Below are 72,089 nucleotides of genomic sequence, written 5' to 3' on the forward strand. Positions count from 1 at the left end.
AAATTTTTAGCTTTTTTAAAAAAAAAATAGAAAAACCACAAATTTTTAGTGATTCATTGAAAAAATTGAATTGTTAGTAAATGGGCCCCTTATTCGCAATGTTTGAATGCATGCAGTCTAGCACAGTGGTGAAATGGTTAGCCTTCATGCTTTTCAACCAGGGCACTCTTTGCAAGGGTTTCATCCAGGTATGCAAAAGAAAATACCATTAGTATCATATCATAGTATCATTTATTTATACCATTTAAAATCACATAGTCTATCTTCTGGGCCAAAGCAACATCCAATATTGTCTTTTGCATTGCTTGATGTGCAGAGGATGCCAAGAAGAATGCACTCGTTTTCTCTGTGAGTGAATAAAAATGAGGTGAGAGCGGCTGTTTTTCTTACTTGTCCTCAAGGTACTTTGGTTTTCACACATACTCCTCAGGCAGGTTAATTGACCATAGTTTGTAAATGTGGTAGGGGTTCCATTGGGGCTGGGATTGATGTGAAAGATGTATAGCCTCTCTAAAATCCTGCAGAATATGTTGATGCAGCTCACATGTAATTATTTAAATCAGAGAGGAACACAAACACAATTGAGCAGTGAAAAAGGTGCAGGAGGTCAATAAAGAGGTCACTTTGACAATGGCACCCGAGTAGGACAGACTCTATAGTCTAGAAAATCTGATTAAAAGGACTAATTTTTCTTTATTGTGGGATTTCAGTGTGATTTAATCTGATGAAAAATGGGAAAAAGAGGGTTTTCTTGACATCTGGTGTTAATGTTTTAGGCTCCTCTCATATATACAATAATTGACAACAGCATGGGGAGGCCAGGCCCTCCTGTTGGGGGAGTGCAACCCTCTTCCCCGCCGACTAAAACCCCCTACTTGTTTATGGTTGGTGAGGAAGTTTTAAGTGGTGGAATAGGCTAGGGAGGGGAACCCTGTGACATCTGCTGTATTGTAGTCACGCTACTAAATCCTAAATGATTTAATGTAACATTATTAGCCTTGCAGCAACATAAACTTTTCATTGCCTGAAAAGAAATGCAGAAACATAGGTTTGACATAGTGTGTGACTGTCAGGTTCTTGATAGCCCACACCATGTATTCAATGTTCTATGACAATGTGATTTTTTTAGTAGCCTTAGAAAAAAAACCCTTATCTGGCAAATTTCAAACATTCTGAATACTGGTTCCTATGAATGTGTATATAGGCATCTCCTTCCTAAGTAGGTACTCTCTTCCTCTCCCTCATAATATATACAATTTCATTAATATTCAAAAGCATTGATAGTCTGTTTTAGTCAGCCTGTTATTACATTTTCATGTTTAATTAAAATGATGCTTTTTCATTTCATACAGTTTATTGAGATTTCACCTCAATTCCCCATTACATGGTGTATACTCAAAATCCTTGTACAGGTATGGGATCTGTTATCCAGAAACCAGTTAGCCATAAAGCTCAGTATTATAGCAAGGCCTTCTCCCATAGGGGTATATTTATCAAAGAGTGAAGTTAATAGTGAAGTTCCGCCACTAGAGTGAAATTCCGCCACTCTCCATTAATTTATATGGGATTTTTATAGGCATATTTATCAAAGGGTGAACTTTCACTTTCACCCATTGATAAATATGCCTTTCAAAATCCCATAGATATGAATTGAGAGCTGCGGAATTTCACTCTAGTGGCGGAACTTCACTCTTTGATAAATTTACCCCATAGACTGCATTTTATCCAGATAATCCAAATTTTTTCTTTATCTCTGTAATACTGAAATAGTACCTTGTAATCGATCTCAACTAATATATAATTAATCCTTATTGGAATACATTTCTAGTAGACAGTGTATGAAGATCCATATTACGGAATGATCTGTTATCTGGAAACCCCCAAGTCCAGATTATTCTGGATAACAGGTCCCACACCTGTATAAAGCTGGTTTGTTTCTATTCTACTGCATATCATCATCAGAACATTGTATGTTTGTTGTAAATAGTGTGATCTCTTTAAGGTTCACTACTTCAAGGTATTTATAAGTGTGGTCTCTTTAATTAGAAGGAAGTGAGTCAAGACCCTCCCCAAAATTATATGATGCCTTTTATTGCCTGTAAACATAATAAACCTAATTTTATTTTGTTTGCTCAAGAATCATTACTAAACAGACCAACACAGAGCTAATTTGCCTGGTAAGGTAACTCATAGCAACTAATCAGCAGCTAGCTTTGATCTGTCTGCTACAACAGAATAGTAAAAGGAAATGTATTAGAATATACTATTATAGCCAGCGTATGAGCTATTACTTTTGCTCCCAATTAGCATGCACTGGATCCAGCTATAATGAAGAAACAAGAATGTCATAATGAGCTAAGCTAATTATAGAACCATAGAAAATTATGGTAAATTGTCTTATCTGGTAGACATGATTATTTTCAGCTCTTGGAACTCCTGGATGCAGTTGAACAGGGATCCCCAACCTTTTGAACCCGTGAGCAACATTCAGAAGTAAAAAAAGTTGGGGAGCAACACAAGCATGAAAAATGTTCTTGGGCTGCCAAATAAGTGCTGTGATTGGCCATTTGGTAGCTCCTATGTGGATTGTCAACCTACATTGAGGCTCTGTTTGGCACTGCACTTGGTTTTTATGAAACCAAAACTTGCCTCCAAGCCTGGAACCCATTGGAAGCAACATCCAAGGGGTTGAAAAGCAACATGTTGCTCACAAGAAACTGGTTGGGGATCACTGCAAGAGAGCATAGGCTTTGAGAAATTAAAGGTCACAATGGCATAGTTTTCTTTTAGGGGGCTATTTATCCAAGGTTGAATTTTTGAGTTATTTTTAAAAACTTTTGAACTCACAACTGAAATGGTTTCTTACTTAAGAAAAAACTCGAATGGAAAAATTTAGAGTCAGCGAGTTCGGTGTTAACAAACCGAAAACTCAGCGTGAAAAAACTCCAACTGCTCAAATTCATATAGTTTTTGAGCGAAAAAACTCAAACATAATGAAGGATACAAACATCTTCAAATAGTCCTCTGCTATTGACTTCTACATGACCATGACAGGTTTTAGATGGTGTATTTTCACGCTTTTTCCAGGGTCATGGTATAATAAATCTCTAAAACCCAATTTTTGACCGAAAAATCACCTTGTAAACTTGAATTTTTCATGGAAAACACAACTCGACCCTTAATAAATCTGCCCCTTAATGTCATGGAAAAATAATCCACTTGCTCTAAGAGCTATATAAAACTCTTGGAAGGCTACATCCTTCCAAATGCTCCAGAACGAGACCCAGATGATAGACAACTCCAGGCAACCACCTCCTGTTTTGTTATATCATGTTATTGGGTCTTCCAACCTCCAAGTGCATTTGGATGGCTCAGTTGCCAGTTCTCCTTTATTTTAGTACTTGCAAATGAATATACATCAAATATAAAGGTTGTTGTTTTTCCATTAATTAAAATTCTAACAGGTAAATGCCATAGCCATTTAAGCAGGAAACTTCTCTGTCTATACAAAACTCTGTAAATGCAATGTGGAAATATATACATATTTAGAAAATCGGGGAAGACTTTAGGGTAAATGACAAATAATGCTGCATGTGTATAGCGTGGTATTGTATTTCACTGCATGCTCACATACTGAAATAGTATAATATCCTATCATTTCTGTTTGAAAATTTTATACAGAAGCAATAAGGTTGGACGTGTGCCCTGCTCCAGATGGTGCTTACCATTTTGGTACCAGGTGCTAGAATTAACATACAGTCCCTAAAGGGCTAAATGCTGCATTATACCTGAGATCCTATTCACAGCTTAGTAAAAACATTTTTTATCAGTATACAGACGTTTTCTTGTCTCCAGAGCTACTAGCATGGATAGTAAAAATGCACGTATGCCTTTAAACTATTTTAATCCAGATGATGCTTCTTCTTCTTTTAATCCTGTTGGTTTTGCTACTCCCTGCAATATGTCAGGGAGCATTCCCAGTGGGTTTAAGGCTGAAGTGATCCAGTGAAAATGATGAATTCCCTCCCCTTTTCTCAGCCCCAGCAAAACATAAAGCTGTACTATTTTTGGTTACTAGGAGAGGGCCTCCCTTTCAAAGCCGCAAGCTGTGCATTTTCTAAATGGCACCACTTTGCATTTGTCCGCTGTGTGCTTGATGTTTACATGGAACTGCATGTATTCTCCCATTTGCTTCGGTACTGACAAACAGTAGGAAATTCCCCTCTGTAGTCTTCTTGCTGCACACTGCACAAGTCATAGCTCAGCGGTAAGCAGCAGAGGCTCAGAAGAAGAGGCAACAATCCAGGGAGGGAGACAGAAAGCCTCGGACTGGCCGGACAATAGACAAGGACAGCTGAATAGAGATTAAAAGAAAAGACCCTTTTCATGGTTTGGGAAATCCTTTGGTCTAGCTGGAATCATAGAAGATCCAGAGGATGGGGAATGGCAGCAGATCCTCTGCACGGATTTCTTTTCTCATCAGCATTTCATTTGTGCTTCTGCTGATCAACTGGAGCGAGGGCAGGAAACCTAAGTCGAAATGCCCTATCTGGTGTACCTGTACCAAAGACAATGCTTTATGTGAAAATGCCAAAACTATTCCTCGCACCTTCCTTCCCGACGTTATTTCACTGTAAGGGCTGTAAGCATTTTATCATTATGGCCATTCTATAATGCTTTTTTTTTTTGTACAGATCACCATTTTTCAGGGATGTAGTATCTTTGTGCTGCTAGCTGCAATGATGTTATTTTACGATGTCATTCTTTTTTTTTGTTATGATGTCATTGTGTTAATTATGTTGTGCAGAATATAGAGAATCTTGTAGGCACCTTGGGTACCAGACAAGGCACCAAAGACACAGTATCTCCAGACCTTGTCTAGCACCCAAGGGTTCTCTTATTTTCACAGCATGTCTTTAGATGTGACACTCCATGAATTGCATTTTCTTTCCCCTTTTATAGTGGTTATGTATATCTAGGCTTTTATCAAGGCATTGATATGTATTTCTCTTCCTATTTTTGCAGATCCTTTGTGAGATCTGAATTTACAGAGATTCCAGAGGGGAGTTTTTTACACATACCATCCCTACAGCTCCTGTAAGAAACCTTGACTTTTAATATACCCCTGTTAGTGTGCTTTGCAGTATGGATTATACAGCAAGTGTGGCAGGATTGCCTTTTCATAGGGGAAACACGATTGCCTTTCTAATAAATTACAAGAGTGGGTAACAGCTACGGCTGACACTGGCTTTATATGTAAGCACTTATAATCAATTGATCTGATGCGGCTATTTCTGATGCTTATACTACAGATGCCTGGACATTGCAGCAAGCTTGAACACACATATCTGCTGCAATCTGCAGTAAAATCATATGGGTTAACTTGATTTTTAAGATGGGTCGGAGGCATTTTGCCTGGAAGCTGAGGCTTAAGTGCTTTTTATTTAGCTTGGCCACAACAGAATTCTAAATACCTGTGTCTAGGAATATTACATATATTTGTACTGGTATCATGCCATCATCCAAGACTGTAGTAAAATAGAGGCACAGGAGTCCCTTGCGTGCCAAATAGCAATGCTGTCATTTTAATGAGTTACCTGAGTCATGTTCATGTGCTTCCACTTACTGGATTTCTTGGCCGTGGCAGTTAGGGATGGTTTCTGGAAAGATTATATAATAATACACAAATACAGTGCTTTCTCTTGCACTACTAAAATAACAGTGCTTTATACAGATGACCCTGTGTTGTTCCTCTGCTGAAACCCTTGGGTATGTTCCTGCAGCATCCCAGTGGGTATATGCTCTAGAAAAACAGATCTTTAATATTCATGTCAGGGATGTTCAACAAGCTCAGAACAACAACTCAGTGTGTCTGCATTTGCATCTCTCTAATTAAAACTACCAACTCCCAACAACCCCTGGCAGTCCTGGGTAAGTAGGTTGAAAACACTTGATTTAGGTCTTTTTTTTTTTTAAATGTCTTATGATACGTTACCAATCCTTGTGTATTAATTTCAGAACCTCCACTTTAGCTCCACCCAATACAAAATCATGCATAATCCATAAACGCTCCTATATATTCATTACTCTGCATGTCGTGTTTGTATCTCTGAATTCTCTATCAGAAGGCCTCTTGTTAGAGAATTCTCTGCAATCTAAGAATCTCTGTCTTTGGATAATCAATGACGAGGGCAGCCCTACACGTAGCTAAGATGCTGCCATGCTCCTGCATTGCTACAGCTGCTGCTGTATTTTTTTTTTTGTACATAAAAAATGCTGAATAAAGGTATGGCGTGCGCCATGAGACAATTCCACCATGTAATGCTAGGGATGTTTTTACTAGGAAGCAGCTTTATCTGGTTGTTTTGTTTTATGGTAACTCATCTTCAAATGAGGTAGAAAGAGGTCCATCCCCAAAGCATTTCAGAGTCAACTGGGCACTGTTAATTTGTATAAATATAAAACCTCTGCAAATATGGCCCCAGGATAAAGTAACCCAAGTGACCTACAAGCCCCCAGAGAAATTTGTTACTTTTTACACCAAGAGGTACCTAATTTTTTTTTTGAAAATGTTTTGTAAAAGATGGGGAACAGAAAATGATCTTCTTAGTAATGTACATTAGCCTCCATGTAAAACTCAAACACACTTTTAGAAGAGAGTGTGAGCCTTTACTATTTGCTTTTTATCCTGTTTTTTTTATCAACACAGGAGGAATTTAAAATTAATATCTGGTTGACTGGTCCATTGATCCCACCAACCAAAAGGCAGATTTATTATAGCGCTGCTTTTTATCAGGATTATATTTTTTATAACATATTTCTCTTGCCCATTTATTTCCAGCCTGATTTCTAGGGTCAGTGGCTCGTGCAGTAAATGTCATTCAGCAAAAATAATGCTGGAAGCCAATTCTTAACACTACCACAGACGTATATTGTTTTGATTGGTCATAGCCCCTTTATAAAAGATGTACAGGGATGGACCCAGTAGCCTATGAGTAAGTGCTCCAACAGGCACAAAATGCATTAGGCTTTTGCAATGTCCTAATAAATGTATTTGTAATTTTACTACTTTTTTTATTTACTTTTTGAGGAACACTCACAACTTTTGAGGTTGTTGTGCAGTAAATGTCAGGCAAACGGCAACAATTAAGGAGGTTGTTCACCTTTAAATTAACTTTTTTAATATAATGTAGAGAGTGATATTCTGAGACAATCTGCAATTGTTTTTCATTTCTTATTACTTGTTATTTTTGCATCATTGGCATCATTTAGTTTTTTATAGAGCAGCTCTTCAGTTTGCAATTTCAGAAATCTTATTGCTAGGGTCCAAATTATCCTAGCAACCATGCATTGATTTGAATAAGAGGGCGCTTGCAAGCTGAAATCCGCCACAGGACGCCAGTATTGGCGTTTTTTAGCAGAAACGCCAATACGTCTGGAAACTACCAGATCAATAGACTCTATGGGATCTGCACGTTTGAAACCACATTTTGCGTAAATACGCAGCGTATTTTAAATATGACGTCCAAATTCTCAATGAGAACAATGAGAAGTGCATGTTGGGAAAAGAATCCGACCTGCTGAAAAACGCATCTTGACGGTCGCATGTGGTTTCAGTGGCGTATTTACGCCTGGCTGTTCTTTTTTAAAAACGCCACAAAAACGCCACGTCTGGCCTTGCCCTAATACAAAGTAGCAATAACAATTAATGTGTAGCCATACAGAGCAGTTGTTTTTTAAATGGGGTCAGTGACCCCCATTTGAAAGTTAACTTAAAGGTAAACCACCCCTTTAAAGCACATCATTTATGGGTCTGTAGGTTTGTCCAACTATGAAATTGAGCTATAAATTGAGATTAAAAAAAAAGCAATGATTAAACATATTTCAGTCCCTGGTGGTTTAGACTGACCTAAAAAATGTAATTATGTGATGTGGCCCTAAATGGCGACCTTGTCAGTGTCATTTGGTGTTGTGACATTGCTCCTGGGGCTGCTGAGTGGGCTAAAGACAGGGCAACTGGCATTATACCCTCAATTCTCAGAGGGCAAAAGGCAAGTGTTCTACAAAAGACTTTCTATGCATTGAATGGCGATTGGCTCGAATTTCAATATACATTGTCCAATTCATAATTCAGCAGCAATAAGGAAAAGATCAGTTATTAAACTATCTCAAATGTATTTTTTGTGTTTATTTTTTATTTTGTAACAATTCACAGCAGTTCTGTAAAACAATAACTGTTACTGTGTGACACCACTGAAAGGGACTAAACTCGAGATATAATGTAAAGGCACATTGATACGTCAGTATGATTGTATGTATATTAAAATTCCAGCCATTCGCCATTCCATGCATAAATAGCCTTTTGTAAAACACTTGACTTTTGCCCCCTGAGAACTGAGGGTACTATGTCAGTTGCCCTCTCTTTAGCCCACTCGGTGTCAGCACTCTAATGACACTGACTGACAAGGTCACTAATTAGGGCCACGTCACATAATGACATCTCTGCATGTCTGATTTTGTCTGAACTTTCTAGATGACAACAGATTTTGACATATATTTTTATCTTTTGCTTTTTTTAATCTTTTGTAATTTCATAATTTAAATGAGCCTACAGACAAATGGACGTATGCTTTAATTACAGACATCTATATTGGATATATTTAGAGAAATAGGGGTAGTTCCTTGACCAAACACAGAGGCACATTTAGCAAGGGTCGAATTTTGAATTCATGTGAGTTTTTCTAAACTCCCCAAAACTCTCATATTCGACCAATTAAAATTTATTATTACAATCGATTTTTTTTTTAATCGACCCTAAAACTCGAATCAAATTCTCGATTCGAATTTAAAAGACCCGAATGTCTGGAAGGCTGCAAATATCACTAAATTCATCCCTGGACCTCTCCCATTGACTCATACATCAATTCTGCAGGTTTTAGGTGGTGAATAGTCGAATTTGAGTTCTTAAAGGGCCAGAGTATGAAAAATCCTAATTCTAATTAAAACTTGAATCGAGTTAATAGTTGGATAATTCACAATTAGAATTTGACATCAACCCTTAAGAAATCTGCCCCATAAATATGATGAATGGTGTGACCAATAAAATGGAGTCTATGGAGATGGCCTTTTCATAATTTGGAGCTTGCTGGATAACAGGTGTCTGGATAACGGGTCCTATACCTGCTGAGAAAAGACAACTTTTCCCACCTGAATGTTCTTCATATAATAATGAAGGCATCTTGTGGTATACAGGTATGGCATCCATTATAACATGTCCCATACCTGTAAATGAAATAGTTACAGGTATGGGACCTATTATCCAGAATGCGTGGGGCCTGAGGTTTTCCGGATAACAGATCTTTCCTTAATTTGGATCTTCATACCTTAAGTCTACTAGAAAGTCATGTAAACATTAAATAAACCAAGAAAGTATGGCAAACTCGCACACCCAGGCCTTCTAAAGATCCGCCAGGTGCTCAATTGCTTGGAAGGATCGGCACCCTCCTCATACAACGAAAGAAGAAAGCAAATGGCACACACAGCGTGTTCAAGCAGGGAAACCCTTGCGTATATTTATTTGCACACGATGCATCGTGTGCAAATAAATATACGCAAGGGTTTCCCTGCTTGAACACGCTGTGTGTGCCATTTGCTTTCTTCTAACATTAAATAAACCCAATAGGCTGGTTTTGCTTCCAATAAGGATTAATTATATCTTAGTTTGGATCAAGTGCAAGCTACTGTTTTATTATTACAGAGAAAAATGAAATCATTTTTAAAAATTTGGATTATTTGGATAAAATGGAGTCTATGGGAGATGGCCTTTCCATAATCCTTTCTGGATATCCGGTTTCCGGATAACGGGTCCCAGCTGCTGAGAGAAGACAACTTTCCCCACCTGAATGTTCTTCTTATAATAATTTTTGAAGGCATCTTGTGGTATACAGGTATAGCATCCAGAAACCCGTTATCCAGTTCTGAATGTCTGGAAGGCCGTCTCGCATAGACGCCATTTTATCCAAATTTCCAAAAATCATTTTATTTTTCTCTGTATTAATAAAACAGTATCTTGTACTTGATCCAAACTAAGATACAATTAATCCTTATTGGAGGCAAAACCAGCCCATTGGGGTTATTTGATATTTACATGATTTTCTAGTAAACTGATGATAGTATGATGATCCATTATCTGAAAAAACCTCAGGTCCCAATCATTCTGGATAACAGGTCCCATACCTGAGTTGGTGAAGGCAAAAACACACTCACGTGATTGCTTTTTTAATGTACACATCCACATGTATGTATTTTTAGGTGGACATGCCTGAAGGTTCATGGTGCACCAACAATGCACTTGGAAGGGTGGTTGTCTTTATCTATATTGTACATATTCCGTGGTGCCACACAGAAAGGGTCCACTGATGCTTTTTCTCCTGCAATATCACAAGATTTCATATCTGTGTTCATTCCATATTTAGTTCACTCTGGTGCACAAAGCAGCTGTGGGTATGTGCCATAAGTTGTGCCATAATTTGCGGTTGCAGCCAGCAGGTTGGCTCTTACTAGAAAACAGAAAACCAGTGGGCGCTCTATGGTTCTATACCAGAAGGACATTTGAGCCTCAAGTGACTAACAGAGAGGTGTTAAATAGCCCTTGCTATTTCATTTGTTTTATTTTTATTTTTTTTATACCCGAGTGCATAATAATGTGCCATTATTCCTCAAAACTAAATTACCAGTTTTCCTGTATTCTGCTTTCCAGTCAGTTTCAGAGTTGCTATAGCAACAAAAGCAGGTAGAGCCACTGATGGCGTTTTATTATGGTGATTTATTAAGTGGCGCTCTCTTCTATTGACCTAAAAAATTGAGCTTGGTCTTATCTACAGTTCTTTGGTTCTCTTAACCTTTTAACAACTGGATTTTTAAGAATGATTTCCTTTTTCTCTGTAATAATAGAACAGTACCTTGTACTTGATCCCAACCAAGAAAATTAATCCTTATTGGGGGCAAAATATTCCTATTGGGTTTATTTGATGTTTCAATGATTTTAGTCTTTATCCTGAAAAACCCAGGTCACGAGTATTCAGAATAACAGGTCCCATACCTGTAGATGGAATAGTTACAGGTATGGGACCTGTTATCCAGAATGCTCAGGGCCTGAGGTTTTCTGGATAACGGATCTTTCCTTAATTTGGATCTTCATACCTTAAGGGGCACATTTACTTAGCTCGAGTGAAGGATTAGAATAAAAAATACTTCGAAGTTCGACCATCAAATTGGCTACTTCGACCTTGACTACGACTTCGAATCGAACGATTCGAACTAAAAATCGTTCGACTATTCGACCATTCGATAGTCTAAGTACTGTCTCTTTAAAAAAAACTTCGACCTCCTACTTCGCCACCTAAAACCTACCGAGCACCAATGTTAGCCTATGGGGAAGGTCCCCATAGGCTTTCTAGGCAATTTGGGATCGAAGGAAAATCGTTTGATCGATGTATTAAAATCCTTCGAATCGTTCATTTCAAAGGATTTAATCGTTTGATCGAACGATTATTCCTTCGATCGAACGAATTGCGCTAAATCCTTCGACTTCGATATTCGAAGTCGAAGGATTTAACTTCGAGGGTCGAATATCGAGGGTTAATTAACCCTCGATATTCGACCAATAGTAAATGTGCCCCTAAGTCTACTAGAAAGTCAAGTAAACATTAAATATACCCAATAGGCTGGTTTTGCTTCCAATAAGGATTAATTATATCTTAGTTGGGATCAAGTACAAGCTACTGTTTTATTATTACAGAGAAAAAGGAAATCATTTTTAAAAATGTGGATTATTTGCATAAAATGGAGTCTGGCCTTTCCATAATTTGGAGCTTTCTGGATAACAGGTTTACGTATAACTGTAACTGTAACAGTAGTTTGTGCCTTGTCTCATTTTGTCTAGTTATGGGTAGCAGTTACCATTGCAGTTTTAAAAAATTTCCAGCCACTATCAGCAGGGAGATTGTATGTTTTTTTGTGCTTGCATGGGTTTCCCCCCTTCACTCCCAAAACATACAGATTACAAATGGCCATAATGTATGTGATAGGAACCTTAGATTGTAAACTCCACTGAGGAAGAACTATATAAGTAAACAATAATAATCATCCTGTATATGTGAAACCTCATACACAATTATACATGGAATAAGGCAAATAAAACCCAGAAAATACCCTAGTACAGTGGTAACTGCAGGTTGCGGAATAGAGAATGTGTGGCATGGCAACCAAATGTAATATATAATATCCTTTCTTTTACATTTACTGTAATTTATAGTATTCTTCGGTGTCCATGGAAACTGAGTGAGGTGGGCAGGGTTTTGTGAAAATGATGGGAGCCTTAAATTGATTTATACACTGTGTCATTCAGTGTAATTAAAACAGATTGTGGCAGGTTCATTTGCATTAACTTAGTGTCAGCAAACTGGAGCCCAGTAGGTTTAACATGAAATACTACTAATAATTGTGATTTAACACTACTGCAATGCTTAATGTAATACCTTGTCAGATTATTCTACAGGATGAGCCATTGAACGAGAGTAGTTGAATCAGTGTGCATTAGAGTACAAGTCCTTTCTTACATATATGAGATGTATGAGCGGAACCAAAACATTGACCTGTTAAAGGAGAACTAAACCCTAAAAATTAATATGGCTAAAAATGTCATATGTTATATACTGAAATCATTGCACCAGCCTAAAGCTTCAGCTTTACAATAGCAGCAATGATCCAGGACTTCAAGCTTGTTTTAAGGGTCACCATCTTGGAAAGTCACATGCTCAGTGGTCTCGAAGCAGCTAAGCTTAGGGGTCGTCGCAAATTATCAAGATGAAAATGAGGTTGGCCTGTAATATAAACTGATGCTACAGGGCTGATTATTAAATGCAGATGCAAATTGCACTGGTTTCTGTGCTGCCATGTAGTAATTATCTGTATTAATTACTAAGCAGCCTTATATTGTGACATTTCTATTCTATGTGTACTGTATATTGTGAGTGGGTCTCTAAGCTCAGTAAGTGACAGCAGCACAGAGCATGTGCAGTGAATCAGCAGAAAAGAAGATGGGGAGCTACTGGGGCATCTTTGGAGACACAGATATTTACTGCTAAAGGGCTGTGGTTACCTTGGGCTGGTACAGAAGCCCAAAACATAATGTACAACATTTTTAGCATACTTCATTTGTTAGGCTTTAGTTCTCCTTTAAAATATTTTCACTTTATTTATTTGATTTCCATGACTACCCCGATTTTTACATATACAGTTGACCCCTATAATATGTTTTTCCTAATGTGGGCCGAAACGTTGGACACAAGTGGTATGTGAAATAAAGAGTTTTTTGTGTTAAACCTAAAATCCTTACCAACCATATGCACTCTTAACCAATATATATTTATATTATACTTGCTTAAAAACCTTTTGCTGGCAATCACAGCCTTAAGTCTTGAACTCATATATATAAATTTATATGAGTGATAATCATGATTTATTTATTTTGTGTTTATAAAAGTGGAAGCTGCCATAATACTTACATATGGTATACTGGGTACTGCTTCATGTACATTAGCAACAGAAGAATATGAAGATTATTGCCAGATGTTGCCAAAGGTCCCATCTATATTTTTATTACTCATCTCTGCAAACTGCATAGCTGCTGATTAAATAGCTAAATAACTCACAAACCACAAATAATAGAAAATGAAAAGCAATTGCAAATTGTCTCAGAATATCACTCTCCATCATACTAAAAGTTAACTCAAGGGTGAACGAACCCTTTAAAAGAGGCAAATCTATTTTTAAGTGTAGCACAAAATAAAAAGATGTAGGGCAACCATGTTGTATAAATTGGCACACAATGTATATTTTGTATTTATATGATTTAATAGTTCATAGGTATTACACTTAGCTTGGGTCAAATCCTTTACTCAGCTTTATAGCTCCATTTTATTGGTAGCATGTCTGCTCAAAAGGACTTATGTCATTATGTTGGAAAGGGAAAAGCTCATTGGCTGTAACAATAATTAAAGCAGTGTTGCGTCCCATTCCTTTGCATATTTTAAGTAACTGGTTTGACTCTTGATTTCTTAGTTTAATTATATGGGCTTATATAACAAAGGGTGTCCTCTTATTTTATTGATTTTCTTAAATATGAGCCCTTTTTAGCAGTCTTTTGTCAAAAAAGAAAGAAAGGGGTTTTGCCAGTACACCCAAATCCAGAGTCAATGGAGCTCTTGAAGTTATTGGTATTCTAAGATGACTCAGTAGTGTTTTGTACTTTTAGGGGCAGATTTATCAAGGGTTGAAGTGAAAATTCGAATTTTTAAATACGAATATCGAGGTAATTTTAGTGTACTTCGACTAGGGAGTAGCCTAAATTCAAATAGAATTTGAAAAAAGTTTGAGGATTCGAATATCGAAATTTACTGTCTCATTAAAAATTCGACTTCGACTATTCGCCATCTAAAACCTGCCGAATTGCTGTTTTAGCCTCCTAGAACCTGTTTGGAGTCATTTGGTGGACTTTGAAAAATCAAAGATTTTTTTTTCGAAAATACTTTGATTCGAATTGTTCGAATACGATCCGAATTTGAATCGAATGATCGAATACAGCCTATTCACCCGAAATTAAAAAATTAGATTTTTTAAATACATTCGGTTTGGTCATTTTTTATTTGAATTTCAAGGTGATGGGAGTTTAAAAAAACTCTCATCACCTCGAAATGCGACCCTTGATAAATCTGCCCCTTATTATTATTACATATCCCTCAGCATAGCCAGATCTACAACACTTTTATGGTCTAATCTGGGCAGATTGATTTTCCCTGTGTATAAACCTCCATGGCAATCAATACAGTGGTTTATATTGCTAGCAATGTGACTCAGTGGTTAGCTGTGCAGGAGTCCTGAGTATCATTCTGACCAGGAATTTTTATGCTCCGGGTGAATTTCCTTTGGGTGCACTTGTTTCCTCCCACACTCCTTAACAATACAGACAGGTTAATTGGCTCCTTATGGAATTGACCCTAGTGTGTGTTGTTTGAATGTGATAGGGACCTTAGCTTGGAAGCTCCAGTGAGCCAGTGACTGTTGTGAATGTATGTGCAATGTAATGGGCATATTATATAGTGAATAAAGTAACCCCTATTGTCAAATATAAGGATATTATAGGAGGAGTTCCATGACCATATAAAAGCATGAGGCTGAGTGCTTTCATAAAGATCATGGAAGTGACTTCTAATATCTTCATATTTTGCAACATATACTTTATTATATACCATATTACATATATATAACAATATATAAAGTATATACATATATGGGATCTGTTATCCAGATAGCTCTGAAGGCCATCGGCAATAGACTTCATTTTATCCAAATAATCCAAATTTTGAAAAATTATTTCCGTTTTCTTCAGTGCCTATTACCTGATCCAAAGTAAGATATAATGAATCCTTACTGGAAGCAAAACCAGCCTATTAGGTTTATTTAAGGTTGATAAGATTGGACTTGCAGGGGGGGAGAGTTGAAGGGGGCCCTGAGGGTAAGGGGGGCCCGGCCACGCCACAATTACTTGATTAGCCGGGCCCCCCATCTTTCTGCTGCTGACTTCGGGAAGGCATGTACGTTTAAGGGGCCCTGGCCACCAATTTTCTTATAATGTGTGGGGGGGGGCCTGGCCACCAATTTTTTTTCTCATGTGGGGTCCTAGCCACCAATATTTTTTAATGGGGGGCCCAGGCCACAAATGTTTTTTTTTATGGGGGGCCCTGACCACCAATATCTTTTTATTATTTATTAACATGTGGGAACCCTAGCCACCAATATTTTTTTGTTTTTTTACTGTGTGGTGGGGGGCGGACCTGTAGGGTGGGGGGACCTGTGGGTGGGGCTTGCAGTGGGCGCAGCCCAGGGGGCCCAGGAAATTTTGTCATATGGGGCCCTGTGATTTCTGATGGCGGTCCTGTATGTAGCCTTAACTTTGCATGATTATTCCTCTGTTGTTTTACTAAACTTGATTCTGGTCTTTTTCACTTTTCCCCGATTATTTCCTTCCTTTGGGATTTGTTTTAGTTCATAAATACCCAAACCTAGTAAATAAAAGGCTCAGTGGGAGCAGTATAAAATGCATTGTAGGGTTGTGAGCATACACAGAGGCATTTGCTACTACATTCCCATGCACTGGTTTGGAGCACACTGAATGTCAAAAGCAGATAAAATGCTTCAAGTTTCTTCTGCGTTTGGCATTTCAGTGCACCTCTGTGGGTACTGTCCCCATAGTGGGTCTGTTAACCCCTGTTCCATGTGTGAACAAAGTTGGAAGGACCTGTAAAGAAGGGCACTTATATATAATGTCAGTTCTATACATTCTACATCTGCCAGTGAAACATTTTTTGAGTGACCAATCTGTGGAAAATGAAATGTTTAAAGAATATGTAAAAGCGATGCTGCCACCTAGAAACGTATTTTCACTGTCATAAAGTTTCTGTGGTACTGTGCGGTTTTATTGGATTATGCCTTAAATCAAGTAAATGTTATAGCTTTTCCTGTAAAGAGACATCATTCATTTCTTTTTATTTTCATACAAATGGTTAAAGGGCTATTGGCACATGTGCTTATTTTTTTTCAATGGAGCTGTACTCACACAGGCGCATGTAGGCGCCAAACGCAGTTTGAGACACAACATGCTGCATTTTTCCTGCGTTAGGCGCCTACATGCGCCTGTGTGAGTACAGCTCCATTGAAAAAAACTGAATGCATCTACTCCTGCGCTCCCCTGCGGCTGAAGGCATAAAACTGGAGCGCAGCTTCAAACGCTCATCTGTAAGAGCCCTTATAGTGAGTCTTCTCACTCTTTATGCCTTCACTCTGTTGGTATTGAACTGCAGCACATATCCTGTCCCTAATTTGCATATGCAAATTCGGATTTGGTATGGCCTGGCAGAAGGAATTGGCCAAATCCTACTGAAAAAGGTAGAATCCTGGCTGAATCCCAAACTGAATCCTGGATTCGGTGAATCCCTAATTTAGAGACCTGCAATGTTCAAGGGTATAGTTTCCCGTTGAACTGCATAGCAATTGCACCCATCATTGCCATAATGTGATAGTTGTCTATGTTTCTTTCTATTTAATGTAGTGAACCTCATTTAAAACAGTCAATAAACCTTTAAACCCCAGACACATCTCCGTAGTGCACATGTTTAAGACATATTTTATGGTCAAGTAGCTGCCTAGCAGATAAAATGATGACCCCTTAGCTAGAAATCACAATTCTTCCCACCTACTGATTCATATTTTTACTTTACACTCAACTGTAGCATTACCACCAAAATGTTTCACAATTTACATTTTTGTTGTCATTAAATCAAAGTTGTGGGACTTATAATAATTATAACGCAGTATAAATCAATGTTAAATTATGTGTAATAATACATATTGCTATTACCAAAGAGATACCAAAGAGCAGGATACTACACAGTAGGTACAATTTTGGCTAGAGTATTACTATATTAAAAAGGGAATATCATGAATACACTGTGCTGAAAGTTTCAGGTAAACTTTAGGTGTCTTTGAAAATAGTCCCAATTAATGATTGCTCTTGCCGTATCTTGGGTTCTTCCTAGGACTTCTTCATTGGTCATCTTTCAAGGTTCTAGATTGTTTTCTTCACTGAGGGTGAATCATCTCCTCTCCTTTAAAGGGGTGGTTCACTTTTAAGTTAATTTATAGTATGTTATAGAATAGCTAATTTTAAAAACTTTTCAATTGGCCTTTGTTTTTTCTTTTTTATAGTTTTTGAATTTTTTGCCTTCTCCTGATTCTTTCCAGCTTGGGGGTCACTGACCCATCATCAGTATTTTTTTCCAGAAAAGGTGGCAACCCTACCTCCAAGCAGATGCTTATTTTTAAATTCTTGGTTTAAAGACATTTTCATAAAAAACATGTCTATTGCCAAACATAGCCTCCTGTTGGTTGCAAGTCCACATAGAAGCTTACAATACCCAATCACAGCCCTTATCTGGAAGCCCCATGAACTATTTGCATGCTTATGTTGCTCTCCAACATTATGTTACACTTGAATGTGGCTCATGGATAAAAAAGGTTGGGGACCATTGTCTACAGCATACTAAATGTTAATTTGAAGGTGAACAACCCCTTTAACATGAAGAAGTCACCCAACACTGATACCATCTCTCTTTGGAGAACTAACTTGGGGGCACATGTAACATACAGTACACACGGATATCCACTACATAGACACATATATTTTTACAGGTTTCTCATTGAATAGAGGCCCTGCATATTTTATTATCACGTGCAAGAGAAAACAAAGGGAGCTGGGCTAATTTATTGTGACAGCATAACTACACAGACACTGCAATTTAGCAATAAGGGTTTTGGCAGCTGTCCCATGTTCTTGTTCAATGAGTTACAAATGGTTCATGAACTGCAATAATGTGGTTGAAAATTCCAGTGAACAAAGGGACAGTCATTAGCAAAAGGGTGCTACTAAGTGCGTTTTTTTGGGTGCCCCAAATACAATACATATACAAAAGGACTCCTATCTGACTCTTGCTCCTTAAACATCATTGCAATTACATATGTGGGCTTTTTTTTTTTTGCAATTACATATGTGTAGCAGGATGATCAGAATAACCCTGCTAATGTGAGATCTTTCGCTAGGACAAGAATTCACTTCGTTTTTTTCCCAGCCTTTCTACCCAGACCACTGACCTAATTACAGGCAGATAAAATGTCAGCAGTCACTCGCGGAAAAGGGAAACAAGAGTTACATGTTGTTAATTGCCCATGGGGAGATTTAATGTACTAGATTATCTTTACACTGACAGCAACTAGCGTCTCAACAAGTACAAACAAAAAATCTGCTACAAACAGTAAGGTAATAGTCCCCCTCTTTACTTGCTCACATGTTTTTGATTTTGATTTGGCAATGTATTAGGGATGCACCGAATCCACTATTTTGGATTCGGCCGAACCCCCAAATCCTTCTCGAAAGATTCGTCTGAATTTCGAAATTTAGGTCAAATTAGGTGTGGGAAGGGGGAAACTTTTTTTACTTCCTTATTTTTTGGCGTCACGTGATTTCCCTCCTAGCATCTAATTTGCATATGCAAATTAGGATTCGGTTCAGCCGGGCAGAAGGATTCGGCCAAATTCGCATCCTGCTGAAAAAGGCCGAATTCTGGCCGAATCAGGAAACAAATCCTGGATTTGGTGCATCCCTACAATGTATATATATATATATATATATATATTTGTGATGGTTGGAGGGTTTGGCAGGGGGAGGCCAGTAGACATCCTTATTCCTACCTATCTACTAACTTGAGTTTTCATTCAGACATGTAAGCCAGGGAATGCTGGTGCTAGGTTTATAGTGTAGTCATACCATGGAGGTGTGTGTTTTTGAAGTACTAATGCTATTGGTACATGGGGAGATTTGTTGCCCACATTTAAATCTACCGCAGATGACAAATCTCTCTGTGTGCCATTAGCCGAAAGGGTACATTTCTTTGCCTTTTAAAGGGGTGGTTCACCTTTACGTTAACTTTTAGTATGTTATAGAATCACCAATTCTAGGCAACTTGGCAACTTTTCAGTTGGCCATTATTTTTATAGCTTTTTAATTATTTGCCTTCTTCTTTTGACTCTTTCCAGCTTTCAAATGGGGGTCACTGATCCCGTCTAAAAAGCAAATGCTCTGTAAGGTTTCATATTTATTGTTATTGCTACATTTTATTACTCATCTTTCTATTCAGGCCCTCAACTATTCATATTCCAGTCTCTTATTCAAATCAATGCATGGTTGCTAAGGTAATTTTGGAACCAGATTGCTGAAATTGTCAACTGGGGAGCTGTTGAATAAATGACTAAATAAACTAATAAACTAAAAAAATTAAAAACCAAATGCAAAATGTCTCAGCATATCACTCTCTAGTCTACATCATACTAAAAGTTAATTTAAAGGTGAACAACCCCTTTAATGCTTTAGCACTTGCTCCAGGGTCATAGTAAATGGCCAGTATGGTCTAACTGAGATGTCAGCAAAAGTGATGGTTGGGTCAGGAATAATACAACCCACATCAGGCACTAACTCACAAGACCTTAACCTGCACCTGGCCCTAAACTGTAAAATATTTTTATTGTAGTACCTGCCCCAACCCATACCTGCCTTTTTTCATTCCTTTTACTACTTCTACACTACTCCAAGACAGGGAATATTTGGGACAAGTGTAGATGTGTATTTCCCCAGTTTGACCCACATCCAACCTGAACCCGCCCAACCCATGGATCAACCCACAGGTCCCATGGGTTTTGGGTCAACTCACACATCGCTTGAGAGTATCAGCACTTTCAATATGCAAGTTGCTACCATAAAATCCAGTGAGTACATACAGTACCTGTGAGCAGTTGGGGTAATAGCTAGTTCTCATATAAAGCATATGCATACACTGGCATATAACACTCTCTTTGGGGTTTTATTATTGTTGCGTAAGAAATAAAAATGTCCTCGGTATCAGGAAAGGGAAGCAGATAGCTCAGAGGGTGGGGCATAAATAAAAAGTGATGGGCCAAACAGTAAAGGTTTCTGTGGGCCCCAGTCACAAGGAGTAAAACTGCACATGATTTGGGGATTTCCAACATGTTGGATTTGTGCTTAGACCTTTGACAGACAGTAAACATTATCTTTGTATTTAGTTACCTGAACAGATGACTTGCAACCCTGTTTGTTTCTTAGACTAATTATTTGCTAACATCAATTCTTTTTTTCTTCTGTTCTAATTTTCACATGTTACGCAGACTGTTCACTTCAAACGCTTTTGATGCTATTAGTGATGATGCTTTTACTGGTCTCCCTCACCTAGAGTACTTGTAAGTATAAATAAAGGAAACATCACCATCACTATAATAATAATCCATTTCCAAAGCAAGAACCTGGCTCAGATCCACTAATGTGATCATCCACCTCTTATTTCACTGCTGGCTTTTTTCATTGTCATGTTACATTAATCTAATATCTGTGAGTCACTCCATTGCTGAATGAAATTTTAGTCTTAAAAATACATTCTCATGAATTTATTCGGAACATCATAAGGCCCCTCCTGATTTCTGCCTGGACATGACTGAGTTTCATAATTCTATGACCTACTTGTTTGTCTGTTTGAGCACTGATGCATGGTTCAGTCTTTTTTGCATGTCTTTTATGGCCTCTAACTCTATTTGAGTGATATTAACAGTCATAAAAGCACTGCCATTTGGTCAGGGAATATGTCACATTTCAACATTGCTTGCATTTCATATGCGCATGTATGGCACTTGGGGAGGGGGCAGTTTCATCAGATGGCAGTCCTCTGCCTGGACTTAAAGGGATCCTGTCATGTTTTTTTCCAAACGCATCAGTTAATAGTGCTACTCCAGCAGAATTCTGCACTGAAATCCATTTCTCAAAAGAGCAAACAGATTTTTTTATATTCAATTTTGAAATCTGACATGGGGCTAGACATTTTGTCAATTTCCCAGCTGCCCCAGTCATGTGACTTGTGCCTGCACTTTAGGAGAGAAATGCTTTCTGGCAGGCTGCTGTTTTTCCTTCTCAATGTAACTGAATGTGTCTCAGTGGGACATGGGTTTTTACTATTGAGTGTTGTTCTTAGATCTACCAGGCAGCTTTATCTTGTGTTAGGGAGCTGTTATCTGGTTACCTTCCCATTGTTCTGTTGTTTGGCTGCTGGGGGGAAAAGGGAGGGGGTGATATCACTCCAACTTGCAGTACAGCAGTAAAGAGTGATTGAAGTTTATCAGAGCACAAGTCAGCTGGGAAATGGACAATATGTCTAGCCCCATGTCAGATTTCAAAATTAAATGTAAAAAAATCTGTTTGCTCTTTTGAGAAATGGATTTCAGTGCAGAATTCTGCTGGAGCAGCACTATTAACTGATTCATTTTGAAAAAAAAAATTTTTCCCATGACAGTATCCCTTTAAGGAGACCATAGACATTACAATTATGATCTTTCCTGGGAAAGATCTTTTTAGGATAGATCTTTCCAGGAAAGATCTAGGAAAGATTGTTTGTTTCAATACACATGCATAGAACTGAATCGTGAGATATACATGTAAAAACAATAGAATTCTACCTGTATCTGACGATTCAGCACTAACAATGGCCGATGTTCGGGTGCCTTCAATGGCGCCCGATCCAAATTTTCCAGCCGCCCCCATCAATGAGGATATCGAAGTGTTCTGCCGATATTGGTCAGCTCGTGTCCCATCATACACGCACCGAATATAATACAAAAATCATTTTGTACGACATTATCGGTGTGTCTATGGCCACCTTTACTGTAAAATCTGACCAGCTGATGTCTTATAAGATGATTGGGGAAACACTAATTTTAGAAGTGATTCACTAGTTGGGGTTATTGAATAAACAAATCACTTCTATTTGGCCATCCAGTTCCAAGTGGATCTTATTCTGCCAGTTGACTGATCGAATAACAGATAAGCCAGTCTGTGCATAGCCACTTTAATTACTGTTTATTTCTTTTTACTCCATGGAAATTATTCATAACTTGACCCCTCAAAGGAAACCTTTATAGACAACAAAAGCCACCACACACTTTATTTATGACAACTAGCTGTAATATTACTGTAGTCGTCTATGTAGAAATTTATTACACCTTTATAGAGGCAATTGATATGGCAGAGAAGGATCACGCACTTACTTTACCTTTTACTATCCGCTCATAGAAAGGAAGGAAGATCCTTCTAAATATGCCTATATAATTAATGCATAAAATAAGGACGTTATATTTCCTATAAAGCCTTTTTAATTTTTTGTTTACAACACAAAATGGTCTGCTGTCATTTCAGCCTTTAAAGAAGGGAATCTGCTTATGGTATTCAATTTTGTGGATGTAAGTCTATTTAATAAATGAGATTATCTGTCAGAACCCTTTTCCAGCATGAAAAGAGAAAATGCAGATACTGCAGGAAGGTTTGCTGTCAGCAAATGGCTCTCTGGGAAACCTAATAAAATCAATATCTTCCACCACCCAAGCCTTGTTAAAAAGAATCTCTGTAATGGATCACCTGAACGGGGTGAGATATGAGTATGGAGGTTATGTGGATGCTTCAACCTCTACCTCTCCATCGCTAAGTTCCTTACTGAAATAAAGATTTGTTCAAGTGCCATTTGTAGCCCAGCAGATAAATAAAACAGAATTTTAATAGTCACCCTTCTATAGCTCAAGGTTCATCTTCCCTAAATGGCCCTTCAAGTGTAATACCCCTTCATTCCATGCTTTGTTTTTAATTGATAAATTGGGAGCTTATTTTTAAAGGAGAATTCAACCCTAAAGTTTAAAAAACCCCTACCCCCCCTACCCTAGATAGATCCCCCTCCCTCCTCCCCCCAGCCTAAGTGTTACCCTGGGCAAATGCCCCTAACATTTTACTTAACGCTTGGTGAAGATTCAGGCATCGGAGTTCATGGGCGCCATCTTCTTCTCTTCTGAATGAGAAGGGCGTGGAGCAATTTTTTGTTTCTCGACAACTGCGCAGGGGCTGAAACTCACGAAATTGGCGAAGCACCGGTCTCATTATGAAGATTACCCAATCGGCTGAAGATGGCGCCCCCGTGAACTCCGATACCTGGATTTGCACCGAGGGGTAAGTAAAATTTTAGGGGCATTTGCCTGGGGTAACACTTAGGCTGGGGGGGGAGGAGGGAGGGGGTCTATGTAGGGTAGGGGGGTAGGGTTTTTTAACTTTAGGGGTTAGTTCTCCTTTAAAGACATTTAAACAAAGATGCACTTTGACGACCCCGTGGCTGACATACAACTGTCAGTGGATTCATTTACTGGGGATAATGAATGTGGCAATTCCCAAGAATGGTACATGACTCACTGTTATCACCTTAGATTGACCAGACAAATTTGTTACTACATGGGATATGTTTAGCCTGGATTTTCTAGGCAAACCCTTTTTCTCTTTGAACAAAATTTAAATATGTCTGGGCAAAATCCAACCAGATCCAACCTGTAAGTGTGTAGCCAGTAAGGCCGAACCCCCGAATACCGAACCCTAATTTGCATATGCAAATTAGGGGTGGGAAGGGGAGAAATGTTTTACTTCCTTGTTTTCTGACAAAAAGTCAGGTGATTTCCCTCCCCGCCCTAATTTGCATATGCAAATTTAGGGTTAGGATTCGGCAGAAGAATTCGGCCGAATCCTGCTGAAGAAGGCTGAATCCCTAACCGAATTCTGGATTCGGTGCATCCCTAGTAGCCAGTCATTTGTTGAGACTGGCAGTACATTTTCAAAAAGAAACAGGCTGTAATATAATTCAGTTTTATACATAACAAATAATGTAGGCATTCTAGATAGCTTGGATAGGTTTAGCCTGCAGCTTTCAAAGCAATAAAAGAGGGACACGGTGGTCACATTAGAGTCTGTAGTTCTCACTCCAGGGAGATTTCAGAAGAAACATTCATATGATGTGATTCTAAGGAATTCCACAAGAATATATTGTATATTATTTTAGTGACCTGGAACTATTTTTGTTGAAACTGAGTATACAATATCATGAAACTAAGTTGGAGCTAGGACTGATGAAGAGTAAAATATTTTTGTTTCATTATTGTTTTATTATTCGTTTGACAAAGAGAACAAACAACATTTGGGGTTAGCGCAAGGCACTGCACATACAGTAAACTGTTCCATGTGTGGAAATATAGTGTCAGGAGGCATTGGTGTACTACAAATGCAACATCCTTTATCTGTACAGTTACACCAGCTTTGTTTCACTTTACTGGAGGGAATTGCCCACAATAATTTGGTGTGGTGCTGGTCATAGGTTGACATTTTTATGAGGGCAGTGCTGTCCAACTTATTCTATATAGTGATGGGCGAATTTATTCGCCAGGTGCAAATTTGCGGCGAATTTGCGCGATTCGCTGACAGCAAATAAATTCGCAAAACGCCCGCGAAAATTCGCGGCAAAAACGTGCGCCGGCGTCAAAACTGAGACGCCGTCGCTGTTTGGCAAATTTTTCGCCGTTTCGCGAATTTCACGCGAAATTCTGGAATTTTTAAATCATTGGCCAGGTTTTGACACAGCAGATATTTGAGTGCTGGATAAATTGAAGTGATGATGCCATACAAAGAATCTATGTAGTACTATGTTATTTTAAAGGAGATGTAAAGGCAAAAAAAATAAAATCCCATTTTAACTTTCTTTAATGAAAAAGAAACCTATCTCCAATATACTTTAATTAAAAAATCTCAACCGTTTTTTTCTAAGAAACCTGACTGTATGTAAGAAATCTGTAAGAATCCTGACTGACTGTTGTGGATAGGAAACTTCAGACGGTCCCTAACTGCTCTGCAGGGAAACAATCATGCTTAAGAACAGCAGGTGGAGCAGGTGGGGGGACTTCCACTTGGTTAGCCCTGATCTAGGAGAAAGGGATTACTATTCCTGTTCCTTGTGCCCCTGCTATCCAGTCTCCAAATATAGGAGAGGAGCTGGTGGTGAGCTTTGGGCCCCAAATGGCCAGGGCTGAAATTGCTTTAACAATGCTAAATAACAGCCTATGCAGTGTTATTTTGGTAGAAATGTATACCTATGCAATATGCACAGACACCTTTTTTATTTTAGCTATATTTTTCTTTAAAGGAAAACTATACCCCAAAATGAATATTTAAGGTACAGTTAGTTTATATCAAATTAAGAAGCATATTAAAGGATCTTACCAAACTGGCATATATATTTAAATAAAAATTGGCCTTTTACATCTCTTGCCTTGAACCACCATTTTGTGATGGTCTGTGATCACCTGACCAGAAATACTACAGCTCTCTAACAGGAAGAAGTGTGGAAGCAAAAGACAGAACTCTGTCTGTGAATTGGCTCATGTGACCTAACATTTATGGTTTGTCTGGTTTGTTTGTGTGCACCGTGAACTGTAGGATCCCAGGGGGTGGCCCCTATGTTTTAAAATGGCAATTTTCTATTTATGATTACCCAATGAAAATGGTTTATGTACATGAAGCAGGGTTTTACATATGAGCTGTTTTATGCAATATCTTTTTATAGAGACCTACATTGTTTGTGGGTATAGTTTTCCTTTTTGGGGCACTGTAATCAACATAAACTATTACTCAGTCACTATTTATTTGCTCAGCCACTATTTCTGTGCACATTGCTGTGTATCCTGTTTGTCATGGGATTTGGAATGTATTTACTGCCTACCATATCCCATATGGCTTTGTCTCTGTTGGGGCATGTAGTACCAGTTGCAACGTTTTCTGATTTTGTCATCCGATTTCATAACCCACTTTAACATACATTTCTTATATTTGTGCATTTTATTTGTCACTTATGACACCGCACAGATGTGCTGCTTATCCTATTTGCTTCCCTTTCTTTCAGGTTCATAGAGAATAACAAAATAAAGTCTATTTCAAGAAATGCTTTCCGGGGTCTGAAATCACTAATTCACTTGTAAGTATAAACCACTAAAAACATGACAGCAATTAAAAAAAAACAACAAAAAAAAAACGAAGTACTTTTACTTGTAAGTCGTTAAAAACATTTAACTAAGTCAATGGGAAATTAAGGCCACTCTAGACTCACCCCTCATATGTTCCAATATCAGTCCCGGGTGCTCTGCCAACAGCATTCCCACTGTAATAAGTCCTATTAGAGCAAAGGAAAGGCGGCACTTCGGATAAAAGATGATGATTTATTGAAATAGGTCACAGACCCACATCGCCTGATGCGTTTCGGAGCAGCTTCCTGAAAGGGGTTGTTCACCTTCAACCAACTAGTTGTTTGCATATAGAACACCAGAAATCGTGACTTTTTCCAATTACTTTCTATTTTCTATGTGTCACCGTTTTTCTAATATTTAAGTTTAAAGTGTCATTTTTCAACTTCTAAAGCAGCTCTGAGAGGGGGGGTCGTCGACCCTTTGAACTCTTCTAAATGGATACATTTAGTTGATACATTTCTTATCTTTGTCCCTGCTGAGCAGACTCTCTGGGTTTCATTACAGGCAGCTGTTAGAATTGATACAATAGTTGCTAATACTCCAGAGATGCTGCTGAGAAATGTATCAACTTTGCAACAGTTTAGAGTCTGACTGCACCTGAATTACTGAGCTGCCAGACTCAAACACCAGAGACAGGAACATTCAACCAGTGTCGGACTGGGACACCAGGGGCCCACCCAAAAACCTTTGACTAGGGGCCCACCAATTAACCTTAGACCAGGGGGCCACTCTTAGTAGTATTGTTCTTCCTCTCCTCCCTCAACCTCTATTCCCCTAGTCTCTTTTCTTTACATACTATACTCTATTATTCCATCTATTTAGCCTCTGACACCTTGGCCCACTGGGACTTTTCCTGGTATCCCGGTGGGCCAGTCCGACACTGCATTCAACTTTAAACTTAGATTTTGGAAGAACAGTAAAAAATAAATAATGGAAATTATTGAAAAAAAAGTGTTTATTTCTGGGGGAAAATCTGAAATCAACTGAACTGAAAAAAGTGTTTGGAAGGTGAAGAACCCCTTTAATCTTAGGCTTTCCTTTGCTCTAGAATAACTATGAAATAAGCCCAATAGGATTGTTTTTCACCAATATGGATTCATGCAGCTTAGCTACCATTGAGTACATGGTACTTTCCTTATTAACAGAAAAAGGAAATCATTTTAAAAAAAAATATTATTTGTTTATAATAGAGTCTATGGGGCAAATTCACTAAGATCCGAAGTTGCACCAGCGACAGCTTCGCCAGGCGTAGTTTCGCCAGTGCTACGCAAATTCACTACAAATCCGCTCAGGGAGGCGAACGATAGCGAATTTTCACTATCGTTAATTCGTCAAGCAAAGCGAATTTACGCTAGCGACGCCTAATTTGCATACGGCACCAAGTTAAAGTTGAATGGACATATATTTAGCAGCAAATACATTACACTACACAAGCCTGGGAAACCTTCATAAAATAAAATAGTTATTTTGCCCTATACATGTGCCCACTGTATAGTTTAGATGCCATAGGTTAGGAAATGTAGGAGAGAAAGAGGAGACCCCCAAAAATGTTTTAGATCTTTTTCAGCCTATCACCCTTACAAAAGGAAAAGACGCCAGCGTTTTTTGGGACTTAGAAAAAATTTCAACTTTTTTTGAAGCAATCCCTATCTACGCTATTGCACTTGCCTGGTCTGAGGTGGCGAAGGCAAGTCTGGCGCAAGAGGTAACATTTAGTAAAATGTGCAAGTTAGTGAATTAGCGTAGTTACGTCCCATCGCCATAGCGCAACTTCGTCTGGCGTAAGGGTGCGAAGTAGCGCTAGAGTAGGTCCACTTCGCTAGCAAATTTACGCCAGCGCCCGTTAGTAAATCGGCGAAGTAACGAAATGACGTCACGCTGGCGAATTTGCGCTAGCGTTAGCCGCTTCGCGCTTTAGTGAATTTGCCCCTATAGAAGATGAACTTTTGAAACGTCTGAACTTTTTGCGGGTTTCTGGATAAGGGACTTCATACCTGTACTGTATAATGTTTATTTATCTGCAGATCTTCAAATACTCTCCTGTAATGTTAATGGAATGGAGCCTTTAAGAAGATCATGAGGGGCCATTTATGACTTCCAATGCAGTGTGCAAATTAAAAAAAATGGATGCAATATGCTTGTTATTTGCACCCTGCCTTACTGTGTTATAGAATTGCCACAGGCCTGTTTGGAAGGATGGGGTCGGCAATTGGGACCCTACCTGTCCCCAAACTTGTGTATCATTTAGACAGACAAGTTAGGGAGCAGAAGTGACGCAGGCAGTAAAAGGAGCCTGACTTGAGTTGGCCTCCATCCCTGATGCTGCGGTCTGCACCTCATGCCACATTATTTATGTTCTTGAGCACTAAGGAGCCCCCTCAGCAAATTTCAAACAAGGTTGTGCAATATATTCTGCAACATGCTCTATTGTAACTTTTTTAAGTAACTTTATTTATTTTATACTTAAAATGAAATAAATCCCTCTGATGCTTACAATAACCTTGTCAGCCTTATTACAAAGCACCAGGAACTGTTAAATGTTAAGGAAGCTTAATGTTTAGCAAAAATGTAGTGTATAAATGCTATACCATGCCAAGGAGAAAACATCACCTGTATCCAGGTCATCCAATCATATAAGGGCAGAGGAAATCGAGCTTTTTGCTTCCTTAAGGCAGGCAGAATGGACAGAAACCAGTTGCAGACTACTGACGCTCCTTAACCTGTGTGTCTGAATAATGCACAAAGACCGGCAGGGAATGGGTGGGGTACACCTACCTGCCTCCCCCCTCACCGATTTGCAAAACGCAGTCAGCAATGTATTCTAGGGGCGCATAGTACTCTAAAAGACCCCATTGACTTATTTTAATTGGATGATACATTGCTACACATTTTCCTTAAACTTAAATCTTTTATATGTCTCTGCAGGCATATTTTTATACCGTGAGCCAGATCCTTCGTTTGTATACAGTACAAGATATTTAGCTATTTGTCATTTAAATTACAAACAGTGAATAGTTACGCTAACATTACCATTAGCCATTACATTGCCATTACCTTTAGCATTACCACAATCTCATATTGAGGAATGATGATCCTTACGGTTTGGCTCAGCTGCTGGTAATGGTATTAATGATTAAGCTTCTCAGTAATACAATAGGAAATACATAATTCATTACGCTGCCAGTGGGATTTCTTGAAAAGGCGTTGGAAGTATGTAAGTGGGTGTATATTACATCTGTAGTACAGAGAGAGCTCTCACTGAGCTTCTTTTTCACAGCTGCTGTAATCCCCAAACTGCCTTACAGAGCACAATGCACTGCATAGACCAGACATTCCCAAACAGTATGTACCATAGTATAATACTTACCAGGGTGGGTCACTGCGAATGGTCTGGAAGGCTCTTAACAATGGGCTACTTGCAAAAAAAATACCCAATTGGTAGTTTTTGAATGTACAATCTTGTTAGTACATAAGTGATCAGATCAAGCCTGTTTTGTTCTTGTGCTGACATTGTGGGGGTTATTTATCAAAGGTCAAGAATTTTTTTTACCTTGAATGACCTCAAAACTTGATTGGTATCTTATTTAAGAAAAAACTCAGTTTGAGTTTGAGTCCCAGAACCTGATAACTCAAATTAATAGAGGAGAAGGAAAGTCATCCTGCACTTGGGGTTGCCAAATGTTAGGCACCCCCAAGTGATTGTATTGACTTACCGGAAACCCCGGGCCGGTTCTCCTATCAGCAGAAAACTGCACCGGCCCAGGGTTATACCAGTGAGCACCACGGAGCGATCCTCTTCCTTCTTCTTCTTGCTTCAAACGCATGCGCAGTTGAGCGTAATAGCCAACTTTAAGTAAAAGTTCGATTTTTCGTTCTACTGTGCATGCACAGCCCCGTGAAGAAAACAGAAGGTGGAAGAGGATTGATCCGTGCTGCTCACTGATATAACCCCAGGCCTGTGCAGTTTTCTGCTGATAGGAGCACCGGTCCGGGGTTTCAGGTAAGTCAATACAATCACTTGGGGTGCCTAACATTTGGCAACCCCAAGTGCAGGTTGACTTTCCATCTGCTTTAACCCGGAAATGCGAGGTTTGATCAAAAAAAACTCAAATTTTCGTGGAAAAAACAACTCAACCTTAATAAATCTGCCCCTATGTGCCATGCTTCATAGAGATGGGGATTATGTAATAAAAGGTGAAAAATTGCTACAGCTATAGCAACCAATCAGCAAGAAGCATCACCTGGTCACTTGCATTTGAAGTGCACACGCAATGGTGTCAGGCTCCACCTTGCTGGGGATAGGTACCCTAGAATTGTGGTTAAAATGCATTTTGCACACTTCATTTGTGCTTATAAATAAGCCCTTAAAGGGATACTGTCATGGGAAAAAACATTTTTCAAAATGAATCAGTTAATAGTGCTGCTCCAGCAGAATTCTGCACTGAAATCCATTTCTCAAAAGAGCAAACAGATTTTTTTATATTCAATTTTGAAATCTGACATGGGGCTAGACATATTGTCAATTGCCCAGCTGCCCCAAGTCATGTGACTTGTGCTCTGATAAACTTCAATCACTCTTTACTGCTGTACTGCAAGTTGGAGTGATATCACCCCCTCCCTTTCTCCCCCCCCCCCCAGCAGCCTAACAAAAGAACAATGGGAAGGTAACCAGATAACAGCTCCCTAACACAAGATAACAGCTCCCTGGTAGATCTAAGAACAACACTCAATAGTAAAAACCCATGTCTCACTAAGACACATTCAGTTACATTGAGAAGGAAAAACAGCAGCCTGCCAGAAAGCATTTCTCTCCTAAAGTGCAGGCACATGTCACATGACCCGGGGCAGCTGGGAAATTGACAAAATGTCTAGCCCCATGTCAGATTTCAAAATTGAATATAAAAAAAATCTGTTTGCTCTTTTGAAATTTCAGTGCAGAATTCTGCTGGAGCAGCACTATTAACTGATTCATTTTGAAAAAATTTTTTTTCCCATGACAGTATTCCTTTAAATATCTATACAAATCTCAGGGTATGAACAGCAAGAATCTGTACTCTATCCCTATATGTGATATTGAAGGACAAATTTTAGAGGTTTTTGAAACCACGACTTAACTCACCTTCTCTAAAACCATGAATGTCATCAAATGTAATAAGATCAGAATAAAAAAAGTATGAACGGAAAATAACGCTGAGTTTTTTGGACAATTCCTAGCAAAAGAAAATCAGAAAACTTCCGAATTGATTAAAAACTGGTCCAATAGGATCAGCACAGGACCTCAACAACTTTTACCTGGCAAAGTTTTATATGTGGTTTTTACATTTAATAAATATCACATTTGTAGAGCTATTTAAAAAAAATGGGAAAACCACACATTTTTAGAGATTTGCGAAAAAAAATTAGTTAAATTGGCCCCATAGTTGGCACAGGTGCAGTAACCCATAGCAACCAATGAGGTCTTTGAAGAATGGTTGCTATTGGTTACTGCACCTGGGCATACGTTGTGTATTTTATAATAAATAGACCCTTATGCTGTATGCCTACATTAAAAAACACACATTTTTTAGAGGGTCTCCTGATTCAGTATGTGGTACAAGCAGAGTAACACAATAACAATAAATTACTATGACATCATGTAATATTTTTAAAGGGCAAATTCACCTATAAATTGTGTTTTATTAAATTACAGATTGGCTTATTCTAAACAATTTTTTAAATGGTCTAGATTATTTATTTTAGTATGGTTTTTTTTTTTTTGTTTGTTGCTTATCTGTTTTTTTTTCATGGCTTCATGTTTTTCATCTTCCAGTCTTTGTTCTAAACTGCTGCCTGGTTGCTAGGACAATTAAACCCTAGAAACCAGATAGTAGATCAAATTTCCAAAGTGATAGATGCAGCAAAAACATGTCAATGAATAAAATAATACAAACACAATTTCTATTATTTTGAGAAATAAATGCACATTGTTTTGTCATGTGTCTTGCTGATACATCTGAAAGGCCATATCTGATTTTGTCCATGGGAGGGAGCCGTTACCTATCAAGTATTTGGAGATGCCTCTTACTATTTGTACCTAGCAATAGACTTTCTATAAGACTGAAAATAAGATCATTATACAATTGAAAAAATAAACTTGTTTTACCTGTTTACATTGTTTATGGGATAAAATTGCACATGTTCATTGTGTAGAACAGTAGCATTGGCTTGAGGCAAATCTGGACAGAACAGCTGGAAAAAAAATTCAGAATAGTTTTGATTGTGGGAAATAAGTATGAATACAGAATATTCAGTGACTCCATGAATACACAATGTTCTCTGCTCTGTGACTTTGACTATGGGAAAGGCATATTGATATGTGTGACATTTTGGAATAAGGAGTATACTGTATGCTTGGACAGATTTCCCTTTATTTATTGAGAAAAGGAATGGCAAAGAGATCACAGAAATAACCCGCTTATGAGAAAATCTTGAATTAAAAAAAAAACAAAAACTGGAGTAGGTTGGGAGCCACATGTGGCCCTTTAAAGTATATTTGTATGCCGCCACCTGCTTATCCAACATCTCCATAGAATTCTTTGCATACAATTAGTTGAAATTAATCAGCCCTGCCAAGAAGTAGCACATTGGGTAATTGACCTACTGCTTGGAAAGACCTAAATAGAACTGACTTAAAATAACTATCGCTAGCAACAGGTTTCACTGCTTCGAAACAGAGCACAGAGGCAATTTGCAAACAGCAGAATGCAATGTGCAAAAAATGGCCAATTGCAACCTTTTTTGCACTTTGCACAATGCATTCTGCTGTATTTACTGATGTTTGGAGCCACAGACTTGCTGCATCATTATTTTAAAACTGGAAATGTCTATTTAGAAAGCTTAATCAGCATCCAAGCAATGGAGAAGTTGTCATTGCAGTACAGGTATAGGATCTATTATCTGGAATGCTTGGGGGGTTTATAACATGGCATTTGAACATCCCATGATTATTTCACTATGATTTCTTTTCCAGGAGCCTGGCAAATAACAACCTTCAGTCCCTTCCCAAAGATGTTTTCAAAGGCCTGGATTCCCTTACCAATGTGTAAGTTCTCTTCTGTATTTTGCAACTGTCATATGCCTAATTCATTCAATTAGTAGGGGCTTACAAAGAATACTGTAAATGCGGTATGTTATACTATATATCATTTATTATTATATTATTAATGTCAGTGTGTGTGTCACCCCCCAAAATGTATATGTGCATCATAATTATATTGTATATTAACCCTTTGACTGCCAGTGGCTGCTCCAGTGCTGCATATCTTTCAGGCATTTTAATTGCACATGGAAACACAGAATCCTTGTTTCTGATAGTTCAAGGTAAATGTGCATTCTTTGCTTCCACTTTCTGCCCCTTCCAGAGGTCCTAGTATCAGAGAAGTAATGGTATTGCTTTCTAGGCTATCAAAACTGGGAGGAGGTAGCAGAATAACCCAGATTCTGTACCAAGAATACCATAAGAATCAATTGCAATATTTGTTTTTCTGATTATATAATTTCTGATTATATCTAAGCTGTGGCTTAATTTTGGAGGCTTTTTGTTCCAGGCTTCTACATCCAACAGTCCGGGCGTTGCGGGTCACCCTTGCTGCGGAAAAAAATGTGGGTCAACAATGCCCCCCCTACAGAGGAAGCAGGCCCTGGTTCCCCACGGCCACAGAGTCTGCTTCCTCTGTAGTTACACCACTGCCCCTAAGCTTAGCTTCTCAGTCCAGAGCACACTGAGCATGTGCAGTGCCACTGACACTCAAAAGACTGCCTAACAAGATCCAAGATGTGATCCTATTATGGACAGCTTTGAAGGCATGGGTCATTATGGTTATACTGAGCCGCACACACTCAAATTATGAACACCCCATTTATTGCTTCACCAAAAGTATTAACGTTTTGGAAGGTGTACCCCCCCCCAAAACGTTGATGCAATAAATGGAGTAAGCTCCCCGACTGCATAATTTGAGTGTGTGCGGCTCCGTATATTCACAAACGTCAAGCCAGGTGAACAGACATCATGCACCACCAGTGCAGTTCTTGAAATAACAGTAATTTTGATCTTCCATCTGGACTTGTATGGACATCTCAGGACAGTTTTGAGAATCCAACCTGTAATCAGATCATATTACAACTGTCAGGCTAGCCATTTTTTATTTCTTGATGCCCAGGACGGGGTATTACAGACAAAACAGCTCCCTCTCCCTTCCGTTCAGGATATTTTAAGACAAATGGATCAATGAATTCTATGTGCATTTATGTGACCAGTTGATAACATGTAGGACTGTCCATGTCTCTAGAAATTAGAAAATAGCAAGCCAGTTAGAGGACATTTAATTAAGCATTCCTCTTTCCAGTCAAATCTGCTTTTTCTCAGTCCCTTGTGGCTCATTATGAGGGGGCTATTGCCTATATTTTTATTGTGATAAATACTCAGTTCCCATGGGTATTCTGTAGTACTCATTGGCCTGATGGTAGTTTACAGGATTACCATAGCAACATATTATATAAGTATACTTTGTGTTGGGTTTCTTAGAAAACAATGGTTAATATTGAAAGGAGTAATTGGTTCAGATTAACATTCCTCTAGAGAACCTGGCCCATTTCCCACTGTCAGCTCCTTAAGAGCTTGGACAAGTCACTTAATTAACTGTTTCCCTAGTTAACCTTGTGGAGACAAAGATTTAAGAAAAGTGCTACAGGTATGGGACCTGTTATCCAGAATACTCAGGATCTGGGGTTTTCCAAATAAGAGATTTTCAGTAATTTGAATCTCCATACATTAAGTGTATTTAAAATGAATTTAAACATTAAGTAAACCCATTAGGATTGTTTTGCCTCTATTAAAGGGATACTGTCATCAGAAAACATGTTTTTTTCAAAACACATCAGTTAATAGTGCTACTCCAGCAGAATTCTGCACTGAAATCCATTTCTCAAAAGAGCAAACAGATTTTTTATATTCAATTTTGAAATCTGACATGGGGCTAGACATTTTGTCAATTTCCCAGCTGCCCCTGGTCATGTGACTTGTGTCTGCACTTTAGGAGAGAAATGCTTTCTGGAAGGCTGCTGTTTTTCCTTCTCAATGTAACTAAATGTGTCTCAGTGGGACATGGGTTTTTACTATTGAGTGTTGTTCTTAGATCTACCAGGCAGCTGTTATCTTGTGTTAGGGAGCTGTTATCTGGTTACCTTCCCATTGTTCTTTTGTTTGGCTGCTGGAGGGGAAAAGGGAAGGGGTGATATCACTCCAACTTGCAGTACAGCAGTTAAGAGTGATTGAAGTTTATCAGAGCACAAGTCACATGACTTGGGGCAGCTGGGAAATTGACAATATGTCTAGCCCCATGTCAGATTTCAAAATTGAATATAAAAAATATCTGTTTGCTCTTTTGAGAAATGGATTTCAGCGCAAAATTCTGCTGGAACAGCACTATTAACTGATTCATTTTGAAAAAAAATGTTTTTCCCATGACAGTATCCCTTTAAGGATTAGTTATATCTTAGTTGGGATCAACTACAAGGTTCTATTTAAAATATAAGGCAAGTTCAGTGCTATACGGGAAAACCGAAATCCTCTGTTCCTGAGAAAAAAGATACGCTATATAGTGTGTTAACTTTTTCAATATTCGGTGAGGTGCAGGGTTGGAACTACTCACAATGGCGGTGTTGGTTTGAGTGTGTATCGGGTAAATATTATTTTCCGCAGAGATCTATATCCTCGCCATGTGTCCTGCAATTTTAAATCGCATATATTAAAGTACCTTCAGGCTCTTACTAGCAGAGCCCTGCGGTCGTCTGCACTCATCAGCACGTTGAATCTACTATCGCAAAAATTATGCTCCATTGAAGCGGTTCTCCAAAGTCGGTTTGCAGTCTGCGGTTAGCCGATCTCAGCAGTGCTTCCGGTATGGGTCCCAAATAAACTACTACTGAGTTATTTGCTGAAAATGGAGTCTATGGGAGATGGCCTTAGAGCAGAGACACATGCTCAGATTCGGGGAGATTAAGTCGCCCCCGTGATAAATCGCCTCTTCTTCAGGGCAACTAATCTCCCTAAACTGCCTGCTAGAATGTAAATCGCCATCGGGATGACACTCGGAGCGTTTCATTTTTTCAATACTGAATGATTGTAATAAACTCATTTGATAAAATTTTAGTTGTATAAAAAAAATTGGGTAAAAAATAATTTGATTTAACCCAACTGAAAAATGCAGGCTTTCTAGTGTTATCTATCCAAGTGGACAGGCAGATCCCATTCATGAACTACACCGTGGTGCAACATCAGGCAGGAATGGCATTTTGTTTACTGAGTTTTTCCACTACCCTGACTTTCATCTGGTCCAAAGATGTCCAGTTTGGGGGTCAAAACAATAATTGCGACTGATCATGTGAAATGATAGGCCAGTCAAACAACTCTCCATTGGAATACGAGGGTTCTGCTATCCCTCCTACTATTTGCCAATGATTTATAGACATACAGTAGATGAACCCATACGTGCAATTGGCAGATGGAATTATGGGTTGAAGCAGACCAGAAGGGCTATTTACAAATGCAAGTGTGCAAAGTGCCTGGTTATTTATTATGCCTGGTTATTTTAGACTTTGCTCACATTTTTATTTAGAACCTTTACCCAATCTTATTATTTGAGGCGAAAGACATGGCTTGGGTTTGGATATTGAAATTTCAGAAGAGTTGCTGTATGTCTGCTATTTATCCAACAAATACCTCTTACATTGACATAGGGATGGGCAACCAGAGGCCCTTCAGATGTTTCTGAACACCCAGAACAGTCTTAAACTGAAGACAAAGGTAAAAAATCCACAGTGTAGGATACGGAAAATTGACCGCAAGTACATTGGCTGCAGAACTGCTCCCAGAATCCTATTGGCATGTATGACCAGCGTCGTACATATATGACATCATCCCCTGGGCTAATGAGGCGAGTTGAGAAACTCGCCTCAGGTGGCAGCGCCCCAATAGGTACAAGGGGCAGCAACAATGCCTCTCCTGTTACTTTAAAAGACGAATTTCCGGTTTTCAAACCAGAAATTCCGCACTTCTAGCGCAGAGAGCACAATTATGCTCTCTGCACTAGCGTCCTGGCCCTCTCCTCTGCCCTTGTGGACCCCCCCAGACTGATAAAAAAATGTGAGCACATCGGGGGGGGGGCGGCAGCAACACCAAGCTGCCTCAGGTGGCGAAAGGGCCAGGATCTCCCCTGTCTGGGCCCTCCAGCTGCAAAACACCCTCTGCGCCTCCATACCAGCTGCAAACCGCGCCCCCTGCACGTTTTTTCCTGGTATCCCGCCGGCCCAGTCCAACCCTGTGTATGATAACGTTTGGTTGATTATTCCTGACATGACACATTATCAACGGCAGGAAATCTGTTTCTTTATTTCAGAGACCTAAGAGGCAACGCATTCCACTGTGACTGCAAGCTGAAATGGTTAGTGGAATGGCTGGATAAAACCAACGCAACAGTTGAACAGATTCACTGCGAAAGCCCTCCCGAGTATAAAGGAAGAAAAATCAACAGCTTAACGGCCAAGGATTTTGACTGTATAACCACAGGTAAAGCCAGCAATACCCATGTGGGATTTCCATATTTATTGCATACTGTACATTTTATCTCTATCTACAGTTGTATGGTCAACTGAATTTTCTAGGGAAGGTACGGCAGACAGAAATCAGAAAAGTGTATTAATATACACTGATCATAGCTTTAATTGTTTTGTGTGAAATGAAGAAGAATGTGCCAGTCTTTCACTGCTAACATCATGAATCTGTGACTGGAGCGCCCTCTGCTGTTCCACTTGGGAGATATCGGAGCAGAACAGCAAAATCTTAATTTATTGAAGCAGCGTCTCCTGATGTTTGCCTGCTCAATTAGATTGGTCTTGACTTTTGCTTTTCTGCCTAGTTAAACAACAGGGGTGCTCTGATCTGAACTCTTACCAATTTTATATAAAGTTATATGGGAGGGTAGTTATCCCCTTTGACAGGTGCATTATATATAGTCAAAAATTAGCATTTTTCATGGAAAAAAAAAAGAATTATAATACTCCAATGCCTGAATCCAGAAATCCGCCATCACAGACCTGTCCAGGTCATGTATAAGTCAATGGAAGATGTCCCTATTCCAACTGGAAGATATCGTGGTCTGCGCAGGTTTAGCCTGATTACCCGATAAATTTAGGTTTTCGAGCAAAACTCAAAAAAAATCAAGTGATTCAGGGAAAAAATTCGTGAGATTCTTGTTTTTGCTCGATTTTATTTTAAAGATGGAAAGAGTCAGAAGGAGAAGGCAAATCATTTAAAAAAACTACAAGAAAGAAAAAAACTAAAGCCAATTAAAAAGTTGCTTAGAATTGGCCATTCTATAACATAATAAGGGGATTCTTTTTATTAAAGTCCGAATGCCAAAACCCAAAAAAAATTTTATTTTTTTTTTCTATAAATTTTTAATTGAAAAAACAAAACCACGAATTTTTCGGAATTTATAATACACCGAGGATGGAAAAAGTCTGAATCTGAAAATCCGGTATCTCAGACCTGCCGAGGTTGCATATAAATCAATGGGAGAAGTCTCGAAGATATCCTGATCTGCCCTGGGTTTTGTGCAATAATCGAAAGATTTCATGGTATTCTGGCAAAAATCCGAGTTTTCGAATCCGAAAAATGTTGTACGATCCGAATTTTTCACAAATTTTTCGTGGTTTTTCCCGCACAATAAATTTTCAGGAAAATGTATTGATAAATAAGGGTCGGAGTTGTTTTCAGAAAATAGTGAGATAAATTTGGACTTTGATAAATGGGCCTTTAAAAGTTAACGTAAAGGAGAACTAAACCCCCCGTTAATCAAAAATTCCCATCCCCTTCTGTCCATTGGCCCCCCTCACTGCTTTCTCCCTCCTTAATAACTCAGTGGAAAAAGTATCCCTGGCATGTACCTTGGCATAATAATGCAGAGTAGTGCAGCGGAGCTATTCTGCACCATCTTCTGTATCTTCGGATACTATTCTTTTCCTTCGGCAATCTTCGGAGCTTTCCACGCATGGTGCAGTAGGCACGAATACCAGAATGGTCCCAACTGTGCATGTGCGAAAAAGCTCTGTGCCGGCGCTCACTTTCACGAGGAACCAGAAGATACAGAAGATGTCGCCAGAGAGCTCCGCTGCGCTACTCTGTATGAATATGCCAAAGTACATGACGGACACTTTTTCTACTGAGTTACTAAGGAAGGAGAAAGCAGTGAGGGGGGCCAATGGACAGAATGGGATTTTTGATTAACGGGGGCTTTAGTTCTCCTTTAAAGGTGAACCGCCCCTTTAAATCTCACCCACTGTCTCTAGGAAAGTATAAAATTCCATGTTTATCATTTCTGAGCAATTAAGCAATGCATCGTATATCATATGTTGGCCTACCTTAGTTAAAATCAGCACATACTGGAAAAGAAACGGTGACTGGGTTGGATATATCTAGAATAGTACATCTAAATGATCAGTGCCTTTAACTGATTTCTCTCTCTTGCAGAATTTGCTGCATATAAATCGTTACCGTATCAGTCTCTGTCAGTGGACACCTTCACCTACATGAATGATGAGTATGTTGTGATCGCTCAGCCTTTTACTGGGAAATGCATGTTTCTGGAATGGGACCACGTGGAGATGTCATTCAGGAACTATGATAATATCACAGGTAGGAATTGAGTATAGTCAGATATAGCCTCTCTCCTCCACCCCCTTCAGTAAAATCCTGCATTCACTTTAATCCTATTTTCCTTTACAGGTACCTCAACGGTGGTCTGTAAGCCGATCGTCATTGAGAAACAGTTGTATGTCATTGTGGCGCAGTTATTCGGTGGTTCTCATATTTACAAACGAGACATTTTCGCCAACAAGTTCATCAAGATTCAAGACATCGAAATATTGAAAATCCGAAAACCCAATGATATTGAGACTTTCCGAATTGAAGAAAATTGGTATTTTGTGGTTGCCGACAGCTCTAAAGCCGGTTTTACTACCATTTACAAATGGAACGGGAATGGATTCTACTCCCACCAGTCTGTACACGCCTGGTATCGGGACACCGATGTCGAATACCTCGAATTGACCAACAAGCCCCATTTAATTCTGTCAAGTAGCTCCCAGCGGCCAATCATTTACCAGTGGAACAAGAAGTCCAATGAATTTGCAAAACACACAGAAATCCCCGACACCGAAGATGTCTATGCTGTGAAACATTTCACCGTTAAGGATGATGTATATCTTTGCCTAACAAGGTTTATTGGGGATTCCCGAGTCATTAAATGGGAAGGCGGTTCTGACTTCCGGGAGATACAAAGGATGCCATCGCGAGGATCCATGGTTTTTCAACCCATCGAAATCAACAATCATAAATACGCCATCCTCGGTAGCGATTATTCCTTCACGCAAGTTTATCACTGGGATTCAGAAAAGGGAATGTTTGTAAAGTTTCAAGAGTTGAATATTCAGGCCCCCAGGTCCTTCACACATGTTTCCATAGACAAGCGCGACTTCCTATTTGCCTCAAGCTTTAAGGGAACCACTCAGATATATGAACATGTTATAATTGACTTGAGCGCATGACCATCCAGATTCCAATAGCGTGATAACAGACTTTACAACATGGACATGACGGACTAAATGCATGATATATCTTTCTCCTTATCATACTTCTGGTTGACTGACTTAAAAAGTCACGTTTGCTAGAATAAAGCCTATGCTCGTACCTTCAACATTGATTCAACATGGCTAGCAGTATCGGGAGTCCATCTTTTTAAAACGTTCATCATTCACCAATCTTTGCATTAACAAGTTGTAAATACTTGTGCAGTTGCCTACGCTCATCTAAAGGGAGAATTCGGTGTACTTTTCCATTTATTTATTCACCTGTTTGAAAGAAAACTGCCAAATAAAATGTTTACATTTTCTGTCTTTCTTGTTACGGATAACGCTTCCTTGAGATAGTTTTGTCCCAGTTTTCTACCTGTCTGTAAATATACCGATGGATGAGAAGTAAAATGCTACAATCTAAAATCTCCATAAATGAGATCATTTTGTAACATTAGGGGGCAGATTTAACAAGGGTCGAATAGTAAATTCAAATTCAAAATGCACACATTCAAATTGTAATCCCCCTATTCGAATGTGAGATTTATCACACCTCGACCATGGAAACAGTGCTAATTCGAATATTCGCCACCTAAAACCTGCTGAGTTCATGTACAAGTCAATGGCAGAGGTCCGTTGAGCCATTTGGAGATGTTAATAATCTTCTTGACATTCACAGTTTTTTTTCATACAAAAAAATTAGATTCATACAATACGTATCGAATGTGATTCGAATTTTGGGGTCAGAACCATTCGATCAAATATTAGACATTAGAGTTTTTTCTTAAATAACCTCTCAGTCGAATTGTGATTATATCCGAATTAAAAAACATTCTCATGAATTCGAAATTCGACCTTTGATAAATGGGCCTCTAGATGTGAAAACTAATTTTCTTTCTTCTGTTTTTTTTATGATTTAGTCAGCTTTCTGTTTCATCTCATGAGTACAAAATTGTGTTATTTTCACTGCAATTTGATTGATCTATCTTTTTGTTTGCTATCCTATCACTTTGACTTACTAGTTCTAATGTGAGGCTCTTGTTTAGAGTTTAATCGAAAGGTCTAAGCGAAATTAAACTATTGAAAAGAAGCTTTGCTGTTAAATAAATATTTTTCTTTTTAACCGGTATATGACCATATATTTGCACGATTCAGGAAGTAACCTTCCTGCAAGCAGAAAAAAAGGAGTAATGGGAAAATAAACTTGTTTGGTTGATGATATTTGAAATCTATTATTTTTATTACTTATAGTATTTCATTGATATAGTGCATAACATACAGTAAATAATAATAAATTGAAGACTGCAGAGTACAGAATAATTTGACGTGGGGTTCGTCCCAAGATATGCCACCCTTGCATGTGACTTATCTGAAAATACTCACGGGATATTGCACAAAACACTTAAAGGAAAACTATACCCCTCAAACAATGTCGGCTTCTATAAAAAGATATTGCATAAAACAGCTCATTTCTAAAACCCTGCTTCATGTAAATAAACCATTTTCATAATAATATACTTTTTTAGTAGTAGGTGCCATTGGGTAATCAGAAATAGAAAATTGGCATTTTAAAAAATAAGGGCCGCCCCCTGAGATCGTATGATTCAAGGTGCACACAAACATACCAAACAAACCATACATGTTAGGTCACATGAGCCAATTAACAGACAGAGTTATGTCTTATGCTTCCTCACTTCTTCCTGTTACAGTTAGAGTTGTAGTATTTCTGGTCAGGTGATCTCTGAGGCAGCACACAGATGTCCCAAAATGGTGGTTCAAGGCAAGAGATGTAAAAGTACAATATTTACTTAAATATATATTCCAGTTTGGTAAGATTTTTTAATATGCCATTTAATTTGGTATAAACTATCGGTTGCTTGAGTATTCATTTTGGGGTATAGTCTTCCTTTAAGTGCAAAAACCGGTTTTGGACACCTTTTAGTAAAAAGTGCCAATCAGGGTTGGACTGGGCATCCAGGGGCTTCCTTCTGGCATCCACCATACCCCCACCCATGCCTGTACATTTTAACTTCTTCCTCCAGTCTGGGGAGCAGGCCTGGGGCCAAGCGGGGGAGTGGGTCTGGGTCCGATGGGAGAGCAGGCCTGAGTCAGGGTGGTGGAGCAGGCCTGGGGCCTAGCGGGGGAGTGGGTCTGGGTCTGGTGGTGGAGCAGGCCTGAGTCCGGGTGGAGCAGGCCTGGGTTGGTGGGGCCTATGAAGGCCCACCAGGTACTTAGCAATAATTACATATGTACCCTGTGCACTGAGGTTATTTCTACAAATAGAATGTACAGTATATTTGTAGGTACAATGTACTCGGGACAAATGGCAGCCCATACACAAGTCCTAACAAGCAAGCTAATCAGCAGTCCTAACAAGCAATGAAATGACCAGGTTTGTATGTAAGTTACATGTGAATTAGCATGTAAATTTGATTTGCCTCTCAGATCTTTCCTATTATTCTTTCCTATTATTGATTGAAGAGCCGCATTTATATACTGTTCCTAAATCATAGTCTGTTAAATCTGATATTAATTCACAATTACATTATGTTATATCCAAAAAACACGGAGCAAACAAAGGGAGCAAATAGTAATAAAATATCACCTTTAATATCACCTATAGGTACACATACTGTATTGTCAGGGCCGGAAAGGCTCAGTTTGCAGTTGCGGACCAAGGAGGAAGCTTGTTGGTACAAACACAGTTCGTGGTACAAAAAGGGGTCAAGAAGAAGAGTCGTCAATCCAGGAAAAAGGTCAATTCAGGCAGAAAATTTTCTTGGTCGGGATACAGGCAAAGGTCAAGATCAGAAGTACAAATAACAATAATCACACCCAGGAACACAACAGAGTTGAACCTATGAAATCTCCTCTCCTAACCTGGAAACTAGGTTTATCTATAATCTGAAAAGTGAAACATTGTCTTCCATTATGTTTCCCAATTGAATGCTTTGCTGTTGCTGATTTCACATCTTTTCTATCTATTGCAGATGTATCTTCCAGAATACGTGTCTTGCCTATATACATCCACAACCACAAGTGGCAAGATATATAATTCCTTTGGATAGACAATTCATTTTTTTTTTTTAAATATAAGGTTTCCTTGTGTTTGTACTAATCAATTCCTTTGAGGTTCTCAGATATTGACAAGATTTACATCTTGTTCTTCCACAAGGATAAGAACCATTATAACTTAGCCAAGATTTGGTAGACACAGTATCCTTTGGATTGAATGCCCTTCTTGACAACAAGAATGCCAAATTTTTGGATTTCTTATATACAAAGGCAGGTACCTTCTTCGAATGTTGTGCCAAAATGGAGTCCTGGAATAAGATACCCCAATGTTCCCATATGCTTTGTTCGATCAGATGAGTGCCTTTATTGTACGTAGTACAAAAACGTAATGGTTGCTGTCTCTTGTGTTTCTCTCTTTTGTTACATTTGTTACTGTTTTAAAGCAGCTTAGACCTGTCACTCAGTACTGCCTAGGCTATCTTTATATCCTGAGTACTATAGCCTCTTAATATAAAGCGATCCCACAGTTGCATCGCCCTAGTTTGGAAGTCATCCCACGTGATCTGGAGCAATCTATGAAATTGTCCAATTGGGATGCCCCTCAAACATCTTCTAGGGTGTGCACTGTGGGAATGCAAAAGAGAATTACATGTTATTGTTTCCTATATAGATCAGTCTCTATGTGACCATCCTGAACCCAAAACACTATATCCAAAAAGGGTATGTTATCTGTATGTGATTCATAAGTGAAAGAAATACCCTCTACCACATTACTACAATACTGTACAAATTGTGTCAATGATAATTCATCTCCCTCCCATATACCAATACAATCGTCGATGTACCGAAAAAAATGTATGATTTGTGGTTTGAAGGGATTTTTCTCCCCAAAAACGTGAAGCCAGTCCAACCAGCAAAGGAAGCACCCATCGCAGCCCCCCGTTTTTGAAGATAGAATCCCACATCAAACATAAAATAATTAGAATTCAATAGAAAATTCAAAGGATTGTATCAAAAAATCACTTTGTGTCTCTGAAAATAAATTAGATTTCTCCAACCAAAATTGTATAGCCCTAACACCCTCTTTGTGATTAATAGAAGAATATAGTGCTTCCACATCCATATTGAACCAATGATGTGTGGTTTTCTAATCAAAATCCTGTAGTTATTTGTGCACATAGTAGTGTCTTTTAAAAAAGTGGGCAATAGCTCCACCAGTGGTCTCAAGAATGTCTACATACTGTGACAAACCCTCACTCAAGGATCTTATGCTGGCCACTATCGGCCTCACTTTTACATTATCCAGGGATTTATGCACCTTTGGCAAAACACGGATCACTGGATTTTTGCCTTCCATGCTATCTCGTTCTTCCCTGGATAGCACACCCCATTTTACACCCTGTTCCAATAAAGTTTCCAATTTTGTCCTGAAGCACCCCCTCCTGTCTTTTTTGGACAATTATACAAATACATGTATGTTGTATCATAATAACTTTTTGTCTATTCAAAATTCTACGATCCCAACATTGATACAAATTGTTTTAGAGAGTCCCGGCATAATGGCAGACCAACAGCGCATACGACAAGCGGCGCTGGTCTTTTCAGAGACTCCAGATACTAATATGTTGTTGGAAATTCCAGAGAACGATTCTCCGTAATCTGGAACGGAATATGAAGAGGGAGGTACGATTATGGTGAGATGTGTGTTCTTTGGAAAATTATTTGAAATGTGATCGCATTCCCCGTGGCCTAAGAATTAAGAAATATCCCACCTTTATTGATGTGTCATCAGAGTTCAGGAATGCATGGAATCAAATATTGAAGAATGTTCCAAAAAACTCATGGAACTTTTAGAAAGTACTAAGAAAGAATTATCCCTGATCTGGACACCCTAAAATCACCGTCCTTTGAACTTAATGATGCGGGACTTATGAATAAACTAACGGCTCAGATTAATCAGTAGGAGTATATGGTGAAAATTAATAAAAGGGATACATTTCAGACAGAATGATCTGATTATGAGAGGGGTGAGGTGTACATGTAGAAAACTAATGACTATACTTTCTCCCCTAAGCAATACAAGTCTTTTGATGAAAGATCACAACAGCAGTTTCCACGTAACATATTGAAAGCAGTTAGGTTAATCTGTTCAATTTGCTAATGAGGATACCAGCACCAGACTGGCGGCTCAGTCTCCCCCTCCTCTTTTTTAACATGGGACCCAGAGTACTCGGGGAGCGATCCAGAAGAGGCACCGGGAATACCAGAGATGGGACCCGGGTGGAAAGAGACCTCTACACCAAGGAAAGAACCGACGGGGACAAGCAGCCGCTCAAAACTAAGAGGAAAGGAGGATGAAGGGCCAAACCCAATTCGAAAATGCACCATGAAGAATCACCGAACATCGCGGTGGTAAGCAATTATGATAATGGATGTACAGATTCAGGGATATTAGCTAGTTTGAACATACCAGAAATGGATGCGAATAAGAATTTAATCAAGAATGTGATCAATTTATCATCACGTGAATTAACATCAGACAAATTACATTTATTATCACGAGGTCTTAATTACATACCAGAATCAGATTGTGATGATTTTTCCGCATTTTTAGATTTGAATAGATTTATAAGACTACTAACTTTGAGACGGCATTTTGTGATTCACAAGAATAGGGATCAAGGTTTTGATGTTGATAATACATTACAGCCTGCAAATGAGTCTCCACGAACGAATCTACAAGAAGATCTAGAAGAAACATTGCAATCGGATTTAGATTTTAGCCATGATTTGGAGATGGGAATTGATGTGCCATTACATGATTTTTGTGATCTTAACACTTTAAACATTATGACTGAATTAACTGATGAAAATTCCACAGCTGATAGACCTGAAAAAAGAAACAATCTGACTTTTGTCCTATACAATCGAAAAGTGTACAAATAGATTTATTCCATAAATTGGTACAGCAAGATATAGGGGATGCTCTATTTAATCTTAAATCTAACCCCATGGGAATCTCACCACGGGAGAATATAGAGCTTTACAACATCTAAGTAAGAATAAAACCCTAGTTATACAAAATGCGGTTAAGGGAGGTTCCGTTGTGGTCTTAGATATGTCTGCATATACCACGGAAATAATGAGACAGTTGAGTGATTGAGACATGTACACTCCTTTAGAAAGTGATCCTACAAAATTTAAAAATTTATTCGAGCAGGGTGTGCTATCCAGGGAAGAACGAAATAGCATGGAATGCAGGATTAGGTATTAGGGCTATACAATATTGGTTGGAGAAATATCATTTATTTTCAGAGACTTTTTTTTTATTTTCAGAGAGAATTTTTATTGAATTCTAATTATTTTATGTTTGATGGGGGATTTTATCTTCAAAAACTGGGAGCCTCGATGGGTGCTTCCTTTGCTCCCACCTATGCCAATGTGGTCATGGGCTGGTTGGAATGGCTCCACGTTTTTTGGGGAAAAAAATGCCTTCAAACCACGAATCATACATTTGTTTTGGTACATCGACTATTGTATTGGTATATGGGGGGGAGATGAATTATAATTTGTATAATACTGTATGTACAATTTGTACAGTATTGTAGTAATGTGGTAGAGGGTAATTCTTTCACTTATGAATAACATATGGATAGCATACTCTTTTTGGATATAGTGTTTCGGGTTCAGGATGGTCACTGATCTAAATAGGAAACCAATTACATGTAATTCTCTTTTGTATTCCCACAGTGCACACCCTAGAAGTTGTTCGAGGGGCATCCCAATTGAGCAATTTCAGAGATTGTGCCGTATTTGTTCCACGTGGGACGACTTCCAAGCTAGGACAATGCAACTGTGGGATATCAATAGGTTATAGTACTCAGGATATAAAGATAGCCTAGGCAGTACTGAGTTACAGGTCTAAGCTGCTTCAAAACAGTAACAAATGTTACAAAAGAGAGAAACACAAGAGACAGCAACCATTAAGTTTTTGTACTACGTATAATAAAGGCACTCATCTAATTGAAAAAAAAATACAGAAACATCTGGGTATCTTATTGCAGGACTCCATTTTGGCACACAATTTGGAGAAGGTACCTGCCTTTGTATATAAGATATAATGGTACTTATCCTTGTGGAAAAACAAGATAATTACATAGTTAAATCAGGTTGAAAAAAGACAAAGTCCATCAAGTTCAACCCCTCCAAATGAAAACCCAGTATCCACACACACCCCTCCATACTTTCACATAAATTCTATATACCCATACCTATACTAACTATAGAGCTTAGTATCACAATAGCCTTTGATATTATGTCTGTCCAAAAAATCATCCAAGCCATTCTTAAAGGCATTAACTGAATCAGCATCACAACATCACCCGGCAGTGCATTCCACAACCTCACTGTCCTGACTGTGAAGAACCCCCTACGTTGCTTCAAATGAAAGTTCTTTTCTTCTAGTCTAAAGGGGTGGCCTCTGGTACAGTGATCCTCTTTATGGGTAAAAAGGTCCCCTGTTATTTGTCTATAATGTCCTCTAATGTACTTGTAAAGTGTAATCATGTCCCCCTCGCAAGCGCCTTTTTTTCAGAGAAAACAACCCCAACCTTGACAGTCTCCCCTCATAATTTAAGTCTTCCATCCCCCTAACCAATTTAGTTGCACTTAGTCTCTGCACTCTCTCCAGCTCATTTATATCCCTCTTAAGGACTGGAGTCCAAAACTGCACTGCATACTCCAGATGAGGCCTTACCAGGGACCTATATAGAGGCATAATTATGTTTTCATCCCTTGAGTTAATGCCCTTTTTTATGCAAGACAGAACTTTATTTGCTTTAGTAGCCACAGAATGACACAGCCCAGAATTAGACAACTTGTTATCTACAAAGACCCCTAGATCCTTCTCATTTAAGGAAACTCCCAACACATTGCCATTTAGTGTATAACTTGCATTTATATTCTTTTTGCCAAAGTGCATAACCTTGCATTTATCAACATTGAACCTCATTTTCCAGTTTGCTGCCCAGTTTTCCAATTTAGACAAATCACTCTGCAAAGTGGCAGCATCCTGCATGGAACCTATAGTTCTGCACAATTTAGTATCATCTGCAAAAATAGAAACAGTACTTTCAATGCCCACCTCCAGGTCATTAATAAACAAGTTGAAAAGCAAGGGACCTAGTACAGAGCCCTGCGGTACTCCACTAACAACACTGGTTCAATTAGAAAATGTTCAGTTTTCCACCACTTTGTAGTCTATCTTTTAGTGAGTTCTCTATCCAGGTACAAATACTATGTTCCAGGCCAACATTCCTTAATTTAACCAGTAACCTTTTGTGTGGCACTGTATCAAATGCTTTAATAAAGTCTAAGTAAATCACATCACATGCCATCACAGAATCGAGGTCTCTACTTACCTTCTCATAAAAAGAAATTAAGTTAGTCTGGAAAGATCTATTACACATAAAACCATGCTGGCACAAACTCATAGTATTATGATTTGCTATAAAGTCCAGTATCATATCCTTTATCAACCCTTCAAAAAGCTTTCCTACCACGGACGTCAGACTAACTGGCCTATAGTTTTGAGGCTGAGAACGGGATCCTTTTTTCAATAGAGGCACCACATTAGCAATTCACCAGTCTCTCTGCACTATGCCAGACCTCAATGAATCCTGAAAAATTAAGTAAAGAGGTTTGGCAATCACAGAGCTAAGCTCGCTAATTACCCTGGGATGAATACCGTCTGGTCACGGACCTTTGTTTATCTTAACATGTTCAAGTCTCTTTTGAATTTCCTCATGTGTGAACCATGCATCATTTGTTTTATTACTAGAATTAGGACTATTAAGAAGGAAGGAAGATATAAATCTTGTCACTATCTGAGAACCTAAAAAGGAATTTATTAGTACAAACACAAGGAAAGTTTATATAATAAAACAATGGTTTAATTGTCTATCCAAAGGAATTATATATCTTGCCACTTGTGGTTGTGGATGCCAATATATAGGCAAGACTTTACGGAATGCAAGAACACATATTCTGGAAGATACATCTGCAATAGATAAAAAAGATGTGAAATCAGCAATAGCAAAGCATTCGATTGAGTATCATAATGGGAGACAACTTTTCGCTTTTCAGATTATAGATAAACCTAGTTTCCAGGTTAGGAGAGGAAATTTTGATAAAAGATTGCTAAGAAAGGAGGCATTTTGGATTTATCGGTTAAAAACTATGGATTCTTTTGGAGGCATCAATAGAGAATGGGAACTGACTTGACTACTAATTATTTTTTAGTCATTATGATGTGTATATATATATATATATATATATATATATATATATATACATAAATACTAAATTATTGGCTAATAGGTTTATAAGGAATAATCCCTAAATTGATATGCATTCTGAAAGGGACTATATATGAATTTATTTTATACTCTATGGGGCCCATTTACTTTGCTCGAGTGAAGGAATAGAGGAAAAATAGTTCGAATTTCGAATGTTTTTTTTGGCTACTTCGGCTACGACTTTGAATGAAAAACTGTTCGACTATTCGATAGTTGAAGTACTGTCTCTTTAAAAAATTCTTCGACCTCCTAGTTCGCCACCTAAAACCTACCGAGGCCAATGTTAGCCTATGGGGAAGGTCCCCATAGGCTTCCTAACAATTTTCTGATCGAAGGAATATCCTTCGATCGATGGATTAAAATCCTTCGAACCGAACGATTCGAAGGATTTAATCGTTCGATCGAAAGATTATTCCTTCGATCATAGGAATATCGGTAAATCCTTCGACTTCGATATTCGAAGTCGAAGGATTTTACTTCAACGGTCGAATATCGAGGGTTAATTAACCCTCGATATTCGACCCTAGGTAAATGTGCCCCTATATGTGTACCTATGGAAAATGATAATTTTGTTAATCCGTGTTTTTTTCATTGTAAATCATTAGATGGTTAATGTTTTTAAAGGCGGGTTTATAGGGTATTTAACTCTTTTTGATCATGTGATCGCTTCTGAGGAAGTGGTGAGAAGCCACGAAATGCGTTGAGTGTATGATCCACAATGCTGGGATGCTTTGTATTCGTTTAAGGATGGATTTTTAAACTTAGACTATTAAAGGTGATATTTTATTACAATTTGCTCCCTTTGTTTACTCTGTGTTTTTTGGATATAACGTGTACAATATATACCTGTGGGGGTCAGGTTACACGTTAAGCACAGGGAGCTTTTTGGACGGGTTGTTTGCTCCCTAACTTCCCTGAATGCACAATTACATTATGACCTAATATCTACTAAAAAAAGCTATACTGGTGGGTGAATTCTTAAACAGTGAATTCTCAAACAGAATTGCTAAGACTTTAAAATACAAGCAAGAGTTTTATCTGAGAATTTATGGGCAAGAGGCTACACCCAAAGACTTGTTAAGAATAGGAACTACAGGGCCGCAAATTCAACTGAAGATGAACTTCTACAATACCATAAATCTGATTTGTCTATAAATTAGGTGTTTAGAATTATTGAGACTTACAGTAATTAGTGATTGCAGTGGCGTAACTACCGAGGAAGCTGACCCCGAAGTCCCGGGGGGGGCTGCTTCCTTGGTAGTTAAGCCACTGGTGCAAAATAAGAACTGTTTTTCCGTATAGTTAAAATAAAAAGTAACTAAAGGCTCGAGTGAGGGGGGAGAGAACACGCATGGATTGACTGTTTCTATTCCAGCAGCAGCAGCACATTGTAACAACAAAACATGTTCTTTCCACATGTAACCAGCACCCAGTGTGTTCCGAGCCTCGCGTATCCTGCATTCTGATTGGTGGAGTCTAGTATCAGGACAAGGCTTGAGACGCACTTTTGTCACCAGTAGCTGTGTGTATATGTGATTCGGGCCTCCTTGGTCTGAATACAGAAGCGGTGGATTCGTGTGTGGGGTGAGTGCTGGGTACCGGCCACAGGTGGGAAGGGGGTCAAGTTTAGTTTATGGGGGCGGCTGCTCGCACTTAGGTGAATAAACAGTGTAAATGCAGCCCTGAAGCACCAGCCTGGCCAATAGCTGCCCCTAATACATTACAGGCTTCTCCTGACACATACTCACGCCCCATACACCTTGCACTAACTTATGGTCTCCTGCCCCTCCTCCTACTCATACTTTATAATATGTCCCCCCTATACACATTGGTATCTCCCATATAGTCTCCTTCCCCTCCTCCTCCTCATACTTTTTAATATACCCCCTATATACATTGGTATCTCCCATATAGTTTCCGGCCCTTCCTCCTCATACTTTATAATATAACCCCCTATATACATTGATATTACCCTTATAGTCTCCTCCTGCCCCATCTCAAACTTTATAATATACCCCCCTATATACATTGGTATCTCCCATATAGTCTTCTGTCCCTCCTCCTCCTCATATTTTATGATATATACCCCCTATATACATTGGTATCTCCCATGTAGTTTCCTGTCCCTACTCCTCCTCATACTTTATAATATACCCCCTATATACATTGGTATCTCCCATATAGTCTGCTGTAGCAGGGCTCCCAATCAAAAGCACAGATTGGTGATAAGCCAATTTTCCAATAATTATAAAGTAAACTTCCTGAAGGGTACCTATTAATGTGGGAACTGAAAGGCATGCAGATATATGGATAATAAAATGTAGGTAAGTGATGATTTTGGCCAAAATCATAGAATCTGATCTTTTATCAGTTGTAGAATGTAGGGGATAGGGTGGCTTGAATGGAATGGTGCAGGGATGGGTGAATCAAATGTGTGGGCTAATAATAGATCAGTAATTCTTGCAAGAAACAGGAGGATGCTGGGGCTATAACAATATTGCCAAGATCCTCTGCAGATTTACACAGGCAGAGTGAGCAAAATTTCTCCCCTGGGCCACAAAACAGAGATGGTAGAACCTTCCAGGCACTTTCAATATATCAAGTCTGCTCCATGTCCAACTGAATACTTACAACTAGGATGGCACCCATTTATTTTAATTATTATTTATTCTACTGTGATGTGTCTCTCTATTGAGGGTATTGTTATCATGTAATTAAAGTTTAACAGGGTTATTTACTAAACCTGGAATATTTCTGGTTGCGCTTTGGTACGATTCGAATTCAGCTTAATACGGACCTATTCGATCGAAATGGACCTATTTGGCCAAAAAAAAACTTTGACTTAATTTCGGTTGGTCTTTTCAAATTCGAAATTCAACCCTTGATAAATATGCTCCTAAAATAAACTCGAAATTCGAATTTAAAAATAAAAATTTTCAATAAATAAATATTCCCCTTAATTCTGAATTATCCAGAGAAATATGCATATTATACATCCCCCATGGGGTGGAAAAGATGGATAGATGCTATTTGCTATGTGTGCAGCGGTCCCGAGCATTCCCAGTATTCTACTGCCAAATAAATAATGTTGCAGTTACAAAAATATGAAGTCTGTAAACACAAAAATCATTTTGTGATAACATAAATTGTCAGCACAATTGCAACATTTCTTTTCTGCTATTATATATATTTCATAGTACAGGTATGGGATCCATTATCCGGAAACCCATTATCCAGAAAGCTTCAAATTATGGAATGGTTGTCTCCCATAGACTTCATTTTATCTAAATAATCCAAATTTTACAAATTCATTTCCTTTTTCTCAGTTATAGTAAAACAGTACCTTGTACTTGACCCCAACTAAGATATAATTAATCCTTATTAGAAGCAGAACCAACAAATTGGGTTTATTTAATGTTTACATGATTTTCTAGTAGACTTAAGGTATAAAGATCCAAATTACGGAAAGATCTGTTATACAGAAAACCACAGGTCCCGAGCATTCTGGATAACAGGTCCCATACCAGTATTAATTTCAGTCTGGGCAGGGGCGATCCTGGCCCCTCTGCTGCCTGAGGCAGCAGCAGTTGCTGCTGCCCCCCCCTCCCCCGGAAATTTGCTCTTAAAGTACCAGGAGCAGCATTTTTGCTGCCCCTGGTACCTAGTGGGGCACTAGGCGAAGCACCCCCCAAAGTCCGATTTTATCTCAACATTTTCTGCTACAAACTCAATCAAATCCCCTGCGGATTTTTTATGCTTATTTATTATTACATTTTCCCGAAAATTTGCTTTGCGGGAAAAAATCTGATTTGCACCATTTTTTTCAGATTTTTCACCTGAAAAACTCAGATTTCTTATGCTTATTGCATGAAACCCAAATCATTGGCTTACATATATGCAACCTCGACAGGTCTGAGATGCAGGATTTCCTGATTCAGACTTTTCCATCCTCGGCAGGCCTGGACTGAGATTCGAAATAGGCCCTGGCATTTCAGGTACACAGAGGCCCAAACAGGCCACACAGCAGCCCAAACAGCCTCCCACCAGTCCAATATACAGTGACTCTCTATGGCAACTTACAGCAGCCCCTCTGGCATTTGCCAGAATCCACAGATTGCCAGTCCGGGCTTGAGCCTCGGGGTTTAATAAATTCTGAAAAATTTGTGATTTTTTAATAGTCCAATTTTATAAAAAATAATATCTCAAATTCTTCGGGATTTTTGCATTCGGAGTTTAGTAAAAATAAAAACCAATTTTGTTTTCACAGAATTTTTTTTTGATGCAAACATTTCTTTTTGTGATGGTAAAAAAACTGAGCTTTACCCACATAAAATACAATACAATGCACACATTCTGGTCTGATAAAAACAGTTCACCCAAATGTTATGGATTTGGACCAGGGGTAGGTAACCCGCGGCTCTGGAGCCTCATGCGGCTCTTCATCCTGCTTGCTGCAGCTCAGTCTTGCAACTTTGCCTGTCATGTCGTCTATACAGCCCTCGCACCTGCTGGCGGCTCAAGAAGCCGCCTGCAGGTGCAAGGGTTGTATAGACATCCCAGGCAAGACCGAGCCACAGCAAAATGATTCATCATGGTCCCTACTGCGGTCGCACACTCAAGGCAAGAGAGAAGCCTCCAGAGTCCAACTGCAGCAGATGCGAGGGCTGTAGACAACTTGTATAGCCCTCACCTTTAAACAGATGAGAACACTAGCATTTAATAGGGCTATTCAGTGTTTAATTTATTTAAAAGTAGGCCTACACATTGCACTTTTGTTAAAATTAAAAAAAGGTTAAAACTTTTAAAAGTTTATAAGCCGTGTTATGTTTTGCGGCTCCAGACTATTTTTCTTTAGTGGAAGAAGGGGCAAAATGTCTCTTTTGTTAGTAAAGGTTGCTGACCCCTGGTTTGGACAAATAATGTCCTTTGAAGAATTATAGATCGCTTAGTCAGCTTATCAAGATCCTGCTGCCTGTACTGTACTAAATTCTTCTACAGTCCTTTATCACACAAAAACCAAGGAGGTCTGTGAGCATGTAGGTATCAGAGAAGGCTTTTTTGAAAGTGTGCATTTTAGATATAAGATGACATTATAAAAAATACAGGGTTGCAAATGGAGCTCTTGGCACATTTCCAAGCTGCCTTACACTGATCAAATAACATACAAGTTCATAAAATAGTACTGTAAAAATATATTATCTGATGGTTTTGTCAGTTCTACTGTCTCCATGTCATATCCTTGGTGTGGAAGATAATACCATGTGCAGACATAACTGTGAAAAAAATATTTGCCATTTTTTACAGTCAATAACTGATTGTGTCACCTCTGACTTCTATGACTGCAGATAACCACCTCCTTTATCAGGAGCTCTCTTCATTTTTGGATGAACTATGGCCTTCTACTTCTCCATGCGCAATTGCTTTAGCTCAGCATCATCTGCAGGTTTTGTGCCTTCCGCTATACAATAACTGATCAGAACCTATGCTGAAATTCAACCCAGTGAGTACAAACATATTGTAGGTAGGGTAGGAGGGAATAGTGAACTTATTAAGGAAGGTAGACATGTTGATGATAAAAAAAAATCATTATAAATAAATGAGCTCATGCTTTGGCAGCAAATATACTAAACCAAAAAGGAACAAAACAACGTGAACAGCAATTATTCTAAACAATAAAATATTCATATCATGAATACTGATCAGAACTAAACCAAGTTAATTTAATTAGTGAAATATTTAACACTAACACAAAGCCACAAGTACCACAAGAGACTATAGCGGACAGTCATTTTACATGACCGTATAAATGCACATTAAAGAACTGCTCTCTGATTGGACAGGAGGGTCTCTATCTTGTCAGAAACCAGTTTCACATGGGGAAGTTTGGCACAGACTTTGTACTTAGTGATAAAGATGGGATTTGCAGTTAGGGTTGTTGGATGGGAGTGAGAGAATGTCAGTGCACTTTAAAGGACCAACTTTACTGGCTGCCTCCATGGCCACATACCTGCTTATTAAAATAAACTGTAGTAGCATTTCTGAAGCCAATACACTGTTTTCACTAGTGCAGGGTAACAGCACATTCTGTCTTACTGGTCCTTAAAGTGGACCTGTCACCCAGACACAAAAAAGCTGTATAATAAAAGTCCTTTTCAGATTAAACATGAAATCCAATTTCTATTTTTTATTAAAGCATTCATAGCTGTTGTAAACTCATTTAAAAATCTGCCTGCTTGCTGTAATTATGAGTTCCGAGACTGAAGGAAACAATATTCAAATAATTGATATAGTGTAATTAAAGTTCACTTTGCTTGACTAATGTGAAACAATAGGATTTAGAATAATTTTTTGGGTGACAGGTCCCCTTTAAAAAGGGTTAACAAGTACTCAAACTCACTAAAGGAGGGAGCCAAAGAGAGCAAGGGAAAAATGTACAGGGGCAGTGTCGGACTGGCCCGGCGGGAAACCGGGAAAAAACCCGGTGGGCCCCGACCCTCGTGGGCCCCCGCCGGGCCAGAACCCGTCTCTAAATATTTCCAATCACGGTAAAAAAAAAATTTTCCGGCGATGCGCAGCGCCGCCTGCGCATGCGCGGCGAACGGCGCTGTTGCGCATGCGCGTCAAACGGCGCTGTTGCGCATGCGCCGAGTGGCGGTGTTGCTGGGCAGACGCAATTTCCGGTGGGCCCCGGGCCCCCCAGTCCGACCCTGTACAGGGGGAATGCATAACTGAAAGGGCAAGGGATGAATGGGAGAAAGAGACAATAAATGGCAAGGTAAAAAGAAAGTAGGGAGAATAGAACAAAAAAGGGGTATAAGGGAAGAACATAGGAAATTAAGTCAGATAAGAAAAGGGGTTCATAGGGATTTCCGAAATAAAAAGGAAGACTAGAGCAGAATAGAGTAGAAGGGGAGAAAGCCAACTAAGAAAAGGAGCATGTAATGACAACCTGCTTTCATACTCCAGATGTCCCACATGTTCTGCCATCCATACATCTGTTTTTGCTGCTTGTAGCTACATAGTGAATAAAGTAACCCCTATTGTAAAATATAAGGATATTATAATTTACTGAGGAGTTCTATGACCATATAAAAGCACACGGCTGAAGGCCTGAAGGGGGGTACTTTATTCCTTTTTTTTTTTAAATTTATTATAATACACAGGTTTCAGTGAGTCATGTGATAGAAATGACATCACTACGCTCCGATTATAACCAATGACATCACTAAGCACTGTCTGTAAGGATATCATTTTCAGGATATTCATGGCTCTTGTGTATTATACAGTATCTCTCTCCTGTATGTCTATTTATCATGGTACAGGGTATCATAAGCAACACATTTATACAGTATGCATTTCAATCCCTGTAAGAAATTACAGGGATTGTCTGTTATTTATACAGGAGGTTCCTGCTTCAGTGATGCTTAACGTCTAATACCCCTGCCATTTATGTGAGAGGATCCCTGAGTACCCAAAGGATACCCCCTACATACAGTAAGTATATAAGAAGAATATGCAAACTCCAAGCAGCAAATACAACTTTACAGCATATGATCTGTTGGAGTATTACAGGGAAATGCAGTGGCGTAACTACCGGGGGTGCAGGGGTGCGATTGGGCCAGGGCCCGCACCCCCTCAGGGCCCCCCTGGCAGCTCGCGCACCACTAATTCAGCCGGTTCTGGGCGAACTGAGGTGGGCGGGGGGCCCAGCTGCGCATTCCGCCCCCCTCTAGTTGCGTTGCTGGGGAAATGACAATTGTTTCTTAAGTATCAATCACCCGCTTTTATAATACAGGTGTGGGACCTGTTATCCAGAATGCTGTGGACCTGGGGTTTTCTGGATAAGGGATCTTTCCATAATTTGGATCATCATCCCTTCAGTTTACTAAAAACATCACTTAAACGTTAATTAACTCCAATAGGATTGTTTTGCCACCAATAAAGATGATTTATATCTTAATCAGAATCAAGTATAAGGTACTGTTACATTAGTACAGAGAAAAAGGAAATCATTTTTAAAAATGCGAATGATTTGGTTAAAATGGATAGTTGATATTCTGGATAATGGGTTTCCGGATAATGGATCCCTTACCTTACCTAACTATAATAAAAGCTTAAAAAGGAGAGAAGTGGAGTAAGGTACCAGCATCCCTAGCTGTAGTAAGTACTACCTCTGCATTGCTGCCTACACTATGCTGTGTATTAAATACATGATATTAAGTACCTCTGAAATGATCATGTACACAGCACCACAAAAGAGACTGTGTAACATCTAACAAATAAAGAGTTATCTGTTTGTTTCAACTACTGGCGCCCAAGTTATTGTGAGATTCATTTCTGTATGTGTGATTCAGGGTCATTAACCCCTCCTCCACCAATACAATGAGAGCCAACCTGAAAGAGAATCCCATGTAACATGTGCTGTACTGGGAGTTGCAGGGAGTTGTGACTAGTTTGGCCAAGTCTGAGGTAATCCATCTCAAGGTAATACAGGGTGGGGGTACCCCATCTTCTACAGTGATCTAGTGAAAGATCTAGAACACTAGCAAATCCAGCTAAAGGGACTGTACTGATTGTATTTAAAAGACAAGGAAAAGGCTAAAGCTGGCCATAGATATATCCTTATGTCTGATCGTTCATTGCAATTTCCCAACCTACCTTTACCATTCAGATTAAATAAAGTAGTATAAAGAACAAATCAGATGATGTTCTGGCCATTAATTCAAAGACAGCAATCGTACAAAAGTTAGGTACAACAAATAGTAGTGACAGTCACCCACTGACAATAAATGCTGAGATATTATCATTTGGTGACAGAAATCTTATAAACTGCCCAATTGACTAAACAACCGACCACCATGGCACGAAAATCATACAAAACGAAGGTGCAGAATATCAAAGGTTGAAGTGAAAATTCGAATTAAAAAAAATTGAATTTCGAGCTAATTTTTGTGTACTTAGACTTGGGAATAGTCCAAATTCAACTTCGACTATTCACCATCTAAAATCTTCCAAATTGCTGTTTTAGCCTATGGGTGATCTCCTAGAACCTACTTAGAGTCAAATAGGAGAAGAGAAGTTTCTTTTTGGGGGAACTTCAAATCGTACGATTTGTATGCTTTATTATTTTGATTCATCCAATTCGAAACGGACCTATTCGATCAAAGACGGGCCTGTGCGGCCAACAAAAAAAAAAACCTTCAATTTAATTTCGGTTGGTCTTTTTGAACTCAAAAGTTTTTCAAACTCGAAATTCGACCCTTGATGAATCTGCCCTGAAGATTCGTATGTCTTTATCTTTGCGTCTATAGCCAGCTTTATTCACAGGGGGAGGGGGTTAAAATGTTAGGAAACCTCAGTGAATTATTTTGCTAATTTTTTCCTTGGACAGGTACCAAAAAAGTATTCCCAGCTTGGGCTTGAGTTGCTAAGTGGAGTAATAATTTAAAGTTTCATTCTGATCAGCATGCACAAGTGTAATTCAGTGCTAGGGACAGCTGCGATTAAGTAGGTAAATTGTCTGGTACATTTATTTTGTAAAAATAGCACTGGTCTGGGGAAAGGGGAATAGTGTTGCCATCCGGCCGGTATTTTACCGGCCTAGCTGGTACAAATTTACCGGCAATGTAGCTGCCGGTAAATTTGTAATACACCAAACAAAAGCCCCTGGCCTGCCCCCAGCCTAGTAAAAACTAACCTTTTTGCTGCCGGCTTGAGTCCAAACGCACGCCGTGGCCCGTCCCCTTTGATATCACAACCCGCCCAGCCAATCGCACCGTGGCTCCGCTCCATTAACCGTCGCGACCCACCCTTTTATTCCCGCCCCCTCCACCAGCCGGTAGAGATTTTTTTAAAACATGGCAACCCTAAGGGGAAATGAAGCCCATCTAGGGCCAAAATGGGGTTAGGCGAGGCCCCCTTCCCCCTCAGGTGCAGATTTTTAGCCTCCCCCACCCATTCTCAGCTAGCCCTCTGGTAAGAACAATGGAAGGTGTGGTGTTTATACAAATGGCCTTTAGATGTCACTGTGCTCACTTATACTGTGCATACTTCCTGGTATCTTAAAAGTGAAAGTTACTGTTGTGTAATGGCTGTCTGACTCTGCTAATAAAGCACTGTTATACTCTCCTCATCCTCGACTACCAAAACATAACAAATGGCGACAAGGATGGCCCTTCTACCTCTGCAGCAGCCTGCAGCTTTTCTTCCAAACCCTGGTGAGCCTAGCATACCTTTTACTGCTTGGATTCGTATGTTTGAAAATGACATTATTGCTGCTGACCAAGGGGAGATTTCTGCTGCTAGAAAGCGTGCTTTACTTATTCACTGCCTGGGAACAGAGGGACAGCGTATATTCTATACATTACCATTACCTGATGAAACTTATGAAACTGCTCTTACTGCTATAAAGAAATTTTTCGTGCCAAGAGTAAATGTGGTTGCTGAAAGATATAAATTCCGCCAACGTGGACAGCGTAATGGCGAATCCACAGAACAATTTGTAGCAGCTTTGAGAGAGCTGGTTGTTACCTGTGAGTTTGGGAATCTAACAGATGAAATGCTAAGAGATCAAATAGTGGAAAAAACAAACTCACCGCACATAAGGGAGAGACAGCTCTTAGAGCAGGATTTAACACTTGCAAATGCTATTACATTGGGATTATCAAGGTGTTCATTGAGAAATGGTGGAGGACATGGGCAGGGTAATGGGGCCATTGGAAAAGGATATGTGTCACCCTCCCCTTTTTTCCATTGGTTGGCGTCAGTGCGGCTCTAGGAGCACAAATTGGTTATAGTGCAGACCTACCTTGATTGAGTCACGAGTGCATCAGACTGGGACTGCACGGTCTTCTCTGATGCATGCAAGAGACTGGGTTAGCGCCATCAGGGCCGCCATCAGAAATCACGGGGCTCCACGCAAAACAAAATTTTTCTGGGCCCCACTCTCCACACCTCGCCTAACCACGCCCCCACCAGTACAAAGGTCACATGGACATTTGTGACTAGTTAAGAAAACCAGACAGAAGCCCATAGAGCGACCCTGGGACAGGTGAAGCGGAGAAGGGGCATGACTGAGGGACGAGTAGGACAATAGTGGGGGGTGCTTCGTATGCTAGGCATTCTGGGAATTGTAGGAAAGATAGGCAAGGATAAAAGGGGAGGAGCTTAGGTGTTAAATAGAGGCGAGTTTGGCGGGAAAAGGCATTCTTACCTCCAGGAAAGAAAAACTTACACTCGCACACCCTGGCCGTCCGAAGTCAAACGAACTCCAGGTGCTAGATGTTTAGAGGAATTGGACAACCTCGGAAGCAGTATAGATACAAGACACACCAGCACAACATGGATAATTCCAGCAGGATTTGACCTTGCTCGTTTATTTGCGGATGCAACGTTTCGGGGCGTGACCCCTTTCTCAAGCATGCTTGAGAAAGGGGTCACGCCCCGAAACGTTGCATCCGCAAATAAACGAGCAAGGTCAAATCCTGCTGGAATTATCCATGTTGTGCTGGTGTGTCTTGTATCTATTCTTACCTCCAGGACCACAAGGGGCAACAGTGTTTCCCTCCCGCCCGCCCGACAGTGTGGGGGGGGGTTTCAGTCGCAGTGGGGCTGCCCTACTGGGTAGCCAAAAGGGGCTGGTAGTGCCAAGGTGAGTTGGCCCGGGGCTAGGCCTACGGGCAAGGAGGCACAGCAGGTATAAAAACAAGTGATGGTGGATTAGCCTTTAGGCTGAAAAACATGTAGGTTAATAGGAATACTGTTAAGTTATTTCAAAGATATTGTTAAATGTTGTATGCAGCCTTCAGCGGCTTGTATTTTACATGTCAATTTATTACTCATTTGTTTTATAATAAGAATAAAGATGGTTTGTTGGTGGATATTTTACCAAGTTTGAATAAGGTTATGGAATAAAACAAGCTGCGGCCTTTTTCACCCAAACTAAGTCTTATGGTAATTTTGTTAAATTTGGTGGGGTTGATAAAGAGTTGGAACGATATTGAGTCATACTTAAGTCAAGGGCCCAAGACCTAGAAAAAAAAAACTGGTGGCCAAGTTCCCCAAATAAATTATATATAAAGACACAACGCCATTCAGGAGGATGTCAAAAGCTACATTGGTGGCCGGGGTCACAAAAAAAAAACACCGGCGGCCAGACCCTTCTGCAAGACAGGGGGCCACATGGAGGGTCAGGATCCAGCATGGAGGGTCAGGGGTAATCATTGCTGGTCAGTAACTTGCAGAGGGGCCCTGCCACCAGTGGGTTTTTTTGTGACCCCTGGCCACCAATGTAGCTCTTTGGTATCCCCCCAGAATGGGTTAGGTGCCCCCATTGGGGGTTCAGGGGCCCTGCACTGGTGGCTCAGGGCCCTGCATTGGTGGTTCAGGGGCCCACTGCCCTGCATGGGGTTCAGGGGCCTGCATTGGTGGTTCAGGGGCCCGCATTTGTGGTTCAGGGGCCTCTTACACGGCCTCACATGGCGACTTCTTCTCCTATGCAGTCTTCTTCTTCTGTGCTGTCTCCTTCTTCTGTGCTGTTTTCTTTTGCGCTGTTATCTTCTTCTGCGCTGTCTCCTCCGGCAGGGTCTTCTGCATCTTTGCCGTCACCAGGAAGCAGGCCGTCACCAGGAAGAAGGTCCTTCTCCAATCGCGTCTTCAATCTTCTGTCTGCCGGCGGTTTAAATAGAGTTGCGTCATGCATACGCACAGGATGCAGCCAATAGGAATAGCCGCTGACACCAATAGCTGGGCCCGGGTTTCTCTAGGTGAAGGGGCCTGGCAAATAAGTTGTGTGGCACTGTCCCCCCTGTGGCGGCCCTGAGCACCATTTATGCACAATGAGGGAGCAGAGGGATGGGCTAAAAGGCGGTCACTTAGTGTGCCAGGCCTAATGATCCCTGTTTCATGTTTGGAAATTCTTTGGCCATTGAGCCCACGTTTTTTGACATACAAGTTTTTGAGCAGTGAGCCCACGTTTGGAGAATAAGAGCCGCAGCTGGGGTCAGGGTGTACCTAGACTTAGATTTTTTTAAACTGTTAAATAAAGCCTGTGACCTCCACAGATTTTTGCCATAATATGTCTCTGTGTTTTCAATTGAGTGGTAAAAGCGCGACCTGGGGGGATAGGGGGTTCCTTGGCCTAATAACATAGCAGCTTTCATTTCTTTTAGCTTAAATGCAGTTGGTACAAGCCAATAATTTGCATTAAAGTAGTGTCGGAAAACTCCTGGTGATCCCAGGTGTCCGTTTTCCTTCTTGTTCACTGAAGCGTGCGTCCTATTCCTTGGTTGTTCCCCATTTTTGTATCGGAGAAGAGAGGGGAAAATTTGTAAAGAAGGTTACATGAATGTATGGGGTTCTGCATCACCATCTTCTATTCTCCCAGCGAACCTTGCACCAACGTGGGCCAGTTCACATGCAATTTTTTAAATTGTACTATACTGCGCAACTGATTCAACCCAGAGCAGGACAGAGGGTGGCTGGGAAAATACAAGATGTCTGTATTCTAATTAAAAGTTCCATGTGTTTTCAGACAAAAAAAGCCTGGTGTCCCATTTAGGGCTCCTGCAGGAGTTGAGGGAATACCCAGACACTGACGTGATCTACAGGGCAGGTCTGGACTGAGAATTAAAATAGGCCCTGGCATTTCAGGTACACAGAGGCCCAAACAGTCCCCCACCAGCCTACTAAGATGTGACTTTCTTTGGCACCTCAGAGCAGCCCCTGTGGCATTTGCCAGAACCCACAGATTGCCAGTCCGGGCCTGCTATAGGGAAATAAGTAGTTAAATAAATAAAAAAAAAATAATAATGATATATATATGTATATAAAACTGCGTGGAAAGTTTTTCCCCAACTGCTGACATAAAGAAATAAAAAGGGACACATGATCAGTGGCCATTATGTCGCTATGGTTACATCATGCAGCTCCTTTATTGCTGTACAGTGTAGGATGTTGCATCACACGTGTGGGCAGCAGTATATATAAGAGACGCGTAGCAGTAATATGGCTCACACAACAGATCTGCCTGTACTAAATCTCCCAGAATCCTCTGTCAGCCAGCACTAGTTTATATAACGAGCCCTCCCACTGCTCACTGGAGCCTAATCAGCTTTGCCCGTGTGCCAGTGTCCCCGCCTCTCATGCCTATATTTGGGTGTTAGCTCTCTGCTCCCCAGCAGGCCAAGAAGCAGGTACTGCAACGTCAGACCGGCAAACACTGATGAACCCGCTGAGCACAAACAATCAGGGCCGACATGGGCAGCGACGATCGGGATGTCACAGAGGAGGACGCCGAGCTGGGAGACCTCAGCGGCGCCAGAAAGGTCAACATGCTGGAGGAGGAGGAGGGTCTTCCCGAGGGGACTTGGTGTGACAGCACGGAGAGACGAGCAGCTGCCAAGGGAAGTGACAATCTCGTTCCAGGTGACATCCCTATCACCTCTGACTGTCCCCAAGTGCGGGAAACCCAGCGACGAACGCTCTGCCCTCCCTGTGCCCAGATAATAGTGACAGACGAGGAGACCGGTAAGGGCCACATTCATCCATCTACTGAAAGTTCCTACTCTCTCTCCCATTACTAATATACCTGCTCTCAACTCTCATGCCCTCAGCTCACACTCACAGCCCTGGATATTGTCTGTCTGGATATCTCGTCCCTCTGTCTGTCAGTCAGTATCTCTTTGTCTAAGAGTCTTAGAGTAGTTCTATTTGCCACAAAGCTGACAGTTTACTAACCTGGCCAGTATGATGTTTAATGCCAAATGGGGAAGAAACATAAAAATATAGGGGTTTTTGGGTTTTTTCTGCAGACATTTTGGCGGCTCTGGACAATTTCAAGCTTTTTGACACACACACACACACACACACTTTATGGATTAGTGCAATTATAATACATTATAATGGGAATCACCGCCAAGTGCCCTGTGCTGTCAAGTGACTTTCAATGGGGGCTGATTTGGAACATTTACAGCGAAACCCCAATTTTACATCACCTGATTTTGTTTTCCCTCCTTTTACATCATTTTCGTGTTCCCGCTTATATATTATGTGGTCCTATCTAAATATATAGTATTATATAGTGAATAAAGTACCCCCTCTTGTCAAATATAAGGATATTATAAGTTACCAAGGAGTTTCATGACCATATAAAAGTACGAGGCCGAAGGCTGAGTGTTTTTATACAGGTCATGGAACTCCGAGGTAACTTCTAATATCCTCATATTTTGCAACTGGGGGTACTTTATTTATTATAATAAACATGTTTCAGTGAGTCATGTGACAGAAATGACATCAGAACTCACTGTTTATAAGGATATAATTTACAAGATATTCATGGCTCTTGTGTATTATATAGTGATTAAAGTACCCCCTTTTGTAAAATATAAGGATATTATAAGTTGCCTTCGGCCTCGTGTTTTTATACAGGTCAGGAAACTCCGAGGTAACTTCTAATATCCTCATATTTTACAACTGGGGGTACTTTATTTATTATAATACACAAGTTTTGGTGAGTCATGTGACAGAAATGACATCAGAACTCACCGTTTATAACTGATGACATCAGAACTCACCGTTTATAAGGATATAATTTACAGGATATTCATGGCTTTTGTGTATTATATAATTATTATAATACATTTTCCTGGTTTTTACACCATTATTTTTCTGGACCACTGAAAAACGTAAAGTAGGGGTTATACTGAGTCCCCCTCCCACAAAAGTGTAAAGTGCTTAGGCTCAGGGTCAGGCTGGGCTGGCGGGACATCAGTAAAATGCCAGATGAGCCCCGGCCCCCATGGGCCCCTGCCGGCCAAGACTTGCTCCCCCAGCTGCCTCTTAAAGAGCTGAACTTGCAGTTGCACTCGCATGCGGAGTAATGTGTTCGCTCATGTGCATGCCAGGAATTGGAGGTCGGGAAGGGGCCCCTGGGAACTGTCAAGAGGGTCCTTTGTTTGCAGCCCCGGTGGGCCCCCAAGGCTCCAGTCCAACCCTGCTTAGGCTATACATTTCTTGTAGTCACCAGGTTTGCAGTTATCCTTATGGATATTGCTGGGTGTATTGCGGAATGATTGTTAAGGTGGCCATACATTGAAAGATTTGCTGTTTGGCGACCTTGAAGTGGGCAATATAGGGGCAATTCATTTGGCCCTCAGGGATGCAGCTTGTTGGGGCATCAGGGATACAGGCCTTCAGGGTAAGGACCTCATTAATTAGCGATGCGGTCCTCATACTGCTTGATCAGTATTTGCCGAATTTATATTGGTCGGGTAGACCAGTTGGAGGGCCCTGTAAATGGACACAGAGGCTGCAAACTCAGTCTGAAGGGGCTGCATAAGTTACCAAATAAGCCCGATAAGGCCACCTATGTGCTGGGCCATATTGGGCTGATCCGATTGTTTGACCCTCAGGCTTTTTTGGCCAGATATCTGTCGCTGCAGCAATATCAGCTGCTAAATGTGCCCATATGCCAGTGCTTCTAAGTAGAACAGCTGCTAGAAACATATTCTGCCATTGTGTATATCTAGCAACCTACACTTGCTCCAATAGAATCTCTCTCTGCCTGTCTGGAAAGTGCATTTGGTGCCGCTATATGCGTTCACTCCATGGCAACCGCACAGTTATCAAAAGGATTGTTCTATTTTAAATTCATTTTAGTATCATGTATAGAGTGATATTTTAAGACACTTTGCAATTGGTTTTCATTTTTTATTAATTGTGTTTTTTGAGTTATTTAGCTGTTTTATTCAGCAGTTCTCCCGTTTGCAATTTTAGCAGTCTGCTTGCTAGGTTCCAAATTACACTAGCAACAATGGACTGATTTGAATAAGAGACTGGAATATGAATAGGAGAGGCTCTAAACATAGAGAGGAGTAATAAAAAGTAGCAATAGCAATAAATGTGTAGCCTTAAAGAGTATTTGTGTTTAGATGGGGTCAGCGACCCCCATTTGAAAGCAGGAAAGAGTCAGAAGTTGAATGCAAATAACTCAAAAACTGTAGAAAAAAACCAAGTCCATTTGAAAAGTTGCTAAAATTGTTTTTAACATACTAAAAATTAAAGTAAAGGTGAAGCACCCCTTTAATGCACTCAGTCAGTTCTGATCTCCTTTGTCACAGGTGCAGTCCCAAAGGAGTGTTCCATTATTAGATCACAGGAATCTTCTCTGGGTGCATCAAGGTCAGTCGTTATCTGTTACTGTACCAGCCCTTCCTTGAATTTGCACCTTGAAAGCTCGCCAGCCAGTGCCTCTGGGCATGGGTCCTGCCAGATCTGTTACCTGGAACTGCTGAGGCTCTAAGTCGTTTCCATGGAGCAGCAGCAGCAATTACAGGATCAGGATGACTCTGCACAAAGTGTTCTTGTGCAATATTAATGGGAGCCATCTGGAGTTTGTATAGGATGTTGTTTGCATATTGTTCTGTAGCCCAGACTTGTTACCTAAGATTGTGAAACCTGGTGTGGAGTATTATGAGATACAATTTTACAGGTTAACGGAATAGTAAAAAAGTAAAAATGCATGGATGTCAGTGGTGCAGTTTGGAATAGGGGAGTACTTAGTACTTATCACCTTTAAAAGTGAACAACTTGTGATATAAATTTGTTTTAATGAAAGGTCAACTCTGCACCATAACAACAAGTTGCAATTGTCCTGCTAGCAGAGGGGTCAGCAAATGTCTTGTCTAACTAAGTAAATTGAAGAGTCACTACTGGATTGCTCTAAAGACTTATTTTTTGTTGAATCTTTTCTTATCAAAGGCATTGTTGACCTTTAAATGAACTTTTAGTATGATGTAGAGAGGGATATTCTTAGCCGGTTTCCAATTGGTTTTCATTTTATATTATTTGTGGTTATTTTGCTTTTTATTCAGCAGCTCTCCAGTTTGCAGTTTCAGCAGTCTGGTTGCTAAGACCCAAGTTAGCCTAGCAACCATGCACTGATTTGAATAAAAGTTTGGTATATTTAACGAGTGAATAGAGTAGGTATGATTCAGCCTCCAATTTCTTCACTTTATTGTTGTAAGATTCAGTAGGTGTCTGTGTTACACCCCATGTGCATAATTCAAGGAAAAATATAGAATCAATACAGCCGCAGGCAGTAATTTTCAACTGCAATGTGTTTTATTCAGCAGTGCAGGCACACTACATGTTTCGGCGGAGCCCTTTATCAAGTTTATCACTGAAAATTACTGCCTGGAGCTGTATTGATTCTATATTTTTCCTTGAATATTTAACGAGTGGCCTGAATAGAAAGATGAGTAATAACAAGAAGAATAACAATGACCCCCATTTGAAAGCTGAGAAAGAGTCAGATAAAAAAGGCAAATAATTCAGAAACTATAAAAAGAAAAAATGAAGGCCAATGGAAAAGTTGCTTAGAACTAGCCACTCTATAACATACTAAGGTGCAGATTTACTAAGCTCGAGTGAATAATTCGAATGGAAAAATATTAGAATTTTTTGACCATTGAATTGGTCAAATTCGATCGAATCAAATTTTTCGAAAGATTCGAAGTAAAGATCGTTCGAACATTCGATAATCTAAGTACTGTCTCTTTAAAAAATACTTCGACTTCATACTTCGCCACTTTAAACCTACCAAGGTGCAATGTTAGCCTATGGGGACCTTCCCCAGAACTTTTCTAAGTTTTTTTTGGTCGAATAAAAATCCTTCGATCGATCGATTAAAATCACTCGAATTGTTCGATCGAACGATTTTTGTTTGATCTAAGCTTTTGCACTAAATCCTTCGAATTCAAAGGATTTTTGCTTCGACCCTTGATAAATCTGCCCCTAAAAGTTAACTTAAAGGTGAACCTGCCTCATTTTTTGCAGGACAGACCCGCATCATGGACCTGAAAAAGGGTGGGTCTTCATGGAATGTGGACAGAGACTAGTCAGATTTGGGGGGGTGGGGGTGGTCTAGGCATGGTCTAATCTGCCTCTCAATTGGTGACCTCTCATATTGTAGGTCTCTATATAAATATATATACAGTTATGCATTCAGTTTAGAGATGTGCAGGCCAGTCCGAAACTAGAAGGGTTCTGTCCGGCTTCCAGAATTTTCAGGGTCACACACTTCCATTCCCTGAATTTATGGACTTGCGCCCATCCCATACGACACATCTATAAATAGAGGGGAGGGAGCGGGCTGGGGTTAGGGGTTGGGTTCTGGTTAAGAGAAACTCGACCCACAAATCACAAATTCAGCTATTCAGAAAAATAGGCATTTTTTATCCTTGAAAGTTATATTGTCCACAGATGCAAAAATCTCAGATTTCCTAGATTAAAATTAAATTAAAATCACAACCACCTTGGGAATGTCACTTTCCCCACATTATTCATTCCAACGCATGAAATTGGGACTCCAAACTGCTCTGCTGTGCCCCTCTATGACTGCAGCGTGATTACAGGCAGAGATTGTTACCTGAGACAATAAAGGAGATGTATCCCCACAAATGAACTCTTGTAAACGCTATTGTTATTTACATTCATCTTTTTCTAGTATTCTCGATAATATTGCTGCTCATATAATGAACTTGAAACATCGGTGTCAGCTGTTGTTCATTTCGGCCGACTGGCTGCGGGCGTCAGAAAAATCCATTTGTGAGAAGAGGAAAGTCTTCCCCAAAAATTTCTCTTGCCGAACGACCGAATTTAGCGAAGTCCGACCAATCCTTCGAAATTATCGTGCGGTTAGTGGGATTCGAACGATTTTTCGGCCGACATCTGTCAGGAAATTGATTGGCCAGGTTAAAAAATCTTTGTCGGTCCCAGTGCAATCTATCTATGTTTGCAGGGCCAAGCAGGCAGCTCCCCTTCCTGGCAAATTGGTCTTTTTAGATGATGGACAATTCGTACGATCGTGACGATCGGATCTTTTAAAAATCTCAACATCTATGGCCAGCTTTAAGATGTTGCTTTGCCGCCAGTCTGTAGTAAATTGGCTAAAAAGGACAGGTGCTGCTGTTGTTTCAAACTTGTCAGCTGTGTACAGCTGATAAAAATATATTGAAAACTAGAAAAAGCTGTGTCATTGCAGATGTGTTTAGATATATACTTGAGCATTTTTACATTCATTTGTTTTGATGATTTGGATTTCCTTTAAGTGGAGAGCTCGGATGCCAATCATTATGCCAAATAATGTGCTTACAGAATAAAATGTGGCAAACAGTGAAGAATATGGAAATACAAGGAAGCTCCTTATATAGTGTCATCTTCCGTTTAGAACAGCCTCAGAGCAGTGAGTTGGCAGGTTTTGTTTAGAGTACTTTCCACTCAATATCACAACTTAAATACAGTTTTTAAATAAAGTGACATTGATTGATAGAAACTTTAAAAATAAATTTAGACTGGTTAGACAGGTAGAACCACAAACAGTTGGATCCAGGGTCAATATTTCAGTCAATAGTTTACTATCTCAAAGCTCTTGTACACTGCATAGACTTCTTAATGAATGCTATACAAATACATGCAACTTCCAACATATACAGGAGGAAATAAAATGGAATAATTGCATGACTATCCTTTTCTATTTCCTTTATACTGCCTCTTTAAAGCAGCACTGTTACATACATACAAATGTAAGGGTAATTCATACTAAAACTGCAAATACCGTAAATGCATGTATTCTTATTCGAAAACTACAGAACCTACAGAAATCAGTAACAGACAAACAGGAAAACATTTGCTTAAAAATGAAGCACAAACAGTAAAGGGCCATAATACAGGTATGGGATCCGTTATCTGGAAACCCATTATCCAGAAAGCTCCAAATTAGGGAAAGGCCATCTCCCATAGATTTTATCTTAATAATCTAAATTTTTTACAAATGATTTCCTTTTTTTCTCTGTAATAATAACACAGTAGCTGGTACTTGATCCCAACTAATATATAATTAATCCTTATTGGAAGAAAAATCAGCTTATTGAGTTTATTTAAAGGGGCAGATTTATTAAGGGTCGAAGTGAATTCGAGGGAATTTTCGAAGTAAAAAAATTCGAAATTCGAAGTAATTTTTTTGATACTTCGACCATCGAATAGGATGCTATGACTTCGAATTTACTTCGACTCGAAGTAAAAATCGTTCGAATTTTCGACCAATCGATAATCGAAGTACTGTCTCTTTAAAAAAAACTTCGACTTTAATACTTCGCCAAATTAAACCTGCCGAAGTGCTATGTTAGCCTATGGGGACCTTCCAAAACATTTTTCTACGTCTTTAGAGGTCGAAGGGAAATCCTTCGATCGATCGTTGAAATCGTTAGAATCGTTCGATCCCAACGATTTAATCATATGATCGAACGATTTTACTTTGATCGTTCGATTGACAAATTCGACCCTTGATAAATCTGCCCCTTAATGTTTACATGATTTTCTAGTAGACATAAGATATGAAGACCCAATTTACAGTAAGATTAGATATCTGGAAAATCCCAGATCCTG

At 39.5% G+C, this 72,089-nt stretch overlaps 2 protein-coding genes across 4 annotated transcripts in view; both read left to right on the forward strand.

Annotated features, from left to right (window-relative positions):
• Window positions 1-4,014: 4,014 nt before the first annotated feature.
• On the forward strand, window positions 4,015-42,495 carry lgi1.L (leucine-rich, glioma inactivated 1 L homeolog). Of its 3 annotated transcripts, XM_018225315.2 has the most exons (8): window positions 4,023-4,633; window positions 5,026-5,097; window positions 20,854-20,925; window positions 26,487-26,558; window positions 33,617-33,688; window positions 38,043-38,212; window positions 40,175-40,339; window positions 40,430-42,495. In XM_018225315.2, exons 1-8 carry the CDS (start codon window positions 4,437-4,439, stop codon window positions 41,248-41,250), a joined length of 1,641 nt encoding a protein of 546 aa, XP_018080804.1. In that variant the 5' UTR covers window positions 4,023-4,436; the 3' UTR covers window positions 41,251-42,495. The 3 variants fall into 3 exon arrangements, with proteins under 3 accessions (XP_018080805.1, XP_018080804.1, XP_041424677.1); XM_018225316.2 differs by lacking the exon at window positions 20,854-20,925 and having other exon boundaries at window positions 4,015-4,633; XM_041568743.1 differs by lacking the exons at window positions 4,023-4,633; window positions 5,026-5,097; window positions 20,854-20,925; window positions 26,487-26,558 and adding an exon at window positions 33,305-33,527.
• A 22,157-nt stretch (window positions 42,496-64,652) lies between these two features.
• Window positions 64,653-72,089, forward strand: part of slc35g1.L (solute carrier family 35 member G1 L homeolog) — a 14,374-nt gene continuing 6,937 nt past the window's right edge. The window contains exon 1 of the mRNA XM_018225317.2: window positions 64,653-65,171. Coding sequence (XP_018080806.1) covers window positions 64,901-65,171 — 271 coding nt within the window. The 5' untranslated portion in view covers window positions 64,653-64,900. The remainder of the gene's footprint in view (window positions 65,172-72,089) is intronic.

This window comes from Xenopus laevis, chromosome 7L, assembly GCF_017654675.1.
Source record: "Xenopus laevis strain J_2021 chromosome 7L, Xenopus_laevis_v10.1, whole genome shotgun sequence".
In the NCBI taxonomy this organism is placed as follows: domain Eukaryota; kingdom Metazoa; phylum Chordata; class Amphibia; order Anura; family Pipidae; genus Xenopus; species Xenopus laevis.

What these genes read in the sequence shown, in the direction of transcription:
- lgi1.L (XM_018225315.2), top strand. Translation starts at nt 4,437, where the DNA reads ATGGGGAATGGCAGCAGATCCTCTGCACGGATTTCTTTTCTCATCAGC. An exon ending in CTCCCTCACCTAGAGTACTT is followed by an intron (nt 20,926 to 26,486) that starts GTAAGTATAAAT and finishes CCTTTCTTTCAG; the next exon opens with GTTCATAGAGAATAACAAAA. An exon ending in TTTTGACTGTATAACCACAG is followed by an intron (nt 38,213 to 40,174) that starts GTAAAGCCAGCA and finishes TCTCTCTTGCAG; the next exon opens with AATTTGCTGCATATAAATCG.